Source organism: Ascaphus truei, unplaced genomic scaffold (genome assembly GCF_040206685.1).
Source record: "Ascaphus truei isolate aAscTru1 unplaced genomic scaffold, aAscTru1.hap1 HAP1_SCAFFOLD_1103, whole genome shotgun sequence".
NCBI lineage: Eukaryota > Metazoa > Chordata > Amphibia > Anura > Ascaphidae > Ascaphus > Ascaphus truei.
In genome coordinates, this window is record NW_027453969.1 from 49,679 (window position 1) to 115,357 (window position 65,679).

Sequence of the window (65,679 nt, forward strand, 5' to 3'; positions counted from 1 at the left end):
AATGAGTCACATACCTAAATTTTCGTATTCCCCTTTAACCCTGGGCCAAACAAAAATAGAAAAATAATCCTAAGTGTCAACCCTAACTTTCAACCCTAACTTTCAACCCTAACTTTCAACCTTAACTTTCAACCCTAACTCTTCTCTGATTGGTTAGTACCCAAATGAGTCACATACCTAAATTTTCGTATTCCCCTATAACCCTGGGCCAAACAAAAATAGAAAAATAATCCTACACTGGCGACACACTTTATTCGAGCTTGGCTAGTCCCACGAATTCGGGTATACCCGGGTGTATTGAGGTTTGTGACTGTTTTCTGCCCGAGTACATTGAGTTATTTTCCAAGCAGGGATTGAAGCATTTTATTCCCGCTGGCTGCAATACTGCACAGTATATATATATAAACTGCATTACAATTTATGAATTTATGCCATCTGGTAGACACGCGAAGCATTGCAGCCTATTAAATCCTAATCATTATCATTTAACAGATCAGCCGCCCATCAACCAGGCATGAACCCAGGCTGGGAAGGCAAATGCAACGGGGCTTGTCAGAGGTTAGGAGTGGCGCATTCCAGGTATCTGCCAGGTACATACCGGGTATTTGCTCGAATAAAGTGTGTCGGTGCAGTAAGTGTCAACCCTAACTTTCAACCCTAACTTTCAACCCTAACTTTCAACCCTAACTCTTCTCTGATTGGTTAGTACCCAAATGAGTCACATACCTAAATTTTCGTATTCCCCTATAACCCTGGGCCAAACAAAAATAGAAAAATAACCCTAACTTTCAACCCTAACTTTCAACCCTAACTTTCAACCCTAACTTTCAACCTTAACTTTCAACCCTAACTCTTCTCTGATTGGTTAGTACCCAAATGAGTCACATACCTAAATTTTCGTATTCCCCTATAACCCTGGGCCAAACAAAAATAGAAAAATAATCCTAAGTGTCAACCCTAACTTTCAACCCTAACTTTCAACCCTAACTTTCAACCCTAACTTTCAACCCTAACTCTTCTCTGATTGGTTAGTACCCAAATGAGTCACATACCTAAATTTTCGTATTCCCCTATAACCCTGGGCCAAACAAAAATAGAAAAATAATCCTAAGTGTCAACCCTAACTTTCAACCCTAACTTTCAACCCTAACTTTCAACCCTAACTCTTCTCTGATTGGTTAGTACCCAAATGAGTCACATACCTAAATTTTCGTATTCCCCTATAACCCTGGGCCAAACAAAAATAGAAAAATAATCCTAAGTGTCAACCCTAACTTTCAACCCTAACTTTCAACCCTAACTCTTCTCTGATTGGTTAGTACCCAAATGAGTCTTACTGCACCGACACACTTTATTCGAGCAAATACCCAGTATGTACCTGGCAGATACCTGGAATGCGCCGCTCCTCACCTCTGACAAGCCCCGTTGCGTGTGCCTTCCCAGCCTGGGTTCATGCCTGGCTGACGGGCGGCTGATCTGTTAAATAATAATGATTAGGATTTAATAGGCTGCAATGCTTCGCGTGTCTACCAGATGGCATAAATTCATGAATTGTAATGCAGTATATATATATATACTGTGCAGTATTGCAGCCAGCGGGAATAAAATGCTTCAATCCCTGCTTGGAAAATACCTCAATGCACTCGGGCAGAAAACAGTCACAAACCTCAATACACCCGGGTATACCCGAATTCGTGGGACTAGCCGAGCTCGAATAAAGTGTGTCGCCAGTGTACCTAAATTTTCGTATTCCCCTATAACCCTGGGCCAAACAAAAATAGAAAAATAATCCTAAGTGTCAACCCTAACTTTCAACCCTAACTTTCAACCCTAACTTTCAACCCTAACTTTCAACCCTAACTTTCAACCCTAACTCTTCTCTGATTGGTTAGTACCCAAATGAGTCACATACCTAAATTTTCGTATTCCCCTATAACCCTGGGCCAAACAAAAATAGAAAAATAATCCTAAGTGTCAACCCTAACTTTCAACCCTAACTTTCAACCTTAACTTTCAACCCTAACTCTTCTCTGATTGGTTAGTACCCAAATGAGTCACATACCTAAATGTTCGTATTCCCCTATAACCCTGGGCCAAACAAAAATAGAAAAATAATCCTAAGTGTCAACCCTATCTTTCAACCCTATCTTTCAACCCTATCTTTCAACCCTAACTTTCAACCCTAACTTTCAACCCTAACTTTCAACCCTAACTCTTCTCTGATTGGTTAGTACCCAAATGAGTCACATACCTAAATTTTCGTATTCCCCTATAACCCTGGGCCAAACAAAAATAGAAAAATAATCCTAAGTGTCAACCCTAACTTTCAACCCTAACTTTCAACCCTAACTTTCAACCCTAACTCTTCTCTGATTGGTTAGTACCCAAATGAGTCACATACCTAAATTTTCGTATTCCCCTATAACCCTGGGCCAAACAAAAATAGAAAAATAATCCTAAGTGTCAACCCTAACTTTCAACCCTAACTTTCAACCCTAACTTTCAACCCTAACTTTCAACCCTAACTTTCAACCCTAACTTTCAACCCTAACTCTTCTCTGATTGGTTAGTACCCAAATGAGTCACATACCTAAATTTTCGTATTCCCCTATAACCCTAACCCTAACCCTAACCCTAACCCTAACCCTAACTTTCAACCCTAACTTTCAACCCTAACTCTTCTCTGATTGGTTAGTACCCAAATGAGTCACATACCTAAATTTTCGTATTCCCCTATAACCCTGGGCCAAACAAAAATAGAAAAATAATCCTAAGTGTCAACCCTAACTTTCAACCCTAACTTTCAACCCTAACTTTCAACCCTAACTCTTCTCTGATTGGTTAGTACCCAAATGAGTCACATACCTAAATTTTCGTATTCCCCTATAACCCTGGGCCAAACAAAAATAGAAAAATAATCCTAAGTGTCAACCCTAACTTTCAACCCTAACTTTCAACCCTAACTTTCAACCCTAACTTTCAACCCTAACTCTTCTCTGATTGGTTAGTACCCAAATGAGTCACATACCTAAATTTTCGTATTCCCCTTTAACCCTGGGCCAAACAAAAATAGAAAAATAATCCTAAGTGTCAACCCTAACTTTCAACCCTAACTTTCAACCCTAACTTTCAACCTTAACTTTCAACCCTAACTCTTCTCTGATTGGTTAGTACCCAAATGAGTCACATACCTAAATTTTCGTATTCCCCTATAACCCTGGGCCAAACAAAAATAGAAAAATAATCCTAAGTGTCAACCCTAACTTTCAACCCTAACTTTCAACCCTAACTTTCAACCCTAACTCTTCTCTGATTGGTTAGTACCCAAATGAGTCACATACCTAAATTTTCGTATTCCCCTATAACCCTGGGCCAAACAAAAATAGAAAAATAACCCTAACTTTCAACCCTAACTTTCAACCCTAACTTTCAACCCTAACTTTCAACCTTAACTTTCAACCCTAACTCTTCTCTGATTGGTTAGTACCCAAATGAGTCACATACCTAAATTTTCGTATTCCCCTATAACCCTGGGCCAAACAAAAATAGAAAAATAATCCTAAGTGTCAACCCTAACTTTCAACCCTAACTTTCAACCCTAACTTTCAACCCTAACTTTCAACCCTAACTCTTCTCTGATTGGTTAGTACCCAAATGAGTCACATACCTAAATTTTCGTATTCCCCTATAACCCTGGGCCAAACAAAAATAGAAAAATAATCCTAAGTGTCAACCCTAACTTTCAACCCTAACTTTCAACCCTAACTTTCAACCCTAACTCTTCTCTGATTGGTTAGTACCCAAATGAGTCACATACCTAAATTTTCGTATTCCCCTATAACCCTGGGCCAAACAAAAATAGAAAAATAATCCTAAGTGTCAACCCTAACTTTCAACCCTAACTTTCAACCCTAACTTTCAACCCTAACTCTTCTCTGATTGGTTAGTACCCAAATGAGTCTTACTGCACCGACACACTTTATTCGAGCAAATACCCAGTATGTACCTGGCAGATACCTGGAATGCGCCGCTCCTCACCTCTGACAAGCCCCGTTGCGTGTGCCTTCCCAGCCTGGGTTCATGCCTGGCTGACGGGCGGCTGATCTGTTAAATAATAATGATTAGGATTTAATAGGCTGCAATGCTTCGCGTGTCTACCAGATGGCATAAATTCATGAATTGTAATGCAGTATATATATATATACTGTGCAGTATTGCAGCCAGCGGGAATAAAATGCTTCAATCCCTGCTTGGAAAATACCTCAATGCACTCGGGCAGAAAACAGTCACAAACCTCAATACACCCGGGTATACCCGAATTCGTGGGACTAGCCGAGCTCGAATAAAGTGTGTCGCCAGTGTACCTAAATTTTCGTATTCCCCTATAACCCTGGGCCAAACAAAAATAGAAAAATAATCCTAAGTGTCAACCCTAACTTTCAACCCTAACTTTCAACCCTAACTTTCAACCCTAACTTTCAACCCTAACTTTCAACCCTAACTCTTCTCTGATTGGTTAGTACCCAAATGAGTCACATACCTAAATTTTCGTATTCCCCTATAACCCTGGGCCAAACAAAAATAGAAAAATAATCCTAAGTGTCAACCCTAACTTTCAACCCTAACTTTCAACCTTAACTTTCAACCCTAACTCTTCTCTGATTGGTTAGTACCCAAATGAGTCACATACCTAAATGTTCGTATTCCCCTATAACCCTGGGCCAAACAAAAATAGAAAAATAATCCTAAGTGTCAACCCTATCTTTCAACCCTATCTTTCAACCCTAACTTTCAACCCTAACTTTCAACCCTAACTCTTCTCTGATTGGTTAGTACCCAAATGAGTCTTACCTAAATTTTCGTATTCCCCTATAACCCTGGGCCAAACAAAAATAGAAAAATAATCCTAAGTGTCAACCCTAACTTTCAACCCTAACTTTCAACCCTAACTTTCAACCCTAACTTTCAACCCTAACTCTTCTCTGATTGGTTAGTACCCAAATGAGTCACATACCTAAATTTTCGTATTCCCCTATAACCCTGGGCCAAACAAAAATAGAAAAATAATCCTAAGTGTCAACCCTAACTTTCAACCTTAACTTTCAACCCTAACTCTTCTCTGATTGGTTAGTACCCAAATGAGTCACATACCTAAATTTTCGTATTCCCCTATAACCCTGGGCCAAACAAAAATAGAAAAATAATCCTAAGTGTCAACCCTATCTTTCAACCCTATCTTTCAACCCTAACTTTCAACCCTAACTTTCAACCCTAACTTTCAACCCTAACTTTCAACCCTAACTTTCAACCCTAACTTTCAACCCTAACTCTTCTCTGATTGGTTAGTACCCAAATGAGTCACATACCTAAATTTTCGTATTCCCCTATAACCCTGGGCCAAACAAAAATAGAAAAATAATCCTAACTTTCAACCCTAACTTTCAACCCTAACTTTCAACCCTAACTTTCAACCCTAACTCTTCTCTGATTGGTTAGTACCCAAATGAGTCACATACCTAAATTTTCGTATTCCCCTATAACCCTGGGCCAAACAAAAATAGAAAAATAATCCTAAGTGTCAACCCTAACTTTCAACCCTAACTTTCAACCCTAACTTTCAACCCTAACTTTCAACCCTAACTCTTCTCTGATTGGTTAGTACCCAAATGAGTCACATACCTAAATTTTCGTATTCCCCTATAACCCTGGGCCAAACAAAAATAGAAAAATAATCCTAAGTGTCAACCCTAACTTTCAACCCTAACTTTCAACCCTAACTTTCAACCCTAACTTTCAACCCTAACTTTCAACCCTAACTCTTCTCTGATTGGTTAGTGCCCAAATGAGTCACATACCTAAATTTTCGTATTCCCCTATAACCCTAACCCTAACCCTAACGTTTATCTCTATGGCAATGAACAGACCCGCTTATTGCCCCCCGGTCCGACCCCCCAGAGATGGACTCCAACTGGACAAGCACAGTCTCACCAAGTATGTGGAGGGCACTGATCGGATTGACATGTTTCTAAGGAACTTTGAAATGCAGTGCCGGCGGTACGGGGTGCTTCCCCAGCATAGGGTTGCACGCCTGGACCCGCTACTCTCCAGCTTGGCTAAACAGACTTTGATGGCGCTTACAGAGGAGTTTGCTGATGACTATGACCACCTGAAAGAACTTTTGCTGTTTCAGCATGGTTTTACCCCTGAAGCTTACCGGGGTAAGTTCCGGCTGGAGGAGAGGCACCCTCAGGAGACCTATGTCACTTATGTGACCCGCATGGCTTTGTATGGGTTACACTGGGTGGAGGGCTCTGAGGCCAAGACTTACCAACGCCTGCTGGACCTCATCTTTCAGGAGCAGCTCATGCAGCAGTGCCCGCCGGCGGTGAGGGCTTTTGTGTATGATAAAAAGCCCAAGACCTACACCGAGGCGGCGAGGATGGCAGATGACTATGTGGTCAGCCGGTCCCAGATGACCGCCAAGGTACCAGCCAAAGCGGTAACCCCACCGGCGCCGGCCAAGAAAGCTGTGAGTACCCCCCAGTGGACCCAAAAGCCGCCTGCGGGCAGCGGGTCACAGAAGGCGGGAGAGCTCCGGCATGAGCGCCGGTGCTACAATTGCAACAGCACTGGTCACATCAGACCAGATTGCCCGGAACCCCTGCGTTCCAACGGACCCTATCGAGGGCAACGCACCCCAGCTGCAAAGCCGGTAGCCCGCGTGCGGGTGGCTTCCACCAAAGAACCAGGACCGGTCATGGAAACAACTCCCAGCGAGACGTCCCATGTCACCCCTACCCCGGTTTCTTCATCCCAGAGTGCCTACAGCCAGGAGCGGAGGACATCACAGCGCAGACCTGCAGCAGACGGACGGCAGGAGCAAGCATCTCACCCCGGTCACAGTCGGTGACCGGCAAGCAGTTGGCTTACTTGATTCAGGAGCTGCAGTGACCCTGGTCCGACCTGATATGGTCCGGCCAGAGGAATTGATCCCAGGCCCTGGGATACAGATCACTGTGGCTGACGGAGAGCCACGTTTCCTGCAGGTGGCCCGCATTTTTTTGGATTGGGGGGTGGGCAAGGGTGTGCGGGAGGTGGGGGTTTTACCAGGTTTGGATGCTGAAATTCTTTTGGGCAATGACCTGGGACCGATGACCTGCACCTACGACCGTGTGCCCCAGCCCGCTGCAGTGGCGGCGGTTACCCGGAGCCAGACCGCGGCAATGTCGGCGGTGGCCACCCCAGTCCCCCAGCCTTTGGGACCAACGTTAGCGGAGGGCACAGAGGAGCCCAGGGAGGTAAGCCAGGATCAGTTGCAACCACAGGCTGACTTACTGTTCCCCCTTACCGTGTCCCCTTCCCCTGACAATGACATGACTGGGGGGGGGCAGATTTAGGAGCCCAGTTTAGGGAGGCAGTGAAGGCAGACCCTACCCTGGCCGGCGTGAGACTTCGGGCGTCCGAATCTCAGGCAGGGGAGGGCACTGAGCGCTGCCTATGGCATAAGGGACTCCTATACAGAGAAGAAGGGAACCCGAGAATAGAGAAGGGATTGACCGGTAAGCGACAGCTAGTAGTACCCCAGGGGTACCGACAGCAATTGTTATGGGTAGCTCACTCTATTCCGTTAGCGGGACATCAGGGGGTCACCAGAACGCGAGCCCGGTTATTGCAGCGTTATTTCTGGCCGGGGGCATCCAGGGATGCGGCTGATTTCTGCCGCTCCTGTGATGCCTGCCAGCGAGTAGGTAAGGCGGGCGACCGTGTGAAGGCACCCCTGAGACCCCTACCGATAATAGGGGAACCCTTCCAGAAGGTAGCGATGGACCTGATAGGACCCCTCATGATTCCTAGCAGGTCAGGGAAGTGCTACATCCTCACGGTGGTGGATTTTGCCACCCGGTACCCTGAGGCGGTAGCGCTGGGCACCATAAGTGCCAAGACAGTGGCAGCAGCTTTGCTGAACATTTTTGCTAGGGTAGGTTTCCCTAGTGAGATCCTAACTGATCAGGGGTCGCAGTTCATGAGTGAACTGTTACATTGTCTCTGGGATGCCTGCGGTGTACAGCACCAGCGCACTACCCCTTACCATCCCCAAACAAACGGATTATGTGAGAGGTTTAATGGTACCCTGAAGCAGATGCTTCGGACCTTTATAGAGGCGGAGGGGAAAGACTGGGAGATTCACCTGCAGCACTTGCTGTTTGCATACCGAGAGGTACCGCAAGAATCTACAGGCTTCTCCCCCTTCGAGCTACTATATGGCCGCAGGGTACGTGGACCTCTGGACCTCTTCCGTGAGGGATGGGAGGGGAAGACTACTGCTACTGATGCTTCAGTGATCCAGTATGTAGTAGATCTCAGAGACCGGTTAGAGATGCTTATGGGGGTGGCCCAGGACCACCTCAGGGCTGCTCAGACCAAGCAGAAGCAATGGTATGACCAGCAGGCCGTAGCAGAGAATTCATCCCAGGACAGCAGGTGCTTGTTCTCAAACCCACTCGGGAGAACAAGCTGATGGCTGCCTGGTCGGGACCGTACCCGGTTATCCGAAAGGTGAATGAGTGCAACTATGTTGTACAGGTAGCGCCTGAGAGGCACAAGACATATCACATTAATATGTTAAAGGAATACAGAGCACCGAGTATGGGAGCAGTAATGGCCATTTGTAGCCCACTGCTGGAGGATCCGGCGAGCAATGCTCTGCCTGATCTCCTAGGGAAGGCAAAGCAAGGAAACACTGTTGAGCAGGTAGAGATCGGGGCACAGTTGAGTGCTAGGCAGAAGGGAGAAGCCAGGGACATGCTAGCTCAGTATAGCGCCCTCTTCACTGACATGCCAGGGACCACACATCTCACCAAACACCCAGTACACACAGGGGACCTGCAGCCTCTGCATAAGCACGCTTATAGAGTGTCAGCAGAGGTCAAGACAAGTATGGAGAGAGAGATTGAGGAGATGCTGACCCTAGGGGTAATTACTCTGTCCCAGAGCCCTTGGGCAAGTCCAGTAGTCCTAGTGCCTAAGAAGGACAAAACCACCCGGTTTTGTGTGGACTACCGGTTGCTCAACGCTGGGACGGTGTCAGATGCTTACCCCATGCCCCGCATGGATGAGTTACTAGATGAACTCGCGGGGGCAAAGTATCTGACCACCATGGATCTGAGCAAAGGCTACTGGCAGATTCCCCTGACCCTGGAGGCTAGGGAGAAGTCAGCATTCTTCACTCCAAGTGGCCTCTATGAGTTTTTGGTGATGCCATTTGGGATGAAGAATGCCCCGGCTACCTTCCAACGCCTGGTCAATAGGTTACTGGAAGGGATGCAGAGCTATGCCAGGGCTTACTTAGATGACATTGCTGTCTTTAGTAATTCCTGGGAATCCCACATAGGACATGTAGCTGCGGTGCTGGATAGAATCAGGGAGGCTGGGCTTACCTTAAAACCCACTAAGTGTATGGTAGGTATGGCAGAAGTCCTGTACTTAGGGCACAGGGTGGGTGGAGGGCATTTCAAGCCAGAGCCAGCCAAGGTAGAAGCCATAGTTCAGTGGCCTGTTCCAAAAACCAAGAAACAGGTCATGGCCTTTTTGGGCACCGCAGGGTACTACAGGAAATTTGTCCCACAGTACAGCGCCGTGGCCAAACCCCTGACTGATCTGACTAAGAAGCAACTGCCTGTGCTTATTACCTGGTCTCCTGCTGTGAAACTGCTTTCCAGGCACTGAAAGCTGCGCTTGCTGAGGCCCCCATCCTGGCTGCCCCAGATTATACCAAGCATTTTCTTATTCAGACTGATGCCTCAGACTTTGGTGTGGGGGCTGTGTTGAGCCAGGTGGGGGACGACGGCAAAGAGCACCCTGTGGTGTATCTCAGTCGCAAACTGCTCCCCAGGGAGGTGGCATATGCCACCATTGAAAAGGAGTGCTTGGCCATTGTGTGGGCACTCAAAAAGCTCCAGCCCTATGTCTATGGGAGGGCTTTCACGGTCATTACCGACCACAATCCCCTGAGCTGGCTACAGAGGGTATCAGGGGAAAATGCCAAACTGCTGAGATGGAGCTTGGCTTTGCAAGAATTTGAATTCACCATTCAGCACAAAAAGGGTAGTGAAAACAGCAATGCTGATGGACTTTCACGCCAGGACTATCCCTCTGAGACTGAATTCATTAATGGTGCCAGCAGTGCCCCACTCCCCGTCAGGGCCAGTGGGCCACAGGACACGCATTAAGAAGGGGAGGTGTAGAGGGAGAGAGGGCGTGGCCCGGTATTAAAGGGGTTGCACCCCATTTGGCCACCCCTGACCGCACCAGGGAGACAAGGGGTTAACTGGGCTGAGGTCCAGAAATGTGATGTAACCCTTGTTATGACATGTAAATGTATTTTCCCCTGTTCCATTGTAATGTCTGGTTACTCAGTGTTTGCATCACACACACACTAGAATCCATCCGGGAGCACAAGGGTTAATAATTCTTTAATGATTATAGCTCTTTGTGTAAGTTTCCCGCCTTTTCGGGCACCATTTTGCAGGTCCCCATTGGCCGCCATTAGGGCTCAATGCATTTCAATAGGAATTTGTGCTGTTTTCGTCCTGTTTCCTGTAGTGACCAGCAGGTGGCGTCCGAGAGGGAGAGCGGCGGTTTCCCATTGAAAGTCAATGGGCTCATTGACTTCAATGGAGATGCCTCGAGGTAACCTAGTTGGCTGCCGTCCAGACCGCAAACCGCAAAGCGGATACAATGTCCTTCAAAAGAGCTAAAATCACTGGGTCAAGTTCAACGTCAATTAGCGGGGAAATAAACTGTTTTAGGGCACCTAGGGATAAAATTCTTTTTGCCCCTAGTTCCTAAGCGTCCCCCCACTCGACCACCACCGGGTCCCCGAATCCTGGACCCCCGATAAGGGTCGAACCAGATAGAGCGGGTCGCGCCATAGGCTTTGCCGGCGGCGGCAGAAACGGCTCAGAAAAATGACTAAGTGAGAAATGCTGAATTTTAGGAATCCATATCTCCGGTTCCGGAGGGTTCAGCGGATCAGGGTTTGGGGTATCTGTAGCCACTGCTCCGGCATCGCTGCAGAACCATCCTTGACCCGCTTGGACCAACCCGACGGAGTATGGACCCCCTTGAAGTTCGGGACTTTTCCCATAAACTTCAATGGCAGAAAACCCCCATTGACTTCAATGGCGGCGATTTACCATTGAAAGTCTATGGCGGAGCTGCCCGTTGTTTTCAATGGGGATTTAGTGAAAAGCTGAGATTTCTTTTTCAATGGAGATTTTTGTATTAAAATGATTTAATGTGCATTGGTGTAACTCCGGTTTCTTAGGTCGTAGCAAGTCGCTTTTTGGACCATATGGTGTCCCAGTTCTGGCAATGCGAACTGGGAAGTTTGGACCTGCTAAACCTAACGGAACCGGATATTTTAATACGTTTATGTTTTATGCTTAATAGTGTATCTTAAGGTATGGACAAAGACCCAGAAGAGATTCTTTTGGGCCATAAGGTAGCAGATGGCCCTGGGGACGCCGCTATGTCTAGGATTTAAGTGCTGTTCAAAGAGTTTTATCACCCTCACTGTTTATCCGAAGCCCAAACCAGGGCAGGTCTTAAGTGTTCCAGTTAACACCTTTCAACAAAGGTTTTCCTGCCAGAACTCCAAATGGTAGACTGTCTGGCATTCCTGACGTAAATGTGGGGCTTCAGAAATGAGACCCCCAGAGTTCTACTGCGCATGTGCCAACTAGCAGGGGGGCATGGGTCAGAATGCTTTCCCACGTTAGTGAGTGGCTGGAGGTAATTGTAAACCAATCCCCTGTGCTTAAGGTTAAGAATAGAAGGAGAATGGTTTATAAACTGCTGTCCACCCATATATCCTTTGTCTTCGTTTGCTGATATCAGGTAACCATATCACCTGAATGATTTCCTCACTGCTGAAAGAAATGCTACATCATACTTCTCATTCCCCAACCCTTAAGTAAGTGTACTTCTTGTTCGTTACTGTATTATCTGTTGTGTTCACCTATATTCTAAGGAATAAATACAATTTATTATATCTTAAGCCTCGTTAAGTTCAAACCCAATTATTTTTGTGTAATATTAATAAGCCTGTGGAAGCTATCGTCACAAGGAGGTATTATAGTGTGTATTGTGGGGAGAATTAGTGTGTGTGTTGTTTGGGAGTGATATTCGGGAGGATTGTGTATGCAGAAGGAAGAATGAGTGAGGGGGGAGTAAGGGAGCAGGATTGAATGAGAGGGGGTCATTGAGTGATAGCGGGGAGGGGAGGGAAGAGTGAGGAGAGTGGGTGTAGGAGGGAGCAGTGCAAGAGACCGTCGGGGGCAGAATACATGGTGAGAAGGGAGGCTGCCTAGAAGCATAAAAATCTACTTCACCACTGTTCTGTACTCTCTTCAATACTCTGTGTTACAGATCTCTCTGGCAAGAAATGGGGTCCAATGGCAAAGACTGCTCTAAATAAGATAGTATAAATGAACACAGAGAGAAATTCCAAAGAGTAACCCAAGAAAATACAAGTGAAATCTAATCGTAAGGTAATTAGTCCCATTAAGTGAAATACATAAAGGAATAGTCCATAAAAAAGCACAAAGGAAAAAAATAGGAGTACTTTATTGTGATGTTACATTTCAGAGAATATAAAATTATAGGAAAACAATTCCACTTTGTTCAGAAAACCAGAAAGTCTTGGTCCCAGGTGGACTGAATTTTTATTGCAAATAAGTTCCTTAATACACAAGTAAAGAATATAGTTACTTATTCTATTCTCTACTGTAAGACGTGCCACATTGCCCAATATTTGGGTACAGTGCCCAGATTGTGACCATGCACTACAGAGGTGAGATTCCTCCAACTCCAATTTGCTACACACTCCAAGAGAGATTATTGTGATCAGAGATGGAATGAGAGGGGTGAGAAGGGTCGCTGCCCAGGGAGTAGCCTGACAGGGGGTACAGAAATCTCTTTTGGTGCATATATTGCGGAGCTGCATTGATTGACTTGTCAATCAGCTCTGCTGCCTATCCCATTGACATCATGATCCGGCACTGTGATCAGCTGCAGCGCTGACCCAGGTGTGTTAGTGCAGCACTTTACAGGGAGGGAACAGAGGTTGTGGATGACAGATGCTGGGGATAGGCCATGAGTACGGGCCAGAGTAAGGTGGAGACTTTCTGTACTCTGCATACAGGACACTGCATGCATGACAGTGTCTGTGTGTGTGTGTGTGTGTCTATTCCAAGTGTCAGTGTGCATAAGTAAGTGTGCTCTGTAAGTATGCCTGTGTGGCAGGTATAGGGGGGTGGTTCAGCTGGAGGAACTTATCCAGGCACAAAAGCACATAGATGCCCCAGATTATACCACCCCAAATGCTGATAATATCCTGCTGCACTTTACAGAAGATGATGCAGATGTCAGTGGGTGGTGGGTTCATTAAATCCATCCATCATATCATAGCCACACTGTGCATATGATGTACTGAATCAATCACAGGAAGACATCTCCATGGTAGGGGTAGAAGTTAACAGAATATGTCCAGCACTGTGGTGTGTAGCCCATAAATAATAATTGTGCACATTACAGAACATACTTGCAACTGCAAGATCATTTTGCTGCTTGTAGTGTTTGCTCTTGTCCTGTGCAGTGTTGTCGTAGATCCGTCTCTTCAGTGTTCACTGCAATAAAAGTAAGACATTGCATTAATATTACAGAAGTTTGGGAGCTGAAATCCCACTATGCTGCAGACATTTTCCCTTTGCATAAGATTCTTGTGATTATATCTCAATGATGATCAATAACAACTACATCATAACACAGCCGCTCAATACAAAATATGTATTTGCTATCAATGGTCATGGAGGCCAAACGTCACACAATGTACAGATATACTGCTGCGGCCGAGTTTATTCGAGCATTTGCCCGTTCTTGGCCGCAGCAGTAACCTGGCGCGCGCCGGAGGGTGCCGGGCGCACGCCGAAGCAGCGGAGCGCCCTCCGATCGGGGCTTTCTCCCTTCCGCTGCCGGGTCCATCGGGTCCATCGGGTCCCCCGGAACCCCCTGCCGCTGTCCCCCACATCGCGGGACACCAGTGCTCCCTCGGGGAGCCCTGGACGCGCGTGCAGGGGGCGCAGGCACCCGATGACGCGTGACCGTGCATAGGTGATGCGCGGCACGCTGAGGGAGTGCGGCTAGCACGCCGGGGCATCCCCCGGCTTGCGGTGCTAGCCGTGCTTCAATAAAACGTGTCGGTAGTGTAGCAAGGATTATTTCTTCCTCTGGTGCATTATGATGGGATGTGTTGTAAGATTCTGCATTATTAGCATCACTGAATCTTTTGGAAACTGAGTAATATTCTATGTTTTAATGCAATATTATGGATGATCAGCCGGTAAAATAAAGCTTACTGTATCTGTAGCCATGCTCTACCCATGATGTGCTGAATCAATGACTGCAGAGTGATTCAGAGTGGTAAACATGACTGGAACTCATCTCTGAATAGAGGACAGAACAGCAGTGCAGAGTAGGAGGTGAATGTATCTCAAATGGAAGACTTAGTAGCTGTGTGGGGAGTAGACAGTACAGACTGATCAAATAAATAGTTAAAGGAGTATCTTCAACATTACTTGGCTTTGTTATCAACATTGAAGTTTCTCTTGTTTTTTCTGTTCTTTAAATCACTACTACTGATGCCATGTGTAACCTGTACTGAGAGATATACTCTACTGGCCTAGATGAAACCATATGATGCAAACAGGATTCATCCCACTCCAGATTCATATGATTGCACCACTTCAACCTTTAATAAAACACATAGCACTACAGCAGTGCGCTACTGCACATGTTCTTGTTATGAATGGTAGTAGATGTGGTCCTTGGGTCAATACTTCATACAGCAGCCACACTCTACTCATGATGTATTGAATCAACAAAAACCTGCATGGTACAGATCACAGGAAGGGTAGAGTAGAGGGGAATATGTCCAATGCGAAACCCTTAGCAGCTGGATTGTGTGGAGTCAACAAAACGACAAATACTAAATGAGAAATATACACATTGCTTATCTGTCTCTGTGTAGTCATTTTCCTCCTCTTCAACTGTCTTTCAAAATTTCTCTTCTGACAGAAAAGAAACACATGGCTTCAATATTCACTGTTCTTCCCTCCTGAAATAAAAGTTAAGCATTGCATGGTTATGATCATACATACAATGAACCTTGCGCCAAACCATGTGATCCAAAGTAAATCCACCTCCCTCCCATAGCTGTGTTCCTTCTAGAGCTTCTACCACACAAGTCATTAATGTTCGTGACACTGTACTGCAGTCACAGTCTGCACACAAAGTACTGAATCAATTACATCACACTGAAAAGGCAGTCTACATGATGCAATAGTTAACCATAATAACTCTGTCATGCAAATGACAGGAAAACCTATATGTATATCATTAGGGGAGAGGGGAAAAATAATTAAAAAATAAGTGCGACAAATAAAAACAGATTATAGGAAAGTAAATCCTTGCCCTGGGAACTTTACAATCTAATAGAAATGTTAGAAGACTTAAAGAGATGCAGCAGTTGGGGGAAGAAGTGCAGTAGATGACAATGCTTGTCCTTAATGGTGGGTACAATTAGTAGAAAGCACATCTTGGGAACAATAGTTGTTAGCAGTGACTGTGGGTGTGGGACAGTAGCCACGAGTCAAAGTTTTTTAAATGCTTGATTTAAGTCGTGAATTTTAAGATTGGTCTTACATGTGGGTGGAAGAGGTTATGTTGGCATATACTGAGTGTGAGGACGTTTCACATGTACGGTGCAGTGATGGAAAATGGTTTCAGGCAAGTGAGAGAACAGTAGAGGTGAAAGAAGTTTACAGGAGACAGTTATGGTTATAGTGCAAGAGACAAGCAAGGGCATAACGAGAGATCAAAGATGATATGCAAGAAGGAGCAGATTAATGGAGAGCCTTAACAAAAAGGTAAGGAGGAGAACTTTGTAGGTGATACAAAAACTTGATGGGATGCCAGGACAGGGATTTAAGGAGATGAGCAGAGACTGTTGTGGGAGAAAGTGAGATAATTCAAGCAGCAGAGTTTTGCATAGGAGAAAGTTGTGAAGCATGGAGGCCTGTTAGTAGTATGTTAAAATAACCTATAGGATAACAGTATACATTGGAGTTTTAGCAGTAGGTTGAGAGGGGAAAGGGAAGATCTTGGCAATATTACAGAGAAAGAGGCAACACATTTTACCCATAGCCGTGCATGTGAATGGAGATGGAATTGAAGAGCCAAATGTTACTCCTATGCAACATGTTTGATGACAAGATAGATGGTAGTACTGTTTACTGTGATGGAGAAAGGGGATAATATGAGCCCAGTGTTAGACATTAAGTTTAAGGCAGTGGAGTGCCATCCATGAGCATATAGCCAGGAGACAACCCAAGAGTAGGGACTGGATTGCAGGAGTGAGAACAGGGGTGGATAGATTTGTGTGTGTATCATCCGCATAGAGATTATATCTAAGGCCAAAAGCATTGATGAAGTCACCAAATGATAGTATGTAGAGAGAAAGAGAGATCTCAGAACAGAGCCCTGATGTATACCCACAGACAGATCAATAGAAGACGAAGACATGTTAGCAACAGAGATGGAGAATGTGTGACAGGAAAGTTATGATGAAAACCAGGATAGAACTTTGTTACTGATACCAAGAGAGAGTTTAGAATATGAAGGAGGAGAGTGATTGAGAGCATCAAACGCAGCCGATAGATCAAGTAGGATTAGTAGGGAAAAACCTTGGGAATTAGCTTTAAGCACAGTCTGTAGAACGTGCTGTACGAAAGGCAGGTTGTAAAGGATCCAGGAGGGCATGTGATTTAAGAATGTTGACACTAGCAATTAGAAGGCAAACAGCATGAGGGATACAGAGCGGTAGTTAGTAAGGCACATAGGGTGTAGTTTGTTTCTGACAAAAGGGTGACCGCTACAGGCTTAAAGTAAGAGGGCAAAAATCCAGAGAATAGGGAGAAATTGAAGATGTGGGTGAGAGTGGGGACTAAGAGATGCAGTAAGGTGTGAGGGGATACGATCTAGAGGGCATGTGGTAGAGGGAGAATAGAAGATGATTAGCTTCCAGCTCTGTAAGAGAAGAAAAGGAGTCAAGTGCAGAAGGAGATTTGGGTAGAAGGAGAGAAGGGGGAAGGGACAGAAGGAATCTCCTTTTGGGTGGCATCCACCTTGCCTCTGAAGTAGTCAAATGCTTGAGGAGAAGTGAAGGAAGGATGGCAAGTGGGAGGAGAAGGTCAGTGGAGGGAGTCAAATACAGAGAAAAAAAACAGCGTAAATTAAATTTGAGTGTTGATGAGTGTGGAAAAAAGTAGTGTATTTAGCCCTAGAGAGCAGCTTTAAACAGGACAGGAGACATTTTTACTGTAGAAAAATCAAACAAAGTGTGAGATTTCCTCCGTAGGTATTAAGAACAGCGAGTGGAAGTGTGATGAGTGTGTTTGGGAATTTAGCCAAAGGTGTGGGTTAGAGGGATGAGTGTGTCAGAGCCTATAGGAGGCATATAGATAGGAGGATAGCATTGTAAGAGTTAATAAGATTGTTAGTTTAAGCAGAAAGAAAGAGAGAGAAGAGAGAAGAGAGGTTAGAGTAGATGTCAGAGGAGAGTTTAATTAAGCAGAGGCAAATCAGTGGGACAGGTAAGATGCGGTGAGGGGAATGACTGATTGTGACTGATGAGAGCAGAAGAGGTTATGTACAACTAGAGCCTTGTTAGTAAGAGTGGACATTCCAGAGGGCACAGGAGAAGGGAAGAGAAAAGTAAGGAAAGGAATGTGGATTACATTAGATAGGTTAACACTCTTAGTAGGGAGGCCTGATGTGTATATGAGCCGGTCCAAGATTATAAGAGATATCCCCCAACATCAGCGAGCATAGAAGGAGACACAGAGATAGGTGTAGAGAGAGACAGAGATAGGGATATGTAGAGAGAGAAGGGCGTCAAGAGAATGAGACAGATAGGCGTAGAGAGAGGAGACATAGAGAGAGGGGGCTTTGAGAGGGGGGCGTAGAGAATGAGGGAAGGTGGAAGAGAATAGGATGTGCAGGAGTGCATTTCATTGAGCAGTGCAGAAATAGCTGCAATAGAGGTCTGTACAAATGGTGCTTTGTGTAGACACATGCAAAGGTAGGGGAAGGAAAGTGTATAGAACATGTGGATAAAAGCAGGAGTGTGGAAGTTAGAGAAATTAGAAAAGTTTTACAGAGGAGTGAGGAAACAGTAAACAGAAAGAACAAGAGAGAGGTTACATTGGGATGACGTGCTGTGGTAGAGAGAAATGCTAGGAGAGAGCCTCCAGATATTAGAGGACATGAATTGAGAGAGCAAATGTATAAATCAAAACCGGAGGGGGAGGTATAGCACGAAAGCTTGCACAGCAGTTGATGAAGATTATAGTCTTAAAGTTGCATGTACCTGTCAGGGCACTCAAGAAGGTCAATGCTCACAAGTGCAGAGTTCATGAAGAAATGCTGAATCCAGTTCCCCTCCAATTTAATTTTAATATAACTTTTTCATTCTTCATTACTGCAAAAAGCAAACAAAACAAAACCACATTGCATTACTATTTTCAAAATGGATTGAATGACATATTCAACAGTAACTGTGTGATGCCAATATTGCCTTCTCACTCGTAGGCCAGTACGGTCAGGTACCCAGTACTGATAAAACAATAAGTGCCCGTACTAAGTACCAATATTAATTATAAGGAAATGTAAAATCTCCAGGTCTCTCTCCATCTCTGCAACAGATATATGGATAAGCCCATATTAAGGCATCACGTGACCGGAGCCGTCACTGACTGGGTATACGCAAAGATGCAGGGAGATGCAAAGAAAGGGAGGGAGAGAGACAGGGAGAAGATGGGAAACGGAGGGAGGCACGGATGGCAGGCCTCTCTCTTTCACTGGTGCATGCAAGGAGCTGGTCCCAACATCCACAAAGTGTGTGTGTATTATTGGTTGTGTTTTATGGCGGTAGGAGGATAGTGTGTATATTGTGTGTGTGTGGGAGTATTATATTGTGTGTAGGGTATTATAGTGTGTATATTATGTTGAGGTGCAGAGGAGAGTGTTAGATTGGGTATCTTGTGTTAGGGGGTATTGTGTATATTGTGTTTAAGACTATAATATTATTGGGGAGATTATTATTGAGGAGGTATTAAAGTGTGTATTGTGGGGAGTATTAGTGTATGTATTATTTGTGGGTGACAGATGCTGTGGGTAGGCCAAGAGTACGGGCCAGACTAAGGTGGAGACTTTCTGTACTCTGCATACAGGACTCTACATGTACTGCAGAGGTGAAATTCCCCCAACTCCAATTTGCTACACTCTCCAAGAGAGAATATTGTGATCAGAGGTGGAAGATGAGCAGGGTCACTGCCCAGGGAGTAGCCTGTCAGGGGGCATGGAAATCTTTTTTGGTGCGTATGTTGCCACGTGGCATTGATTGACCGGTCAATTAGCACTGCTTCCTATCACAGTGACATGATCCGGTGCTGTGATCGGTTGCAGCGCTGACCAAGGTGTGTTAGTGCAGCAATTTACAGGGAGGGAACAGAGGTTGTGGGTGACAGATGCTGGGGGTAGGCCAAGAGTACGGGCCAGAGCAAGGTGGAGATATTCTGTACTCTGCATGCCCATCCTGCATGCCCAGGACTCTGCATGCATGCCAGTGGCTGTGGGGTGTGTGTGTGTAGGTATGCCAAGTGTCAGTGTGCATAAGTAAGTGTGCTGTGTGTGTAAGTAAGTTTGCCTGTGTGGCAGGAGGTGTAGGGGGGTGGGGGGCGGGGGGCGGTTCAGCTGGAGGACTTTACCCAGCACAAAAGCACATAGATGCCTCTGATTATATCACCCCAAATGCTGATAATATCCTGCTGTAGATGCACTTTACAGAAGATGATACAGATGTCATCAGTGTTTGGTGGGTTCATTAAATCAATCCATCATATAATAGCCACACTGTGCATATGATGTACTGAATCAGTAACACCAATCACAGGAAGACATCTCCATGGTAGGGGTAGTGTTGAAGTTAACAAAATATGTCCAGCACTGTGGTGTGGAGCCCATACATAATAATTGTGCACATTACCAGAACAACATATTGTCAACTGCATGATCATTTTGCTGCTTGTAGTGTATACTCTTGTCCTGTGCAGTGTTGTAGTAGATCCGTCTCTTCGGTGTTCACTGCAATAAAAGTAAGACATTGCATTAATATTACAGAAGTTTGGGGGCTGAAATCCCACTATGCTAATGACAGTTTCCCTTTGCATAAGATTCTTGTGATTATATCTCAATGATGATCAATAACAACTACATCATAACACAGCTGCTCTATACAGAATATGTATTTGCCATCAATGGTCATGGAGGCAATATGTCTCACAATGTACATATATAGCAAGGATTATTTCTTCCTCTGGTGTATTATGATGGGAGGGTGAGATTCTGCATTATCAGCATCAGTAAATCTGTAGGAAACTGAGTGATATTCTATTTTTTAATGCAATATTAGGGTAAAATAAAGCTTGCTGTATCTATAGCCATGCTCTACCCATGATGTGCTGAATCAATGACTGCAGAGCGATTTAGAGTGGTAAACATGACTTGAACTCATCTCTGAATAGAGGGTAGCACAGTAGTGCAGAGTAGAAGGTGAATGTATCTCAAATGGAAACCCTTAGCAGCTGTGTGGGGAGTAGACAGTACAGACTGACCAAGTAAATAGTAAAAAGTAGTAACTTCAACATTACTTGGTTTTGTTCTCCACTCCTGTTTTTCTGGTCTTTAAATCACTAATACTGATGCCATATGTAACCTGTACTGAGAGTTATATACTCTACTGGCCTAGATCAAATTAAATGATGCAAACAGGATCCCTCCCACTCAAGATTCATATGATTGCACCACCTCAACCTTTCATAGCAATAACATAGAACTGCAGCAGTGCGCTACTGCACATGTTCTTGTTATGAATGGTAGTAGATGTGGTCCTTGGGTCAGTACTTCATACTGTAGCCACACTCTATTCATGATGTATTGAATCAACAAAAATCTGCATGGTACAGATCACAGGAAGGGGTGGAGTAGAGGTGAATATGTCCAATGCGAAACCCTTAGCAGCCGGATTTTTTGGAGTCAATAAAACGACAAATACTAAATGAGAAATATACACATTGCTTATCTGTCTCTGTGTAGTCATTTTCCTCCTCTTCAACTGTCCTTCAATTTTCTATTTTGCAAGAAAATGAACACATGGCTTCAATATTCACTTCTGTTCTGCAGTCTTTCCTCTTGAAATAAAAAAGTTAAGCATTGCATTATTATTATTATAATTATTATTGACGATACATACAATGAACCTTGCTCCAAACCATGTGATACAAAGCAAATCCACCTCCCTCCCACAGCTGTGCTCCTTCTAGAGCTTCTACCACACAAGTTATTCATGTCAGTGAAACTGTACTGCAGTCCCGGTCTGCACACAATCTACTGAATCAATGACATCACACTGTGTCACACAATGTCATGCTAACGACAGGAAACAATCTTTGTATATATCTTTGTATATATAATAATAATAATAATAATAATAATAATAAAAAAAATAAGACAGGACAGACACTCCTACATTGCAATCAATAGAAAATAACTGGGACAGGCACTTCAAGGATGCATACGGTCCCGGATAAACTGTAGCTACCTATACACGTGTGCCTTGTCTCTAGACTCTGCAAATATCTCTATTTATATACCACCCATTGTGTACTCAGCGCTTTACAAGAGAGACCAAAAAGTACAGGAAATTATTATACAATAAGTTCAACAAACAAAAACAGACAATAGGAAAGTAAATCCCTGTCCTGGGTAGTTTACAATCTAAGAGAAATGTAAGGAGACTTACAGAGAGACAACAGGTGGGGGAACAAGTGCAGTAGATGACAATGCTTGTCCTTAATGGTGGGTACTTGTAGTATAAAGCACTTCTTGGGAACAATAGTTAGTGACTGAATGAGTGACAGTAGCAACGAGTAAAAGCTATTGAAATGCTTCATTTAAGTTGTGAATTTTAAGGTTGATCTTAAATGTGGGTGGAAGAGGGTATGTTGGCATATACTGAGTGTGTGTGAGTTTCACAGGTAAATTGATGGGAAAGGGTTTCAGGCAAGAGAGCGAGTGCGCAGTAGAGGTGTAAGAAGTATAATGGAGACAGTTATTAGTAGAGCTTAGGAGACGAGGAAGGGCATAACGAGACCAAAGATGATATGTAGGAAGGAGCAGATGAATAGAGAATAGTGTTGGACTGGGTCCTCAACTATAAAAAAATGGGTAACGGGTACCCGGCCAAAATGAAAGGTTCTACCCGGTCGGGTACACGGTTTGGCACTTACCTTCCGGGTGGCGGTGACATCTAGGATCAGCAGCAGTCCTGTGACGGTGGCAGCATCTGTGGTGTCTTCAGCCGGCGGGGGAGCTGCAGGCTCACAGACACAGCTTACCTGCTTCGGTGCTGTGGAAGTGATTCCTGCAGCTCCCCCCGCCAGGTGAAGACACCTCTGATGCTGCCAACATCAGAGGACTGCTGCTGCTGATCCTAGATGTCTTAGGAAAGGTAAGTATAAAAGATTATTTCCAGCTGCCCTGACATTACCCGACGCCGGGTATTACCCGGCCAAGTCCACTTCTCAGTGGCCGGTTTCGAGTAATGTCCGGGTAGCTGGAAATGTGTTGGGTAACGCCGGGTACTCGGTACACCACTAATAGAGAACCTTAACAAAAAGGTAAGGAGGAGAACTTTGTAGGTGATCTGAAACTTGATGGGAAGCAAGGAGAGGGATTTAAGGAGGAGGAGGAGATGAGCAGATACTGTTGTGGGAGAAAGGGAAATTATTCAAGCAGCAGAGTTTTGGATAGATTGCAAATGAGAAAGTTGTGAAGCAGGGAGCCCTGTTAGCAGTATGTTAACCCATACGATAAGGGCATGCATTGGCGTTTTAGCAGTAGATTGACAGAGAAAAGGGCAAATCTTGGAAATATTACAGAGAAAGAATCGACAAACTTTAGCCAGTGTCGTGAATGAAGATGGAAAGGGAAGAGTCAAATGTTACTCCTAGGCAATGTGCTTTCATGACAGGATGATGGTAGTACTGTTTACTGCGATGGAGAAAGGTGATATTAGGCCAGATTTAGGGGGAAATATGAGGAGCTCAGTTTTAGACATTAGGTTTAAGGCAGAAGAGTGTCATCCATGGAGGATATAGCCAGGAGGCGACCCGAAACTAGGAACTAAATTGCAGGAGTGACGGTAGGGTGGATAGGTGTGTGTATCATCTGCATAGAGATGATATCAAGGGCCAAAATAGTTGATAAGGTCAACTAGTGATAGTATGTAGTGAGAGAGGTCCCAGAACAGAGTCCTGAGGTATACCAACAGACAAAACAACAGGAGACAAAGACACGTTAGCAACAGAGATGGAGAATGTGTGATGGAGAAGTATGATGAAAACCAGGATATAAGTTTGCTGCGGATACGAAGAAAGAGTTTAGAATATGAATGAGAAGAGTGATTGACAGTATCAAAAGCAGAAGAGAGATCAAGCAGGATTAGTAAGTAAAATGGACCTTGGGAATTTTCTTTATGTACATAATTGGTTACATTGGGAAAGGCAGATTGTGAAGGGCCCAGAGGAGCATGTGATTTAAGAATGTTGATCAAACGGGAGATCACAAGACGTTCTAGCAATTAGGAGGCAAATGGTACTGCACCGACACACTTTATTCGAGCAAATACCCAGTATGTACCTGGCAGATACCTGGAATGCGCCGCTCCTCACCTCTGACAAGCCCCGTTGTGTTTGCCTTCCCAGCCTGGGTTCATGCCTGGCTGACGGGCGGCTGATCTGTTAAATAATAATGATTCGGATTTAATAGGCTGCAATGCTTCGCGTGTCTACCAGATGGCATAAATTCATGAATTGTAATGCAGTTTATATATATATACTGTGCAGTATTGCAGCCAGCGGGAATAAAATGCTTCAATCCCTGCCTGGAAAATAACCCAATGCACTCGGGCAGAAAACAGTCACAAACCTCAATACACCCGGGTATACCCGAATTCGTGGGACTAGCCGAGCTCGAATAAAGTGTGTCGCCAGTGTAGGACGGATACAGGGCGATAGTTAGAAATTCACACAAGGTCAAGGTTATTTTTGAGAATAGGGGTGACCACTGCATGCTTAAAAGGAAGAGTTGAAAGAGCCAAAGGATATGGAGGAATTGAAGATGTGGGTGAGAGTGAGAATATAGGATTGAGAGGGCATGTGGTAGAGGGAGAAGAGAAGATCAGGTTCCAGCTTTGTGACAGGAGAAAAGGAGTCAAGAGTGCAATGAGATCTAGATAGAAAAAGAGAGAGGGGGAAGGGAGAGAACGAATCTACTTGTGGATGGCATCCACCTTGCCTCAAGTGAGCAAAGGCTTGAGGAGAAATAAAGGATGGATGTTAAGTGGGAGGAGAAAGTCAGTGGTGGGACTCAAATACATAGAAGACAGTGTGAATGAAATTGGAGTGTTGATGAGTGAGGAAAAAGTAGTGTTTGACCTTAAAAAAAGGAGCAGAGTTTTACAGAACAGGACAAAGGTTTAGTGTAGAAAATCAGACTGTGAGATTTCCTCCATAGGTGTTAAGAGCAGCAGTGTGATGTGATGAAGTGTGATGAGAGCGTGCTTGTGAATTAAACCAATGCATGGGTTAGGCTGCGTCTATAGTAAGCACGCAACAGAAGGCAAAGTTAGCGCATGCCTGTCGCTCCAGCAATCCCTGCACTGAGGTCCGAGGCGACGGGGAGGCCCTGCATCGCTCGCACGCACTGTGGACGACCAAGCGTGTGCCCATGATAATCACGGCCTTAGAGGGATGAGTGTGTCAGAGCCTAGAAGGGGCATATAGATGATGGAGGAGGAGGGAGGAGGAGATGATAGCATTGTAAGAGTTAACAAGATAGTTAGTTTAAGCAGAAAGTGAGGAGAGGTTAGAGATAAGGGTAGATGTCAGAGGAGAGAGTTCAATTAAGCTGAGGTATCGAGTAGGACAGGGGTGAGGGGAATGAGAAGTGGTGGACATTCCAGAGGGCACGTGAGAAGGGAAGAGTAAAGTGAGACAAGGAATGTGGATTACATAAGATGGGTTAATACGCTTAGCAGGGAGGTGGAGAGAGAGGCAAGAGGCAGAGGGTGGTGTAGGGGTAGAGGAAGAGATGTTGCATGTACCTTGTCAGAACATTAAAGAACGTCAATTCACACTGGTGCAGAGTTGATGATGAAATGCTGAATCCAGTTCACGTCCAATTCAATTTTAACAGAACTTTTTCATTCTTCATTACTGCAAAAAAAAAAGTAAAAAACAATGCATTACTATTTTCAAAATGGATTGAATTCCCCCACCAATGACTATGTGTTACCAATATATCCCTCTCAGTCCCACTGCAGCACATACTGTACCAGTGTGAAAGTAAGAAGGTACACAGTACCGGTAAAACAATACGTGCCGGTACTATGCACCATATGAATTATAAGGGGATGTAAATCTCCCAGTCTCTCTCCATATCCGCAACAGAGCGGGCTCCGGTCAGTGGCATGGATGCCCATATATGGGTATGCTCATATTTGGGCATCCCATGTCACTGACCGGAGCCGGCTCTGAGTATAGGGATATATGCGGAGACGCAGAGGTGCAAGGAAATGGGAGGAGGCACGGTGAGAAACAGGGAGAGACCACAGGAAGATAGAGGGCAACAACTTCCACAAGGTACTTGTATGGGTATAATTGTTTGTATTTTGTGCAGAGGGGGTAATTTCAGATAAAATACAATTCTCCACCCTCTACGAAACAATTCCACTTTGTTCAGTAAGCCAGAAAGTCTTGGTCCCATGTGGACTGAATTTAATGCAAATAAGGTCCTTAATACACAAGTAAAGAATAAAGTTACTTATTCTCTACTGTAAGAAGTGCCACATTGCCCACTATTTGGGTCCTGTGCCCAGATTGTGACCATGCATGGCAGAGGTGAGATTCCCCCAACTCCAATTTGCTACACTCTCCAAGAGAGATAATTGTGATCAGAGGTGGAACTAGGGGAGGGTGTGAGCAGGGTCACTGCCCAGGGAGTAACCTGACTGGGGGCACGGAAATCTCATTTAGTGCATATGTTGCGGCACTGCATTGATTGACCGGTCAATCTGCACTGCTGCCTGTCACAGTGACATCCTGATCGGGCACTGTGATCAGCTATAGCACTGACCCAGGTGAGATAGTTCAGCACTTTACAAGGAGGGAACAGATGTTGTGGGTGACAGATGCTGGAGGTAGGCCAAGACTGTTGGCCAGAGTAACGTGGAGACTTACTGCACTCTGCATGCCCATCCTCTCCCTGACATCAGGGGAAGGAAGTGGCCCTGGGGTGTGTGTAGGTATGCCAGATGTCAGTGTATGCATAAGTAAGTATGCCTGTGTAGTGGGAGGTGTAGGGGCGTTAAGCTGGAGGACTTAAAACAGGCACAAAAGCACATAGATACCTCTGATTATACCGCACCAAATGCTGATAATATCATGCTGTAGCTGCACTTTACAGAAGATGATGCAGATGTCATCATTGGTTGGTGGGTTCATTAAATCAATCCATCATATCATAACCACACTGTGCATATGATGTACTGAATCAGTAACACCAGGAAGACATCTCCATGTTAGGAGTAGAGTTGAAGTTAACAGAATATGTCCAGCACTGTGGTGTGTAGCCCATAAATAATAATTGTGCACATTACCAGAACAACATACTGTCAACGGCAAGATCATTTTGCTGCTTGTAGCGTATGCTCATCCTGTACAGTGTTGTAGTAGATCCGTCTCTTCAGTGTTCACTGCAACAAAAGTAAGACATTGCATTAATATTACAGACGTTTGGGGGCTGAAATCTCACTTCGCTGCGGACAATTTCCCTTTGCATAAGATTCTTGTGATTATGTCAATGATGATCAATAACTGCATCATAACACAGCCGCTCTATACAGAAGATGTACTTGCTCTCATTGGTCATGGAGGTAATACGTCACACAATGTACAGATATAGCAAGGATTATTTCTCCCACTTGTGCATTATGGCATTATGATGGGAAATGTTGTGAGATTCTGCATTATCAGCATCACTGAATCTTTTGGAAATTAAGTGATATTCTATGTTTTAATGCAATATTATGGATGATCAGCCGGTAAAATAATAATAGCTTGCTGCATCTGTAGCCATGCTCTACCCATGATGTGCTGAACCAATGACTGCAGAGAGATTCAGAGTGGTAAACATGACTGGAACGCATCTCTGAATAATGGGCAGCAAAGCAGTGCAGAATAGGAGGTGAAAGTATTTAAAATGGAAGATCCTTAGCAGCTGTGTGGAGAGTAGACAGTACAGACTGACCAAGTAAATGGTAAAAGGAGTAACTTCAACATTACTTGGCTTTGTTCTCCACATTGAAGCTTTCCTCCTCTTTAAATCACTAATACTGATGCCATGTGTAACCTGTACTGAGAGTTATATAATCTACTGGCCTAGATGAAACCATATGATGCAAACAGGATCCATCCCACTCCAGATTCATAGAATTGAACCACCTCAACCTTTCATAACAATCACATAGAACTGCAGCTGTGCGCTACTGCACATGTTCTTGTTATGAATGGTAGTAGATGTGGTCCTTGGGTCTTTACTTCATACTGTAGCCACCCTCTACTCATGATGTATTGAATCAACGAAAACTTGCATGGTTCAGATCACAGGAAGGGGTAGAGTAGAGATGAAAATATTCAATGTGAAACCCGTAGCAGCCGGATTGTGTGGAGTCAATAAAACGACAAATACTAAATGGTAAATGAGAAATATACACATTGCTTATCTGTCTCTGTGTAGTAATTTTCCTTCTCTTCAACTGTCCTTCAAATTTTCTCTTTTGCAAGAAAAGGAACACATGGCTTCAATATTCACTTCTGTTCTGCAGTCATCCCTCCTGAAATAAAAGTTAAGCATTGCATTGTTATTATGATAATACATACAATAAACCTTGCTCCAAACCATTTGATGCAAAGCAAATCCACCTCCCACCCACAGCTGTGCTCCTTCTAGAGCATGCATGTCAAACTCCAGTCCTCGAGGGTCCCAAACAGGCCAGGTTTTCAGTAGGGATATCCTGAAAACCTGGCCTGTTTGCTGCCCTCAAGGACTGGAGTTTGACATCCTTGTTCTTGAGCTTCTACCACGCAAGTCATCCATGTGAGTGACACTGTACTGCAGTCCTGGTCTGCACACAATCTACTGAATCAATGACATCACACTGTAAAGGCAATCTACAAGATGTATTAGTTGTCCACACTTCCGAAATGTTACTTTTATGTCCAAATCACTTATTCCCATGACCTGATATTTGTATTTGTTATTTATAGGATTGTCACAAAGAGTTGATGAGGTCACCAAATGATAGTATGTAGAGAGAAAGAGAGATCTCAGAACAGAGCCCTGATGTATACCCACAGACAGATCAATAGAAGACGAAGACATGTTAGCAACAGAGATGGAGAATGTGTGACAGGAAAGTTATGATGAAAACCAGGATAGAACTGTGTTACGGATACCAAGAGAGAGTTTAGAATATGAAGGAGGAGAGTGATTGAGAGCATCAAACGCAGCAGATAGATCAAGTAGGATTAGTAGGGAAAAGTGACCTTGGGAATTTGCTTTAAGCACAGTCTGTAGAACGAGCTGTACGAAAGGCAGGTTGTAAAGGATCCAGGAGGGAATGTGATTTAAGAATGTTGACATTCTAGCAATTAGGAGACAAACAGCAGGAGGGATACAGGGCGGTAGTTAGTAAGGCACATAGGGTGTAGGTTGTTTCTGAGAAAAGGGTGACCACTACAGGCTTAAAGTAAGAGGGTAAAGAGCCAGAGAATAGGGAGGAATTGAAGATGTGGGTGAGAGTGGGGACTAAGAGATGCAGTAAGGTGTGAGGGGATACGATCTAGAGGGCATGTGGTAGAGGGAGAAGAGAAGATGATTAGCTTCCAGCTCTGTAAGAGAAGAAAAGGAGTCAAATGCAGAAGGAGAATTAGGTAGAAGGAGAGAAGGGGGAAGGGACAGAAGGAATCTCCTTGTGGGTGGCATCCACCTTGCCTCTGAAGTAGTCAAATGCTTGAGGAGAAGTGAAGGAAGGATGGCAAGTGTGAGGAGAAGGTTAGTGGAGGGAGTCAAATACAGGGAAAAAAAGACAGCGTAAATTAAATTTGAGTGTTGATGAATGTGAAAAAAAAGTAGTGTGGTTTGGCCCCAGAGAGCAGCTTTATACAGGACTGGAGACATTTTTACTGTAGAAAAATCAAATATCAATTGTGTGATTTCCTTCATAGGCATTAAGAACAGCGAGTGGAAGTGTGATGAACATGTTTGGGAATTTAGCCAAGGGTGTGGGCTAGAGGGACAAGTGTGTCAGAGCCTAGAGGGGGCATATAGATAGGAGGATAGCATTGTAAGAGTTAATAAGATTGTTAGTTTAAGCGGAAAGAGAGAGAGAGCAGAGAGGTTAGAGTAGATGTCAGAGGAGAGTTTAATTAAGCAGAGGCAAATCAGTGGGACAGGTAAGATGGGGTGAGGGGAATGACTGATTGTGAATGATGAGAGCAGAAGAGGTCATGTACAACTAGAGCCTTGTTAGTCAGAGAACGGACATTCCAGATGGCATAGGAGAAGGGAAGAGAAAAGTAAGGAAAGGAATGTGGATTACATTAGATAGGTTAACACTCTTAGCAGGGAGGCAGAGGCAGGGAGGCCCGATGTGTATATGAGCAGGTTCAAGATTATAAGAGATATCCCACACATCAGCAAACATAGAAGGAGACACAGAGATAGGTGTAGAGAGAGACAGAGATAGCTCTATGTAGAGAGAGAGGGACGTAGAGAGAATGAGACAGATAGGCGCAGAGAGAGGGGGCGCAGAGAGAGGAGGCGCCAAAAGAGGGGGCGCAGAGAGAGGGGGCACAGAGAATAGGATATTAAAGAGTGCTTTTCATTGAGCAGTGCAGAAATAGCTGCAATAGAGGTCTGTACAAATGGTGCAGTGTGTAGACACATGCAAAGGTAGGGGAAGGAAAGAGGAGAACATGTGGATAAAAGCAGGAGTGTGGAAGTTAGAGAAATTAGAAAAGTTTAACAGAGGAGTGAGGAAACAGCAAGCAGAAAGAACAAGAGAGAGGTTACATTGGGATGACGTTCTGTGGTAAAGAGAAAATGCTAGGAGAGAGCTTTCAAATATTAGAGGACATGAATTGAGGGAGCAAATGTATAAATCAAAACCTGAGGGGGAGGTATAGCACGAAAGCTTGCACAGCAGATTATAGTCTTAATGTTGCGTGTACCTGTCAGGGTATTCAAGAAGTTAAATTCTCACAAGTGCAGAGTTCATGATGAAATGCTGAATCTAGTCCCCCTCCAATTTAATTTTAATATAACTTTTCCATTCTTCATTACTGCAAAAAGCAAACAAAACAAAACCACATTGCATTACTATTTTCAAAATGCATTGAATGGCATATTCAACAGTGACTGTGTGATGCCAATATTCCCCACTCACTCGTAGTGAAGCACATATTGTACTAGTGTTGAAAGTAGGCCGGTAGAGTCAGGTACGCAGTACTGATAAAACAATAAGTGCCCGTCGTAAGTACCAGCTCCGCAACAGTGCGGGCATCACATTAGTGACGTGGATGAACATATATGGATAAGCCCATATTAAGGCATCACGTGACCAGAGCCGTCACTGACTGGGTATACGTAAAGACGCAGGGAGATGCAAGGAAAGGGAGGGAGAGAGACAGGGAGAAGATGTGAAACGGAGGAAGGCACGGATGGAGGGAGTTCTTCCGAGCTTCTGCGGGCCTCTCTCTTTCACTGGTGCATGCCGGGAGCTGGTCCCAACATCCACAAAGTATGTGTGTATTATTGGTTGTATTTTATGGGGGTAGGAGGGTAGTGTGTATATTGTGTGTGTGGGAGTATTATATTGTGTGTAGAGGTGCAGAGGAGAGTACTAGATTGTGTATCTTGTGTAAGGGTGTTGTGTATATTGTGTTTGGAGCTATAATATTATTGGGGAGATTAGTATTGAGGAGGTATTATAGTGTGTATTGTGGGGAGTATTAGTGTGTGTATTGTTTGTGGGTGACAGATGCTGGGGGTATGCAGCAATCCCTGCACTGAGGTCCGAGGCGGCTCTGCATCGCTCGCACACACTGTGGATGACCAAGCATGTGCCCATGATAATCATGGCCTTAGAGGGATGAGTGGGTCAGAGCCTAGAAGGGGCATATATATGATGGCGGAGGGAGGAGGAGGAGGGAGGAGGAGGAGATGATAGCATTGTAAAAGTTAACAAGATAGTTAGTTTAAGCAGAAAGTGAGGAGAGGTTAGAGATAAGGGTAGATGTCAGAGGAGAGAGTTCAATTAAGCTGAGGTATCGAGTAGGACAGGGGTGAGGGGAATGAGAGGTGGTGGATGATGAGAGCAGAAGAGGTCATGTACAAATAGACCTTGTTAGTCAGAGAGCAGTCATTCCAGAGGGCACGTGAGAAGTGAAGAGTAAAGTGAGACATGGAATGTGGATTACATTAGATGGGTTAATACACTTAGCAGGGAGGTGGAGAGAGAGAGGCAAGAGGCAGAGAGTGGTGCAGGGGTTGAGGAAGAGATGTTGCATGTACCTTATCAGAACATTAAAGAACATCAATTCACACTGGTGCAGAGTTGATGATGAATCCAGTTCACCTCCAATTCAATTTTAACAGAAATGTTTCATTCTTCATTACTGAAAAAAAAGAAAAGTAAAAAACATTTCATTACTATTTTCAAAATGGATTGAATTCCCCCAACAATGACTATGTGTTACCAATATATCCCTCTCAGTCCCACTGCAGCATATACTGTACCAGTGTGAAAGTAGGAAGGTACACAGTACCGGTAAAACAATACGTGCCGGTACTATGCACCATATGAATTATAAGGGGATGTAAATCTCCCAGTCTCTCTCCATATCCGCAACAGAGCGGGCTCCGGTCAGTGGCATGGATGCCCATATATGGGTATGCTCATATTTGGGCATCCCATGTCACTGACCGGAGCCGGCTCTGAGTATAGGAATATATGCGGAGACGCAGAGGTGCAAGGAAATGGGAGGAGGCACGGTGAGAAACAGGGAGAGACCACAGGAAGATAGAGGGCAACAACTTCCACAAGGTACTTGTATGGGTATAATTGTTTGTATTTTGTACAGAGGGGGTAATTTCAGATAAAATACAATTCTCCACCCTCTACGAAACAATTCCACTTTGTTCAGTAAGCCAGAAAGTCTTGGTCCCATGTGGACTGAATTTAATGCAAATAAGGTCCTTAATACACAAGTAAAGAATAAAGTTACTTATTCTCTACTGTAAGAAGTGCCACATTGCCCACTATTTGGGTCCTGTGCCCAGATTGTGACCATGCATGGCAGAGGTGAGATTCCCCCAACTCCAATTTGCTACACTCTCCAAGAGAGATAATTGTGATCAGAGGTGGAACTAGGGGAGGGTGTGAGCAGGGTCACTGCCCAGGGAGTAACCTGACTGGGGGCACGGAAATCTCATTTAGTGCATATGTTGCGGCACTGCATTGATTGACCGGTCAATCTGCACTGCTGCCTGTCACAGTGACATCCTGATCGGGCACTGTGATCAGCTATAGCACTGACCCAGGTGAGATAGTTCAGCACTTTACAAGGAGGGAACAGATGTTGTGGGTGACAGATGCTGGAGGTAGGCCAAGACTGTTGGCCAGAGTAACGTGGAGACTTACTGCACTCTGCATGCCCATCCTCTCCCTGACATCAGGGGAAGGAAGTGGCCCTGGGGTGTGTGTAGGTATGCCAGATGTCAGTGTATGCATAAGTAAGTATGCCTGTGTAGTGGGAGGTGTAGGGGCGTTAAGCTGGAGGACTTAAAACAGGCACAAAAGCACATAGATACCTCTGATTATACCGCACCAAATGCTGATAATATCATGCTGTAGCTGCACTTTACAGAAGATGATGCAGATGTCATCATTGGTTGGTGGGTTCATTAAATCAATCCATCATATCATAACCACACTGTGCATATGATGTACTGAATCAGTAACACCGGGAAGACATCTCCATGTTAGGAGTAGAGTTGAAGTTAACAGAATATGTCCAGCACTGTGGTGTGTAGCCCATAAATAATAATTGTGCACATTACCAGAACAACATACTGTCAACGGCAAGATCATTTTGCTGCTTGTAGCGTATGCTCATCCTGTACAGTGTTGTAGTAGATCCGTCTCTTCAGTGTTCACTGCAACAAAAGTAAGACATTGCATTAATATTACAGACGTTTGGGGGCTGAAATCTCACTTCGCTGCGGACAATTTCCCTTTGCATAAGATTCTTGTGATTATGTCAATGATGATCAATAACTGCATCATAACACAGCCGCTCTATACAGAAGATGTACTTGCTCTCATTGGTCATGGAGGTAATACGTCACACAATGTACAGATATAGCAAGGATTATTTCTCCCACTTGTGCATTATGGCATTATGATGGGAAATGTTGTGAGATTCTGCATTATCAGCATCACTGAATCTTTTGGAAATTAAGTGATATTCTATGTTTTAATGCAATATTATGGATGATCAGCCGGTAAAATAATAATAGCTTGCTGCATCTGTAGCCATGCTCTACCCATGATGTGCTGAACCAATGACTGCAGAGAGATTCAGAGTGCTAAACATGACTGGAACGCATCTCTGAATAATGGGCAGCAAAGCAGTGCAGAATAGGAGGTGAAAGTATTTAAAATGGAAGATCCTTAGCAGCTGTGTGGAGAGTAGACAGTACAGACTGACCAAGTAAATGGTAAAAGGAGTAACTTCAACATTACTTGGCTTTGTTCTCCACATTGAAGCTTTCCTCCTCTTTAAATCACTAATACTGATGCCATGTGTAACCTGTACTGAGAGTTATATAATCTACTGGCCTAGATGAAACCATATGATGCAAACAGGATCCATCCCACTCCAGATTCATAGAATTGAACCACCTCAACCTTTCATAACAATCACATAGAACTGCAGCTGTGCGCTACTGCACATGTTCTTGTTATGAATGGTAGTAGATGTGGTCCTTGGGTCTTTACTTCATACTGTAGCCACCCTCTACTCATGATGTATTGAATCAACGAAAACTTGCATGGTTCAGATCACAGGAAGGGGTAGAGTAGAGATGAAAATATTCAATGTGAAACCCGTAGCAGCCGGATTGTGTGGAGTCAATAAAACGACAAATACTAAATGGTAAATGAGAAATATACACATTGCTTATCTGTCTCTGTGTAGTAATTTTCCTTCTCTTCAACTGTCCTTCAAATTTTCTCTTTTGCAAGAAAAGGAACACATGGCTTCAATATTCACTTCTGTTCTGCAGTCATCCCTCCTGAAATAAAAGTTAAGCATTGCATTGTTATTATGATAATACATACAATAAACCTTGCTCCAAACCATTTGATGCAAAGCAAATCCACCTCCCACCCACAGCTGTGCTCCTTCTAGAGCATGCATGTCAAACTCCAGTCCTCGAGGGTCCCAAACAGGCCAGGTTTTCAGTAGGGATATCCTGAAAACCTGGCCTGTTTGCTGCCCTCAAGGACTGGAGTTTGACATCCTTGTTCTTGAGCTTCTACCACGCAAGTCATCCATGTGAGTGACACTGTACTGCAGTCCTGGTCTGCACACAATCTACTGAATCAATGACATCACACTGTAAAGGCAATCTACAAGATGTATTAGTTGTCCACACTTCCGAAATGTTACTTTTATGTCCAAATCACTTATTCCCATGACCTGATATTTGTATTTGTTATTTATAGGATTGTCACAAAGAGTTGATGAGGTCACCAAATGATAGTATGTAGAGAGAAAGAGAGATCTCAGAACAGAGCCCTGATGTATACCCACAGACAGATCAATAGAAGACGAAGACATGTTAGCAACAGAGATGGAGAATGTGTGACAGGAAAGTTATGATGAAAACCAGGATAGAACTGTGTTACGGATACCAAGAGAGAGTTTAGAATATGAAGGAGGAGAGTGATTGAGAGCATCAAACGCAGCAGATAGATCAAGTAGGATTAGTAGGGAAAAGTGACCTTGGGAATTTGCTTTAAGCACAGTCTGTAGAACGAGCTGTACGAAAGGCAGGTTGTAAAGGATCCAGGAGGGAATGTGATTTAAGAATGTTGACATTCTAGCAATTAGGAGACAAACAGCAGGAGGGATACAGGGCGGTAGTTAGTAAGGCACATAGGGTGTAGGTTGTTTCTGAGAAAAGGGTGACCACTACAGGCTTAAAGTAAGAGGGTAAAGAGCCAGAGAATAGGGAGGAATTGAAGATGTGGGTGAGAGTGGGGACTAAGAGATGCAGTAAGGTGTGAGGGGATACGATCTAGAGGGCATGTGGTAGAGGGAGAAGAGAAGATGATTAGCTTCCAGCTCTGTAAGAGAAGAAAAGGAGTCAAATGCAGAAGGAGAATTAGGTAGAAGGAGAGAAGGGGGAAGGGACAGAAGGAATCTCCTTGTGGGTGGCATCCACCTTGCCTCTGAAGTAGTCAAATGCTTGAGGAGAAGTGAAGGAAGGATGGCAAGTGTGAGGAGAAGGTTAGTGGAGGGAGTCAAATACAGGGAAAAAAAGACAGCGTAAATTAAATTTGAGTGTTGATGAATGTGAAAAAAAAGTAGTGTGGTTTGGCCCCAGAGAGCAGCTTTATACAGGACTGGAGACATTTTTACTGTAGAAAAATCAAATATCAATTGTGTGATTTCCTTCATAGGCATTAAGAACAGCGAGTGGAAGTGTGATGAACATGTTTGGGAATTTAGCCAAGGGTGTGGGCTAGAGGGACAAGTGTGTCAGAGCCTAGAGGGGGCATATAGATAGGAGGATAGCATTGTAAGAGTTAATAAGATTGTTAGTTTAAGCGGAAAGAGAGAGAGAGCAGAGAGGTTAGAGTAGATGTCAGAGGAGAGTTTAATTAAGCAGAGGCAAATCAGTGGGACAGGTAAGATGGGGTGAGGGGAATGACTGATTGTGAATGATGAGAGCAGAAGAGGTCATGTACAACTAGAGCCTTGTTAGTCAGAGAACGGACATTCCAGATGGCATAGGAGAAGGGAAGAGAAAAGTAAGGAAAGGAATGTGGATTACATTAGATAGGTTAACACTCTTAGCAGGGAGGCAGAGGCAGGGAGGCCCGATGTGTATATGAGCAGGTTCAAGATTATAAGAGATATCCCACACATCAGCAAACATAGAAGGAGACACAGAGATAGGTGTAGAGAGAGACAGAGATAGCTCTATGTAGAGAGAGAGGGACGTAGAGAGAATGAGACAGATAGGCGCAGAGAGAGGGGGCGCAGAGAGAGGAGGCGCCAAAAGAGGGGGCGCAGAGAGAGGGGGCACAGAGAATAGGATATTAAAGAGTGCTTTTCATTGAGCAGTGCAGAAATAGCTGCAATAGAGGTCTGTACAAATGGTGCAGTGTGTAGACACATGCAAAGGTAGGGGAAGGAAAGAGGAGAACATGTGGATAAAAGCAGGAGTGTGGAAGTTAGAGAAATTAGAAAAGTTTAACAGAGGAGTGAGGAAACAGCAAGCAGAAAGAACAAGAGAGAGGTTACATTGGGATGACGTTCTGTGGTAAAGAGAAAATGCTAGGAGAGAGCTTTCAAATATTAGAGGACATGAATTGAGGGAGCAAATGTATAAATCAAAACCTGAGGGGGAGGTATAGCACGAAAGCTTGCACAGCAGATTATAGTCTTAATGTTGCGTGTACCTGTCAGGGTATTCAAGAAGTTAAATTCTCACAAGTGCAGAGTTCATGATGAAATGCTGAATCTAGTCCCCCTCCAATTTAATTTTAATATAACTTTTCCATTCTTCATTACTGCAAAAAGCAAACAAAACAAAACCACATTGCATTACTATTTTCAAAATGGATTGAATGGCATATTCAACAGTGACTGTGTGATGCCAATATTCCCCACTCACTCGTAGTGAAGCACATATTGTACTAGTGTTGAAAGTAGGCCGGTAGAGTCAGGTACGCAGTACTGATAAAACAATAAGTGCCCGTCGTAAGTACCAGCTCCGCAACAGTGCGGGCATCACATTAGTGACGTGGATGAACATATATGGATAAGCCCATATTAAGGCATCACGTGACCAGAGCCGTCACTGACTGGGTATACGTAAAGACGCAGGGAGATGCAAGGAAAGGGAGGGAGAGAGACAGGGAGAAGATGTGAAACGGAGGAAGGCACGGATGGAGGGAGTTCTTCCGAGCTTCTGCGGGCCTCTCTCTTTCACTGGTGCATGCCGGGAGCTGGTCCCAACATCCACAAAGTATGTGTGTATTATTGGTTGTATTTTATGGGGGTAGGAGGGTAGTGTGTATATTGTGTGTGTGGGAGTATTATATTGTGTGTAGAGGTGCAGAGGAGAGTACTAGATTGTGTATCTTGTGTAAGGGTGTTGTGTATATTGTGTTTGGAGCTATAATATTATTGGGGAGATTAGTATTGAGGAGGTATTATAGTGTGTATTGTGGGGAGTATTAGTGTGTGTATTGTTTGTGGGTGACAGATGCTGGGGGTATGCAGCAATCCCTGCACTGAGGTCCGAGGCGGCTCTGCATCGCTCGCACACACTGTGGATGACCAAGCATGTGCCCATGATAATCATGGCCTTAGAGGGATGAGTGGGTCAGAGCCTAGAAGGGGCATATATATGATGGCGGAGGGAGGAGGAGGAGGGAGGAGGAGGAGATGATAGCATTGTAAAAGTTAACAAGATAGTTAGTTTAAGCAGAAAGTGAGGAGAGGTTAGAGATAAGGGTAGATGTCAGAGGAGAGAGTTCAATTAAGCTGAGGTATCGAGTAGGACAGGGGTGAGGGGAATGAGAGGTGGTGGATGATGAGAGCAGAAGAGGTCATGTACAAATAGACCTTGTTAGTCAGAGAGCAGTCATTCCAGAGGGCACGTGAGAAGTGAAGAGTAAAGTGAGACATGGAATGTGGATTACATTAGATGGGTTAATACACTTAGCAGGGAGGTGGAGAGAGAGAGGCAAGAGGCAGAGAGTGGTGCAGGGGTTGAGGAAGAGATGTTGCATGTACCTTATCAGAACATTAAAGAACATCAATTCACACTGGTGCAGAGTTGATGATGAATCCAGTTCACCTCCAATTCAATTTTAACAGAAATGTTTCATTCTTCATTACTGAAAAAAAAGAAAAGTAAAAAACATTTCATTACTATTTTCAAAATGGATTGAATTCCCCCAACAATGACTATGTGTTACCAATATATCCCTCTCAGTCCCACTGCAGCATATACTGTACCAGTGTGAAAGTAGGAAGGTACACAGTACCGGTAAAACAATACGTGCCGGTACTATGCACCATATGAATTATAAGGGGATGTAAATCTCCCAGTCTCTCTCCATATCCGCAACAGAGCGGGCTCCGGTCAGTGGCATGGATGCCCATATATGGGTATGCTCATATTTGGGCATCCCATGTCACTGACCGGAGCCGGCTCTGAGTATAGGAATATATGCGGAGACGCAGAGGTGCAAGGAAATGGGAGGAGGCACGGTGAGAAACAGGGAGAGACCACAGGAAGATAGAGGGCAACAACTTCCACAAGGTACTTGTATGGGTATAATTGTTTGTATTTTGTACAGAGGGGGTAATTTCAGATAAAATACAATTCTCCACCCTCTACGAAACAATTCCACTTTGTTCAGTAAGCCAGAAAGTCTTGGTCCCATGTGGACTGAATTTAATGCAAATAAGGTCCTTAATACACAAGTAAAGAATAAAGTTACTTATTCTCTACTGTAAGAAGTGCCACATTGCCCACTATTTGGGTCCTGTGCCCAGATTGTGACCATGCATGGCAGAGGTGAGATTCCCCCAACTCCAATTTGCTACACTCTCCAAGAGAGATAATTGTGATCAGAGGTGGAACTAGGGGAGGGTGTGAGCAGGGTCACTGCCCAGGGAGTAACCTGACTGGGGGCACGGAAATCTCATTTAGTGCATATGTTGCGGCACTGCATTGATTGACCGGTCAATCTGCACTGCTGCCTGTCACAGTGACATCCTGATCGGGCACTGTGATCAGCTATAGCACTGACCCAGGTGAGATAGTTCAGCACTTTACAAGGAGGGAACAGATGTTGTGGGTGACAGATGCTGGAGGTAGGCCAAGACTGTTGGCCAGAGTAACGTGGAGACTTACTGCACTCTGCATGCCCATCCTCTCCCTGACATCAGGGGAAGGAAGTGGCCCTGGGGTGTGTGTAGGTATGCCAGATGTCAGTGTATGCATAAGTAAGTATGCCTGTGTAGTGGGAGGTGTAGGGGCGTTAAGCTGGAGGACTTAAAACAGGCACAAAAGCACATAGATACCTCTGATTATACCGCACCAAATGCTGATAATATCATGCTGTAGCTGCACTTTACAGAAGATGATGCAGATGTCATCATTGGTTGGTGGGTTCATTAAATCAATCCATCATATCATAACCACACTGTGCATATGATGTACTGAATCAGTAACACCAGGAAGACATCTCCATGTTAGGAGTAGAGTTGAAGTTAACAGAATATGTCCAGCACTGTGGTGTGTAGCCCATAAATAATAATTGTGCACATTACCAGAACAACATACTGTCAACGGCAAGATCATTTTGCTGCTTGTAGCGTATGCTCATCCTGTACAGTGTTGTAGTAGATCCGTCTCTTCAGTGTTCACTGCAACAAAAGTAAGACATTGCATTAATATTACAGACGTTTGGGGGCTGAAATCTCACTTCGCTGCGGACAATTTCCCTTTGCATAAGATTCTTGTGATTATGTCAATGATGATCAATAACTGCATCATAACACAGCCGCTCTATACAGAAGATGTACTTGCTCTCATTGGTCATGGAGGTAATACGTCACACAATGTACAGATATAGCAAGGATTATTTCTCCCACTTGTGCATTATGGCATTATGATGGGAAATGTTGTGAGATTCTGCATTATCAGCATCACTGAATCTTTTGGAAATTAAGTGATATTCTATGTTTTAATGCAATATTATGGATGATCAGCCGGTAAAATAATAATAGCTTGCTGCATCTGTAGCCATGCTCTACCCATGATGTGCTGAACCAATGACTGCAGAGAGATTCAGAGTGCTAAACATGACTGGAACGCATCTCTGAATAATGGGCAGCAAAGCAGTGCAGAATAGGAGGTGAAAGTATTTAAAATGGAAGATCCTTAGCAGCTGTGTGGAGAGTAGACAGTACAGACTGACCAAGTAAATGGTAAAAGGAGTAACTTCAACATTACTTGGCTTTGTTCTCCACATTGAAGCTTTCCTCCTCTTTAAATCACTAATACTGATGCCATGTGTAACCTGTACTGAGAGTTATATAATCTACTGGCCTAGATGAAACCATATGATGCAAACAGGATCCATCCCACTCCAGATTCATAGAATTGAACCACCTCAACCTTTCATAACAATCACATAGAACTGCAGCTGTGCGCTACTGCACATGTTCTTGTTATGAATGGTAGTAGATGTGGTCCTTGGGTCTTTACTTCATACTGTAGCCACCCTCTACTCATGATGTATTGAATCAACGAAAACTTGCATGGTTCAGATCACAGGAAGGGGTAGAGTAGAGATGAAAATATTCAATGTGAAACCCGTAGCAGCCGGATTGTGTGGAGTCAATAAAACGACAAATACTAAATGGTAAATGAGAAATATACACATTGCTTATCTGTCTCTGTGTAGTAATTTTCCTTCTCTTCAACTGTCCTTCAAATTTTCTCTTTTGCAAGAAAAGGAACACATGGCTTCAATATTCACTTCTGTTCTGCAGTCATCCCTCCTGAAATAAAAGTTAAGCATTGCATTGTTATTATGATAATACATACAATAAACCTTGCTCCAAACCATTTGATGCAAAGCAAATCCACCTCCCACCCACAGCTGTGCTCCTTCTAGAGCATGCATGTCAAACTCCAGTCCTCGAGGGTCCCAAACAGGCCAGGTTTTCAGTAGGGATATCCTGAAAACCTGGCCTGTTTGCTGCCCTCAAGGACTGGAGTTTGACATCCTTGTTCTTGAGCTTCTACCACGCAAGTCATCCATGTGAGTGACACTGTACTGCAGTCCTGGTCTGCACACAATCTACTGAATCAATGACATCACACTGTAAAGGCAATCTACAAGATGTATTAGTTGTCCACACTTCCGAAATGTTACTTTTATGTCCAAATCACTTATTCCCATGACCTGATATTTGTATTTGTTATTTATAGGATTGTCACAAAGAGTTGATGAGGTCACCAAATGATAGTATGTAGAGAGAAAGAGAGATCTCAGAACAGAGCCCTGATGTATACCCACAGACAGATCAATAGAAGACGAAGACATGTTAGCAACAGAGATGGAGAATGTGTGACAGGAAAGTTATGATGAAAACCAGGATAGAACTGTGTTACGGATACCAAGAGAGAGTTTAGAATATGAAGGAGGAGAGTGATTGAGAGCATCAAACGCAGCAGATAGATCAAGTAGGATTAGTAGGGAAAAGTGACCTTGGGAATTTGCTTTAAGCACAGTCTGTAGAACGAGCTGTACGAAAGGCAGGTTGTAAAGGATCCAGGAGGGAATGTGATTTAAGAATGTTGACATTCTAGCAATTAGGAGACAAACAGCAGGAGGGATACAGGGCGGTAGTTAGTAAGGCACATAGGGTGTAGGTTGTTTCTGAGAAAAGGGTGACCACTACAGGCTTAAAGTAAGAGGGTAAAGAGCCAGAGAATAGGGAGGAATTGAAGATGTGGGTGAGAGTGGGGACTAAGAGATGCAGTAAGGTGTGAGGGGATACGATCTAGAGGGCATGTGGTAGAGGGAGAAGAGAAGATGATTAGCTTCCAGCTCTGTAAGAGAAGAAAAGGAGTCAAATGCAGAAGGAGAATTAGGTAGAAGGAGAGAAGGGGGAAGGGACAGAAGGAATCTCCTTGTGGGTGGCATCCACCTTGCCTCTGAAGTAGTCAAATGCTTGAGGAGAAGTGAAGGAAGGATGGCAAGTGTGAGGAGAAGGTTAGTGGAGGGAGTCAAATACAGGGAAAAAAAGACAGCGTAAATTAAATTTGAGTGTTGATGAATGTGAAAAAAAAGTAGTGTGGTTTGGCCCCAGAGAGCAGCTTTATACAGGACTGGAGACATTTTTACTGTAGAAAAATCAAATATCAATTGTGTGATTTCCTTCATAGGCATTAAGAACAGCGAGTGGAAGTGTGATGAACATGTTTGGGAATTTAGCCAAGGGTGTGGGCTAGAGGGACAAGTGTGTCAGAGCCTAGAGGGGGCATATAGATAGGAGGATAGCATTGTAAGAGTTAATAAGATTGTTAGTTTAAGCGGAAAGAGAGAGAGAGCAGAGAGGTTAGAGTAGATGTCAGAGGAGAGTTTAATTAAGCAGAGGCAAATCAGTGGGACAGGTAAGATGGGGTGAGGGGAATGACTGATTGTGAATGATGAGAGCAGAAGAGGTCATGTACAACTAGAGCCTTGTTAGTCAGAGAACGGACATTCCAGATGGCATAGGAGAAGGGAAGAGAAAAGTAAGGAAAGGAATGTGGATTACATTAGATAGGTTAACACTCTTAGCAGGGAGGCAGAGGCAGGGAGGCCCGATGTGTATATGAGCAGGTTCAAGATTATAAGAGATATCCCACACATCAGCAAACATAGAAGGAGACACAGAGATAGGTGTAGAGAGAGACAGAGATAGCTCTATGTAGAGAGAGAGGGACGTAGAGAGAATGAGACAGATAGGCGCAGAGAGAGGGGGCGCAGAGAGAGGAGGCGCCAAAAGAGGGGGCGCAGAGAGAGGGGGCACAGAGAATAGGATATTAAAGAGTGCTTTTCATTGAGCAGTGCAGAAATAGCTGCAATAGAGGTCTGTACAAATGGTGCAGTGTGTAGACACATGCAAAGGTAGGGGAAGGAAAGAGGAGAACATGTGGATAAAAGCAGGAGTGTGGAAGTTAGAGAAATTAGAAAAGTTTAACAGAGGAGTGAGGAAACAGCAAGCAGAAAGAACAAGAGAGAGGTTACATTGGGATGACGTTCTGTGGTAAAGAGAAAATGCTAGGAGAGAGCTTTCAAATATTAGAGGACATGAATTGAGGGAGCAAATGTATAAATCAAAACCTGAGGGGGAGGTATAGCACGAAAGCTTGCACAGCAGATTATAGTCTTAATGTTGCGTGTACCTGTCAGGGTATTCAAGAAGTTAAATTCTCACAAGTGCAGAGTTCATGATGAAATGCTGAATCTAGTCCCCCTCCAATTTAATTTTAATATAACTTTTCCATTCTTCATTACTGCAAAAAGCAAACAAAACAAAACCACATTGCATTACTATTTTCAAAATGGATTGAATGGCATATTCAACAGTGACTGTGTGATGCCAATATTCCCCACTCACTCGTAGTGAAGCACATATTGTACTAGTGTTGAAAGTAGGCCGGTAGAGTCAGGTACGCAGTACTGATAAAACAATAAGTGCCCGTCGTAAGTACCAGCTCCGCAACAGTGCGGGCATCACATTAGTGACGTGGATGAACATATATGGATAAGCCCATATTAAGGCATCACGTGACCAGAGCCGTCACTGACTGGGTATACGTAAAGACGCAGGGAGATGCAAGGAAAGGGAGGGAGAGAGACAGGGAGAAGATGTGAAACGGAGGAAGGCACGGATGGAGGGAGTTCTTCCGAGCTTCTGCGGGCCTCTCTCTTTCACTGGTGCATGCCGGGAGCTGGTCCCAACATCCACAAAGTATGTGTGTATTATTGGTTGTATTTTATGGGGGTAGGAGGGTAGTGTGTATATTGTGTGTGTGGGAGTATTATATTGTGTGTAGAGGTGCAGAGGAGAGTACTAGATTGTGTATCTTGTGTAAGGGTGTTGTGTATATTGTGTTTGGAGCTATAATATTATTGGGGAGATTAGTATTGAGGAGGTATTATAGTGTGTATTGTGGGGAGTATTAGTGTGTGTATTGTTTGTGGGTGACAGATGCTGGGGGTATGCAGCAATCCCTGCACTGAGGTCCGAGGCGGCTCTGCATCGCTCGCACACACTGTGGATGACCAAGCATGTGCCCATGATAATCATGGCCTTAGAGGGATGAGTGGGTCAGAGCCTAGAAGGGGCATATATATGATGGCGGAGGGAGGAGGAGGAGGGAGGAGGAGGAGATGATAGCATTGTAAAAGTTAACAAGATAGTTAGTTTAAGCAGAAAGTGAGGAGAGGTTAGAGATAAGGGTAGATGTCAGAGGAGAGAGTTCAATTAAGCTGAGGTATCGAGTAGGACAGGGGTGAGGGGAATGAGAGGTGGTGGATGATGAGAGCAGAAGAGGTCATGTACAAATAGACCTTGTTAGTCAGAGAGCAGTCATTCCAGAGGGCACGTGAGAAGTGAAGAGTAAAGTGAGACATGGAATGTGGATTACATTAGATGGGTTAATACACTTAGCAGGGAGGTGGAGAGAGAGAGGCAAGAGGCAGAGAGTGGTGCAGGGGTTGAGGAAGAGATGTTGCATGTACCTTATCAGAACATTAAAGAACATCAATTCACACTGGTGCAGAGTTGATGATGAATCCAGTTCACCTCCAATTCAATTTTAACAGAAATGTTTCATTCTTCATTACTGAAAAAAAAGAAAAGTAAAAAACATTTCATTACTATTTTCAAAATGGATTGAATTCCCCCAACAATGACTATGTGTTACCAATATATCCCTCTCAGTCCCACTGCAGCATATACTGTACCAGTGTGAAAGTAGGAAGGTACACAGTACCGGTAAAACAATACGTGCCGGTACTATGCACCATATGAATTATAAGGGGATGTAAATCTCCCAGTCTCTCTCCATATCCGCAACAGAGCGGGCTCCGGTCAGTGGCATGGATGCCCATATATGGGTATGCTCATATTTGGGCATCCCATGTCACTGACCGGAGCCGGCTCTGAGTATAGGAATATATGCGGAGACGCAGAGGTGCAAGGAAATGGGAGGAGGCACGGTGAGAAACAGGGAGAGACCACAGGAAGATAGAGGGCAACAACTTCCACAAGGTACTTGTATGGGTATAATTGTTTGTATTTTGTACAGAGGGGGTAATTTCAGATAAAATACAATTCTCCACCCTCTACGAAACAATTCCACTTTGTTCAGTAAGCCAGAAAGTCTTGGTCCCATGTGGACTGAATTTAATGCAAATAAGGTCCTTAATACACAAGTAAAGAATAAAGTTACTTATTCTCTACTGTAAGAAGTGCCACATTGCCCACTATTTGGGTCCTGTGCCCAGATTGTGACCATGCATGGCAGAGGTGAGATTCCCCCAACTCCAATTTGCTACACTCTCCAAGAGAGATAATTGTGATCAGAGGTGGAACTAGGGGAGGGTGTGAGCAGGGTCACTGCCCAGGGAGTAACCTGACTGGGGGCACGGAAATCTCATTTAGTGCATATGTTGCGGCACTGCATTGATTGACCGGTCAATCTGCACTGCTGCCTGTCACAGTGACATCCTGATCGGGCACTGTGATCAGCTATAGCACTGACCCAGGTGAGATAGTTCAGCACTTTACAAGGAGGGAACAGATGTTGTGGGTGACAGATGCTGGAGGTAGGCCAAGACTGTTGGCCAGAGTAACGTGGAGACTTACTGCACTCTGCATGCCCATCCTCTCCCTGACATCAGGGGAAGGAAGTGGCCCTGGGGTGTGTGTAGGTATGCCAGATGTCAGTGTATGCATAAGTAAGTATGCCTGTGTAGTGGGAGGTGTAGGGGCGTTAAGCTGGAGGACTTAAAACAGGCACAAAAGCACATAGATACCTCTGATTATACCGCACCAAATGCTGATAATATCATGCTGTAGCTGCACTTTACAGAAGATGATGCAGATGTCATCATTGGTTGGTGGGTTCATTAAATCAATCCATCATATCATAACCACACTGTGCATATGATGTACTGAATCAGTAACACCAGGAAGACATCTCCATGTTAGGAGTAGAGTTGAAGTTAACAGAATATGTCCAGCACTGTGGTGTGTAGCCCATAAATAATAATTGTGCACATTACCAGAACAACATACTGTCAACGGCAAGATCATTTTGCTGCTTGTAGCGTATGCTCATCCTGTACAGTGTTGTAGTAGATCCGTCTCTTCAGTGTTCACTGCAACAAAAGTAAGACATTGCATTAATATTACAGACGTTTGGGGGCTGAAATCTCACTTCGCTGCGGACAATTTCCCTTTGCATAAGATTCTTGTGATTATGTCAATGATGATCAATAACTGCATCATAACACAGCCGCTCTATACAGAAGATGTACTTGCTCTCATTGGTCATGGAGGTAATACGTCACACAATGTACAGATATAGCAAGGATTATTTCTCCCACTTGTGCATTATGGCATTATGATGGGAAATGTTGTGAGATTCTGCATTATCAGCATCACTGAATCTTTTGGAAATTAAGTGATATTCTATGTTTTAATGCAATATTATGGATGATCAGCCGGTAAAATAATAATAGCTTGCTGCATCTGTAGCCATGCTCTACCCATGATGTGCTGAACCAATGACTGCAGAGAGATTCAGAGTGCTAAACATGACTGGAACGCATCTCTGAATAATGGGCAGCAAAGCAGTGCAGAATAGGAGGTGAAAGTATTTAAAATGGAAGATCCTTAGCAGCTGTGTGGAGAGTAGACAGTACAGACTGACCAAGTAAATGGTAAAAGGAGTAACTTCAACATTACTTGGCTTTGTTCTCCACATTGAAGCTTTCCTCCTCTTTAAATCACTAATACTGATGCCATGTGTAACCTGTACTGAGAGTTATATAATCTACTGGCCTAGATGAAACCATATGATGCAAACAGGATCCATCCCACTCCAGATTCATAGAATTGAACCACCTCAACCTTTCATAACAATCACATAGAACTGCAGCTGTGCGCTACTGCACATGTTCTTGTTATGAATGGTAGTAGATGTGGTCCTTGGGTCTTTACTTCATACTGTAGCCACCCTCTACTCATGATGTATTGAATCAACGAAAACTTGCATGGTTCAGATCACAGGAAGGGGTAGAGTAGAGATGAAAATATTCAATGTGAAACCCGTAGCAGCCGGATTGTGTGGAGTCAATAAAACGACAAATACTAAATGGTAAATGAGAAATATACACATTGCTTATCTGTCTCTGTGTAGTAATTTTCCTTCTCTTCAACTGTCCTTCAAATTTTCTCTTTTGCAAGAAAAGGAACACATGGCTTCAATATTCACTTCTGTTCTGCAGTCATCCCTCCTGAAATAAAAGTTAAGCATTGCATTGTTATTATGATAATACATACAATAAACCTTGCTCCAAACCATTTGATGCAAAGCAAATCCACCTCCCACCCACAGCTGTGCTCCTTCTAGAGCATGCATGTCAAACTCCAGTCCTCGAGGGTCCCAAACAGGCCAGGTTTTCAGTAGGGATATCCTGAAAACCTGGCCTGTTTGCTGCCCTCAAGGACTGGAGTTTGACATCCTTGTTCTTGAGCTTCTACCACGCAAGTCATCCATGTGAGTGACACTGTACTGCAGTCCTGGTCTGCACACAATCTACTGAATCAATGACATCACACTGTAAAGGCAATCTACAAGATGTATTAGTTGTCCACACTTCCGAAATGTTACTTTTATGTCCAAATCACTTATTCCCATGACCTGATATTTGTATTTGTTATTTATAGGATTGTCACAAAGAGTTGATGAGGTCACCAAATGATAGTATGTAGAGAGAAAGAGAGATCTCAGAACAGAGCCCTGATGTATACCCACAGACAGATCAATAGAAGACGAAGACATGTTAGCAACAGAGATGGAGAATGTGTGACAGGAAAGTTATGATGAAAACCAGGATAGAACTGTGTTACGGATACCAAGAGAGAGTTTAGAATATGAAGGAGGAGAGTGATTGAGAGCATCAAACGCAGCAGATAGATCAAGTAGGATTAGTAGGGAAAAGTGACCTTGGGAATTTGCTTTAAGCACAGTCTGTAGAACGAGCTGTACGAAAGGCAGGTTGTAAAGGATCCAGGAGGGAATGTGATTTAAGAATGTTGACATTCTAGCAATTAGGAGACAAACAGCAGGAGGGATACAGGGCGGTAGTTAGTAAGGCACATAGGGTGTAGGTTGTTTCTGAGAAAAGGGTGACCACTACAGGCTTAAAGTAAGAGGGTAAAGAGCCAGAGAATAGGGAGGAATTGAAGATGTGGGTGAGAGTGGGGACTAAGAGATGCAGTAAGGTGTGAGGGGATACGATCTAGAGGGCATGTGGTAGAGGGAGAAGAGAAGATGATTAGCTTCCAGCTCTGTAAGAGAAGAAAAGGAGTCAAATGCAGAAGGAGAATTAGGTAGAAGGAGAGAAGGGGGAAGGGACAGAAGGAATCTCCTTGTGGGTGGCATCCACCTTGCCTCTGAAGTAGTCAAATGCTTGAGGAGAAGTGAAGGAAGGATGGCAAGTGTGAGGAGAAGGTTAGTGGAGGGAGTCAAATACAGGGAAAAAAAGACAGCGTAAATTAAATTTGAGTGTTGATGAATGTGAAAAAAAAGTAGTGTGGTTTGGCCCCAGAGAGCAGCTTTATACAGGACTGGAGACATTTTTACTGTAGAAAAATCAAATATCAATTGTGTGATTTCCTTCATAGGCATTAAGAACAGCGAGTGGAAGTGTGATGAACATGTTTGGGAATTTAGCCAAGGGTGTGGGCTAGAGGGACAAGTGTGTCAGAGCCTAGAGGGGGCATATAGATAGGAGGATAGCATTGTAAGAGTTAATAAGATTGTTAGTTTAAGCGGAAAGAGAGAGAGAGCAGAGAGGTTAGAGTAGATGTCAGAGGAGAGTTTAATTAAGCAGAGGCAAATCAGTGGGACAGGTAAGATGGGGTGAGGGGAATGACTGATTGTGAATGATGAGAGCAGAAGAGGTCATGTACAACTAGAGCCTTGTTAGTCAGAGAACGGACATTCCAGATGGCATAGGAGAAGGGAAGAGAAAAGTAAGGAAAGGAATGTGGATTACATTAGATAGGTTAACACTCTTAGCAGGGAGGCAGAGGCAGGGAGGCCCGATGTGTATATGAGCAGGTTCAAGATTATAAGAGATATCCCACACATCAGCAAACATAGAAGGAGACACAGAGATAGGTGTAGAGAGAGACAGAGATAGCTCTATGTAGAGAGAGAGGGACGTAGAGAGAATGAGACAGATAGGCGCAGAGAGAGGGGGCGCAGAGAGAGGAGGCGCCAAAAGAGGGGGCGCAGAGAGAGGGGGCACAGAGAATAGGATATTAAAGAGTGCTTTTCATTGAGCAGTGCAGAAATAGCTGCAATAGAGGTCTGTACAAATGGTGCAGTGTGTAGACACATGCAAAGGTAGGGGAAGGAAAGAGGAGAACATGTGGATAAAAGCAGGAGTGTGGAAGTTAGAGAAATTAGAAAAGTTTAACAGAGGAGTGAGGAAACAGCAAGCAGAAAGAACAAGAGAGAGGTTACATTGGGATGACGTTCTGTGGTAAAGAGAAAATGCTAGGAGAGAGCTTTCAAATATTAGAGGACATGAATTGAGGGAGCAAATGTATAAATCAAAACCTGAGGGGGAGGTATAGCACGAAAGCTTGCACAGCAGATTATAGTCTTAATGTTGCGTGTACCTGTCAGGGTATTCAAGAAGTTAAATTCTCACAAGTGCAGAGTTCATGATGAAATGCTGAATCTAGTCCCCCTCCAATTTAATTTTAATATAACTTTTCCATTCTTCATTACTGCAAAAAGCAAACAAAACAAAACCACATTGCATTACTATTTTCAAAATGGATTGAATGGCATATTCAACAGTGACTGTGTGATGCCAATATTCCCCACTCACTCGTAGTGAAGCACATATTGTACTAGTGTTGAAAGTAGGCCGGTAGAGTCAGGTACGCAGTACTGATAAAACAATAAGTGCCCGTCGTAAGTACCAGCTCCGCAACAGTGCGGGCATCACATTAGTGACGTGGATGAACATATATGGATAAGCCCATATTAAGGCATCACGTGACCAGAGCCGTCACTGACTGGGTATACGTAAAGACGCAGGGAGATGCAAGGAAAGGGAGGGAGAGAGACAGGGAGAAGATGTGAAACGGAGGAAGGCACGGATGGAGGGAGTTCTTCCGAGCTTCTGCGGGCCTCTCTCTTTCACTGGTGCATGCCGGGAGCTGGTCCCAACATCCACAAAGTATGTGTGTATTATTGGTTGTATTTTATGGGGGTAGGAGGGTAGTGTGTATATTGTGTGTGTGGGAGTATTATATTGTGTGTAGAGGTGCAGAGGAGAGTACTAGATTGTGTATCTTGTGTAAGGGTGTTGTGTATATTGTGTTTGGAGCTATAATATTATTGGGGAGATTAGTATTGAGGAGGTATTATAGTGTGTATTGTGGGGAGTATTAGTGTGTGTATTGTTTGTGGGTGACAGATGCTGGGGGTATGCAGCAATCCCTGCACTGAGGTCCGAGGCGGCTCTGCATCGCTCGCACACACTGTGGATGACCAAGCATGTGCCCATGATAATCATGGCCTTAGAGGGATGAGTGGGTCAGAGCCTAGAAGGGGCATATATATGATGGCGGAGGGAGGAGGAGGAGGGAGGAGGAGGAGATGATAGCATTGTAAAAGTTAACAAGATAGTTAGTTTAAGCAGAAAGTGAGGAGAGGTTAGAGATAAGGGTAGATGTCAGAGGAGAGAGTTCAATTAAGCTGAGGTATCGAGTAGGACAGGGGTGAGGGGAATGAGAGGTGGTGGATGATGAGAGCAGAAGAGGTCATGTACAAATAGACCTTGTTAGTCAGAGAGCAGTCATTCCAGAGGGCACGTGAGAAGTGAAGAGTAAAGTGAGACATGGAATGTGGATTACATTAGATGGGTTAATACACTTAGCAGGGAGGTGGAGAGAGAGAGGCAAGAGGCAGAGAGTGGTGCAGGGGTTGAGGAAGAGATGTTGCATGTACCTTATCAGAACATTAAAGAACATCAATTCACACTGGTGCAGAGTTGATGATGAATCCAGTTCACCTCCAATTCAATTTTAACAGAAATGTTTCATTCTTCATTACTGAAAAAAAAGAAAAGTAAAAAACATTTCATTACTATTTTCAAAATGGATTGAATTCCCCCAACAATGACTATGTGTTACCAATATATCCCTCTCAGTCCCACTGCAGCATATACTGTACCAGTGTGAAAGTAGGAAGGTACACAGTACCGGTAAAACAATACGTGCCGGTACTATGCACCATATGAATTATAAGGGGATGTAAATCTCCCAGTCTCTCTCCATATCCGCAACAGAGCGGGCTCCGGTCAGTGGCATGGATGCCCATATATGGGTATGCTCATATTTGGGCATCCCATGTCACTGACCGGAGCCGGCTCTGAGTATAGGAATATATGCGGAGACGCAGAGGTGCAAGGAAATGGGAGGAGGCACGGTGAGAAACAGGGAGAGACCACAGGAAGATAGAGGGCAACAACTTCCACAAGGTACTTGTATGGGTATAATTGTTTGTATTTTGTACAGAGGGGGTAATTTCAGATAAAATACAATTCTCCACCCTCTACGAAACAATTCCACTTTGTTCAGTAAGCCAGAAAGTCTTGGTCCCATGTGGACTGAATTTAATGCAAATAAGGTCCTTAATACACAAGTAAAGAATAAAGTTACTTATTCTCTACTGTAAGAAGTGCCACATTGCCCACTATTTGGGTCCTGTGCCCAGATTGTGACCATGCATGGCAGAGGTGAGATTCCCCCAACTCCAATTTGCTACACTCTCCAAGAGAGATAATTGTGATCAGAGGTGGAACTAGGGGAGGGTGTGAGCAGGGTCACTGCCCAGGGAGTAACCTGACTGGGGGCACGGAAATCTCATTTAGTGCATATGTTGCGGCACTGCATTGATTGACCGGTCAATCTGCACTGCTGCCTGTCACAGTGACATCCTGATCGGGCACTGTGATCAGCTATAGCACTGACCCAGGTGAGATAGTTCAGCACTTTACAAGGAGGGAACAGATGTTGTGGGTGACAGATGCTGGAGGTAGGCCAAGACTGTTGGCCAGAGTAACGTGGAGACTTACTGCACTCTGCATGCCCATCCTCTCCCTGACATCAGGGGAAGGAAGTGGCCCTGGGGTGTGTGTAGGTATGCCAGATGTCAGTGTATGCATAAGTAAGTATGCCTGTGTAGTGGGAGGTGTAGGGGCGTTAAGCTGGAGGACTTAAAACAGGCACAAAAGCACATAGATACCTCTGATTATACCGCACCAAATGCTGATAATATCATGCTGTAGCTGCACTTTACAGAAGATGATGCAGATGTCATCATTGGTTGGTGGGTTCATTAAATCAATCCATCATATCATAACCACACTGTGCATATGATGTACTGAATCAGTAACACCAGGAAGACATCTCCATGTTAGGAGTAGAGTTGAAGTTAACAGAATATGTCCAGCACTGTGGTGTGTAGCCCATAAATAATAATTGTGCACATTACCAGAACAACATACTGTCAACGGCAAGATCATTTTGCTGCTTGTAGCGTATGCTCATCCTGTACAGTGTTGTAGTAGATCCGTCTCTTCAGTGTTCACTGCAACAAAAGTAAGACATTGCATTAATATTACAGACGTTTGGGGGCTGAAATCTCACTTCGCTGCGGACAATTTCCCTTTGCATAAGATTCTTGTGATTATGTCAATGATGATCAATAACTGCATCATAACACAGCCGCTCTATACAGAAGATGTACTTGCTCTCATTGGTCATGGAGGTAATACGTCACACAATGTACAGATATAGCAAGGATTATTTCTCCCACTTGTGCATTATGGCATTATGATGGGAAATGTTGTGAGATTCTGCATTATCAGCATCACTGAATCTTTTGGAAATTAAGTGATATTCTATGTTTTAATGCAATATTATGGATGATCAGCCGGTAAAATAATAATAGCTTGCTGCATCTGTAGCCATGCTCTACCCATGATGTGCTGAACCAATGACTGCAGAGAGATTCAGAGTGGTAAACATGACTGGAACGCATCTCTGAATAATGGGCAGCAAAGCAGTGCAGAATAGGAGGTGAAAGTATTTAAAATGGAAGATCCTTAGCAGCTGTGTGGAGAGTAGACAGTACAGACTGACCAAGTAAATGGTAAAAGGAGTAACTTCAACATTACTTGGCTTTGTTCTCCACATTGAAGCTTTCCTCCTCTTTAAATCACTAATACTGATGCCATGTGTAACCTGTACTGAGAGTTATATAATCTACTGGCCTAGATGAAACCATATGATGCAAACAGGATCCATCCCACTCCAGATTCATAGAATTGAACCACCTCAACCTTTCATAACAATCACATAGAACTGCAGCTGTGCGCTACTGCACATGTTCTTGTTATGAATGGTAGTAGATGTGGTCCTTGGGTCTTTACTTCATACTGTAGCCACCCTCTACTCATGATGTATTGAATCAACGAAAACTTGCATGGTTCAGATCACAGGAAGGGGTAGAGTAGAGATGAAAATATTCAATGTGAAACCCGTAGCAGCCGGATTGTGTGGAGTCAATAAAACGACAAATACTAAATGGTAAATGAGAAATATACACATTGCTTATCTGTCTCTGTGTAGTAATTTTCCTTCTCTTCAACTGTCCTTCAAATTTTCTCTTTTGCAAGAAAAGGAACACATGGCTTCAATATTCACTTCTGTTCTGCAGTCATCCCTCCTGAAATAAAAGTTAAGCATTGCATTGTTATTATGATAATACATACAATAAACCTTGCTCCAAACCATTTGATGCAAAGCAAATCCACCTCCCACCCACAGCTGTGCTCCTTCTAGAGCATGCATGTCAAACTCCAGTCCTCGAGGGTCCCAAACAGGCCAGGTTTTCAGTAGGGATATCCTGAAAACCTGGCCTGTTTGCTGCCCTCAAGGACTGGAGTTTGACATCCTTGTTCTTGAGCTTCTACCACGCAAGTCATCCATGTGAGTGACACTGTACTGCAGTCCTGGTCTGCACACAATCTACTGAATCAATGACATCACACTGTAAAGGCAATCTACAAGATGTATTAGTTGTCCACACTTCCGAAATGTTACTTTTATGTCCAAATCACTTATTCCCATGACCTGATATTTGTATTTGTTATTTATAGGATTGTCACAAAGAGTTGATGAGGTCACCAAATGATAGTATGTAGAGAGAAAGAGAGATCTCAGAACAGAGCCCTGATGTATACCCACAGACAGATCAATAGAAGACGAAGACATGTTAGCAACAGAGATGGAGAATGTGTGACAGGAAAGTTATGATGAAAACCAGGATAGAACTGTGTTACGGATACCAAGAGAGAGTTTAGAATATGAAGGAGGAGAGTGATTGAGAGCATCAAACGCAGCAGATAGATCAAGTAGGATTAGTAGGGAAAAGTGACCTTGGGAATTTGCTTTAAGCACAGTCTGTAGAACGAGCTGTACGAAAGGCAGGTTGTAAAGGATCCAGGAGGGAATGTGATTTAAGAATGTTGACATTCTAGCAATTAGGAGACAAACAGCAGGAGGGATACAGGGCGGTAGTTAGTAAGGCACATAGGGTGTAGGTTGTTTCTGAGAAAAGGGTGACCACTACAGGCTTAAAGTAAGAGGGTAAAGAGCCAGAGAATAGGGAGGAATTGAAGATGTGGGTGAGAGTGGGGACTAAGAGATGCAGTAAGGTGTGAGGGGATACGATCTAGAGGGCATGTGGTAGAGGGAGAAGAGAAGATGATTAGCTTCCAGCTCTGTAAGAGAAGAAAAGGAGTCAAATGCAGAAGGAGAATTAGGTAGAAGGAGAGAAGGGGGAAGGGACAGAAGGAATCTCCTTGTGGGTGGCATCCACCTTGCCTCTGAAGTAGTCAAATGCTTGAGGAGAAGTGAAGGAAGGATGGCAAGTGTGAGGAGAAGGTTAGTGGAGGGAGTCAAATACAGGGAAAAAAAGACAGCGTAAATTAAATTTGAGTGTTGATGAATGTGAAAAAAAAGTAGTGTGGTTTGGCCCCAGAGAGCAGCTTTATACAGGACTGGAGACATTTTTACTGTAGAAAAATCAAATATCAATTGTGTGATTTCCTTCATAGGCATTAAGAACAGCGAGTGGAAGTGTGATGAACATGTTTGGGAATTTAGCCAAGGGTGTGGGCTAGAGGGACAAGTGTGTCAGAGCCTAGAGGGGGCATATAGATAGGAGGATAGCATTGTAAGAGTTAATAAGATTGTTAGTTTAAGCGGAAAGAGAGAGAGAGCAGAGAGGTTAGAGTAGATGTCAGAGGAGAGTTTAATTAAGCAGAGGCAAATCAGTGGGACAGGTAAGATGGGGTGAGGGGAATGACTGATTGTGAATGATGAGAGCAGAAGAGGTCATGTACAACTAGAGCCTTGTTAGTCAGAGAACGGACATTCCAGATGGCATAGGAGAAGGGAAGAGAAAAGTAAGGAAAGGAATGTGGATTACATTAGATAGGTTAACACTCTTAGCAGGGAGGCAGAGGCAGGGAGGCCCGATGTGTATATGAGCAGGTTCAAGATTATAAGAGATATCCCACACATCAGCAAACATAGAAGGAGACACAGAGATAGGTGTAGAGAGAGACAGAGATAGCTCTATGTAGAGAGAGAGGGACGTAGAGAGAATGAGACAGATAGGCGCAGAGAGAGGGGGCGCAGAGAGAGGAGGCGCCAAAAGAGGGGGCGCAGAGAGAGGGGGCACAGAGAATAGGATATTAAAGAGTGCTTTTCATTGAGCAGTGCAGAAATAGCTGCAATAGAGGTCTGTACAAATGGTGCAGTGTGTAGACACATGCAAAGGTAGGGGAAGGAAAGAGGAGAACATGTGGATAAAAGCAGGAGTGTGGAAGTTAGAGAAATTAGAAAAGTTTAACAGAGGAGTGAGGAAACAGCAAGCAGAAAGAACAAGAGAGAGGTTACATTGGGATGACGTTCTGTGGTAAAGAGAAAATGCTAGGAGAGAGCTTTCAAATATTAGAGGACATGAATTGAGGGAGCAAATGTATAAATCAAAACCTGAGGGGGAGGTATAGCACGAAAGCTTGCACAGCAGATTATAGTCTTAATGTTGCGTGTACCTGTCAGGGTATTCAAGAAGTTAAATTCTCACAAGTGCAGAGTTCATGATGAAATGCTGAATCTAGTCCCCCTCCAATTTAATTTTAATATAACTTTTCCATTCTTCATTACTGCAAAAAGCAAACAAAACAAAACCACATTGCATTACTATTTTCAAAATGGATTGAATGGCATATTCAACAGTGACTGTGTGATGCCAATATTCCCCACTCACTCGTAGTGAAGCACATATTGTACTAGTGTTGAAAGTAGGCCGGTAGAGTCAGGTACGCAGTACTGATAAAACAATAAGTGCCCGTCGTAAGTACCAGCTCCGCAACAGTGCGGGCATCACATTAGTGACGTGGATGAACATATATGGATAAGCCCATATTAAGGCATCACGTGACCAGAGCCGTCACTGACTGGGTATACGTAAAGACGCAGGGAGATGCAAGGAAAGGGAGGGAGAGAGACAGGGAGAAGATGTGAAACGGAGGAAGGCACGGATGGAGGGAGTTCTTCCGAGCTTCTGCGGGCCTCTCTCTTTCACTGGTGCATGCCGGGAGCTGGTCCCAACATCCACAAAGTATGTGTGTATTATTGGTTGTATTTTATGGGGGTAGGAGGGTAGTGTGTATATTGTGTGTGTGGGAGTATTATATTGTGTGTAGAGGTGCAGAGGAGAGTACTAGATTGTGTATCTTGTGTAAGGGTGTTGTGTATATTGTGTTTGGAGCTATAATATTATTGGGGAGATTAGTATTGAGGAGGTATTATAGTGTGTATTGTGGGGAGTATTAGTGTGTGTATTGTTTGTGGGTGACAGATGCTGGGGGTATGCAGCAATCCCTGCACTGAGGTCCGAGGCGGCTCTGCATCGCTCGCACACACTGTGGATGACCAAGCATGTGCCCATGATAATCATGGCCTTAGAGGGATGAGTGGGTCAGAGCCTAGAAGGGGCATATATATGATGGCGGAGGGAGGAGGAGGAGGGAGGAGGAGGAGATGATAGCATTGTAAAAGTTAACAAGATAGTTAGTTTAAGCAGAAAGTGAGGAGAGGTTAGAGATAAGGGTAGATGTCAGAGGAGAGAGTTCAATTAAGCTGAGGTATCGAGTAGGACAGGGGTGAGGGGAATGAGAGGTGGTGGATGATGAGAGCAGAAGAGGTCATGTACAAATAGACCTTGTTAGTCAGAGAGCAGTCATTCCAGAGGGCACGTGAGAAGTGAAGAGTAAAGTGAGACATGGAATGTGGATTACATTAGATGGGTTAATACACTTAGCAGGGAGGTGGAGAGAGAGAGGCAAGAGGCAGAGAGTGGTGCAGGGGTTGAGGAAGAGATGTTGCATGTACCTTATCAGAACATTAAAGAACATCAATTCACACTGGTGCAGAGTTGATGATGAATCCAGTTCACCTCCAATTCAATTTTAACAGAAATGTTTCATTCTTCATTACTGAAAAAAAAGAAAAGTAAAAAACATTTCATTACTATTTTCAAAATGGATTGAATTCCCCCAACAATGACTATGTGTTACCAATATATCCCTCTCAGTCCCACTGCAGCATATACTGTACCAGTGTGAAAGTAGGAAGGTACACAGTACCGGTAAAACAATACGTGCCGGTACTATGCACCATATGAATTATAAGGGGATGTAAATCTCCCAGTCTCTCTCCATATCCGCAACAGAGCGGGCTCCGGTCAGTGGCATGGATGCCCATATATGGGTATGCTCATATTTGGGCATCCCATGTCACTGACCGGAGCCGGCTCTGAGTATAGGAATATATGCGGAGACGCAGAGGTGCAAGGAAATGGGAGGAGGCACGGTGAGAAACAGGGAGAGACCACAGGAAGATAGAGGGCAACAACTTCCACAAGGTACTTGTATGGGTATAATTGTTTGTATTTTGTACAGAGGGGGTAATTTCAGATAAAATACAATTCTCCACCCTCTACGAAACAATTCCACTTTGTTCAGTAAGCCAGAAAGTCTTGGTCCCATGTGGACTGAATTTAATGCAAATAAGGTCCTTAATACACAAGTAAAGAATAAAGTTACTTATTCTCTACTGTAAGAAGTGCCACATTGCCCACTATTTGGGTCCTGTGCCCAGATTGTGACCATGCATGGCAGAGGTGAGATTCCCCCAACTCCAATTTGCTACACTCTCCAAGAGAGATAATTGTGATCAGAGGTGGAACTAGGGGAGGGTGTGAGCAGGGTCACTGCCCAGGGAGTAACCTGACTGGGGGCACGGAAATCTCATTTAGTGCATATGTTGCGGCACTGCATTGATTGACCGGTCAATCTGCACTGCTGCCTGTCACAGTGACATCCTGATCGGGCACTGTGATCAGCTATAGCACTGACCCAGGTGAGATAGTTCAGCACTTTACAAGGAGGGAACAGATGTTGTGGGTGACAGATGCTGGAGGTAGGCCAAGACTGTTGGCCAGAGTAACGTGGAGACTTACTGCACTCTGCATGCCCATCCTCTCCCTGACATCAGGGGAAGGAAGTGGCCCTGGGGTGTGTGTAGGTATGCCAGATGTCAGTGTATGCATAAGTAAGTATGCCTGTGTAGTGGGAGGTGTAGGGGCGTTAAGCTGGAGGACTTAAAACAGGCACAAAAGCACATAGATACCTCTGATTATACCGCACCAAATGCTGATAATATCATGCTGTAGCTGCACTTTACAGAAGATGATGCAGATGTCATCATTGGTTGGTGGGTTCATTAAATCAATCCATCATATCATAACCACACTGTGCATATGATGTACTGAATCAGTAACACCAGGAAGACATCTCCATGTTAGGAGTAGAGTTGAAGTTAACAGAATATGTCCAGCACTGTGGTGTGTAGCCCATAAATAATAATTGTGCACATTACCAGAACAACATACTGTCAACGGCAAGATCATTTTGCTGCTTGTAGCGTATGCTCATCCTGTACAGTGTTGTAGTAGATCCGTCTCTTCAGTGTTCACTGCAACAAAAGTAAGACATTGCATTAATATTACAGACGTTTGGGGGCTGAAATCTCACTTCGCTGCGGACAATTTCCCTTTGCATAAGATTCTTGTGATTATGTCAATGATGATCAATAACTGCATCATAACACAGCCGCTCTATACAGAAGATGTACTTGCTCTCATTGGTCATGGAGGTAATACGTCACACAATGTACAGATATAGCAAGGATTATTTCTCCCACTTGTGCATTATGGCATTATGATGGGAAATGTTGTGAGATTCTGCATTATCAGCATCACTGAATCTTTTGGAAATTAAGTGATATTCTATGTTTTAATGCAATATTATGGATGATCAGCCGGTAAAATAATAATAGCTTGCTGCATCTGTAGCCATGCTCTACCCATGATGTGCTGAACCAATGACTGCAGAGAGATTCAGAGTGGTAAACATGACTGGAACGCATCTCTGAATAATGGGCAGCAAAGCAGTGCAGAATAGGAGGTGAAAGTATTTAAAATGGAAGATCCTTAGCAGCTGTGTGGAGAGTAGACAGTACAGACTGACCAAGTAAATGGTAAAAGGAGTAACTTCAACATTACTTGGCTTTGTTCTCCACATTGAAGCTTTCCTCCTCTTTAAATCACTAATACTGATGCCATGTGTAACCTGTACTGAGAGTTATATAATCTACTGGCCTAGATGAAACCATATGATGCAAACAGGATCCATCCCACTCCAGATTCATAGAATTGAACCACCTCAACCTTTCATAACAATCACATAGAACTGCAGCTGTGCGCTACTGCACATGTTCTTGTTATGAATGGTAGTAGATGTGGTCCTTGGGTCTTTACTTCATACTGTAGCCACCCTCTACTCATGATGTATTGAATCAACGAAAACTTGCATGGTTCAGATCACAGGAAGGGGTAGAGTAGAGATGAAAATATTCAATGTGAAACCCGTAGCAGCCGGATTGTGTGGAGTCAATAAAACGACAAATACTAAATGGTAAATGAGAAATATACACATTGCTTATCTGTCTCTGTGTAGTAATTTTCCTTCTCTTCAACTGTCCTTCAAATTTTCTCTTTTGCAAGAAAAGGAACACATGGCTTCAATATTCACTTCTGTTCTGCAGTCATCCCTCCTGAAATAAAAGTTAAGCATTGCATTGTTATTATGATAATACATACAATAAACCTTGCTCCAAACCATTTGATGCAAAGCAAATCCACCTCCCACCCACAGCTGTGCTCCTTCTAGAGCATGCATGTCAAACTCCAGTCCTCGAGGGTCCCAAACAGGCCAGGTTTTCAGTAGGGATATCCTGAAAACCTGGCCTGTTTGCTGCCCTCAAGGACTGGAGTTTGACATCCTTGTTCTTGAGCTTCTACCACGCAAGTCATCCATGTGAGTGACACTGTACTGCAGTCCTGGTCTGCACACAATCTACTGAATCAATGACATCACACTGTAAAGGCAATCTACAAGATGTATTAGTTGTCCACACTTCCGAAATGTTACTTTTATGTCCAAATCACTTATTCCCATGACCTGATATTTGTATTTGTTATTTATAGGATTGTCACAAAGAGTTGATGAGGTCACCAAATGATAGTATGTAGAGAGAAAGAGAGATCTCAGAACAGAGCCCTGATGTATACCCACAGACAGATCAATAGAAGACGAAGACATGTTAGCAACAGAGATGGAGAATGTGTGACAGGAAAGTTATGATGAAAACCAGGATAGAACTGTGTTACGGATACCAAGAGAGAGTTTAGAATATGAAGGAGGAGAGTGATTGAGAGCATCAAACGCAGCAGATAGATCAAGTAGGATTAGTAGGGAAAAGTGACCTTGGGAATTTGCTTTAAGCACAGTCTGTAGAACGAGCTGTACGAAAGGCAGGTTGTAAAGGATCCAGGAGGGAATGTGATTTAAGAATGTTGACATTCTAGCAATTAGGAGACAAACAGCAGGAGGGATACAGGGCGGTAGTTAGTAAGGCACATAGGGTGTAGGTTGTTTCTGAGAAAAGGGTGACCACTACAGGCTTAAAGTAAGAGGGTAAAGAGCCAGAGAATAGGGAGGAATTGAAGATGTGGGTGAGAGTGGGGACTAAGAGATGCAGTAAGGTGTGAGGGGATACGATCTAGAGGGCATGTGGTAGAGGGAGAAGAGAAGATGATTAGCTTCCAGCTCTGTAAGAGAAGAAAAGGAGTCAAATGCAGAAGGAGAATTAGGTAGAAGGAGAGAAGGGGGAAGGGACAGAAGGAATCTCCTTGTGGGTGGCATCCACCTTGCCTCTGAAGTAGTCAAATGCTTGAGGAGAAGTGAAGGAAGGATGGCAAGTGTGAGGAGAAGGTTAGTGGAGGGAGTCAAATACAGGGAAAAAAAGACAGCGTAAATTAAATTTGAGTGTTGATGAATGTGAAAAAAAAGTAGTGTGGTTTGGCCCCAGAGAGCAGCTTTATACAGGACTGGAGACATTTTTACTGTAGAAAAATCAAATATCAATTGTGTGATTTCCTTCATAGGCATTAAGAACAGCGAGTGGAAGTGTGATGAACATGTTTGGGAATTTAGCCAAGGGTGTGGGCTAGAGGGACAAGTGTGTCAGAGCCTAGAGGGGGCATATAGATAGGAGGATAGCATTGTAAGAGTTAATAAGATTGTTAGTTTAAGCGGAAAGAGAGAGAGAGCAGAGAGGTTAGAGTAGATGTCAGAGGAGAGTTTAATTAAGCAGAGGCAAATCAGTGGGACAGGTAAGATGGGGTGAGGGGAATGACTGATTGTGAATGATGAGAGCAGAAGAGGTCATGTACAACTAGAGCCTTGTTAGTCAGAGAACGGACATTCCAGATGGCATAGGAGAAGGGAAGAGAAAAGTAAGGAAAGGAATGTGGATTACATTAGATAGGTTAACACTCTTAGCAGGGAGGCAGAGGCAGGGAGGCCCGATGTGTATATGAGCAGGTTCAAGATTATAAGAGATATCCCACACATCAGCAAACATAGAAGGAGACACAGAGATAGGTGTAGAGAGAGACAGAGATAGCTCTATGTAGAGAGAGAGGGACGTAGAGAGAATGAGACAGATAGGCGCAGAGAGAGGGGGCGCAGAGAGAGGAGGCGCCAAAAGAGGGGGCGCAGAGAGAGGGGGCACAGAGAATAGGATATTAAAGAGTGCTTTTCATTGAGCAGTGCAGAAATAGCTGCAATAGAGGTCTGTACAAATGGTGCAGTGTGTAGACACATGCAAAGGTAGGGGAAGGAAAGAGGAGAACATGTGGATAAAAGCAGGAGTGTGGAAGTTAGAGAAATTAGAAAAGTTTAACAGAGGAGTGAGGAAACAGCAAGCAGAAAGAACAAGAGAGAGGTTACATTGGGATGACGTTCTGTGGTAAAGAGAAAATGCTAGGAGAGAGCTTTCAAATATTAGAGGACATGAATTGAGGGAGCAAATGTATAAATCAAAACCTGAGGGGGAGGTATAGCACGAAAGCTTGCACAGCAGATTATAGTCTTAATGTTGCGTGTACCTGTCAGGGTATTCAAGAAGTTAAATTCTCACAAGTGCAGAGTTCATGATGAAATGCTGAATCTAGTCCCCCTCCAATTTAATTTTAATATAACTTTTCCATTCTTCATTACTGCAAAAAGCAAACAAAACAAAACCACATTGCATTACTATTTTCAAAATGGATTGAATGGCATATTCAACAGTGACTGTGTGATGCCAATATTCCCCACTCACTCGTAGTGAAGCACATATTGTACTAGTGTTGAAAGTAGGCCGGTAGAGTCAGGTACGCAGTACTGATAAAACAATAAGTGCCCGTCGTAAGTACCAGCTCCGCAACAGTGCGGGCATCACATTAGTGACGTGGATGAACATATATGGATAAGCCCATATTAAGGCATCACGTGACCAGAGCCGTCACTGACTGGGTATACGTAAAGACGCAGGGAGATGCAAGGAAAGGGAGGGAGAGAGACAGGGAGAAGATGTGAAACGGAGGAAGGCACGGATGGAGGGAGTTCTTCCGAGCTTCTGCGGGCCTCTCTCTTTCACTGGTGCATGCCGGGAGCTGGTCCCAACATCCACAAAGTATGTGTGTATTATTGGTTGTATTTTATGGGGGTAGGAGGGTAGTGTGTATATTGTGTGTGTGGGAGTATTATATTGTGTGTAGAGGTGCAGAGGAGAGTACTAGATTGTGTATCTTGTGTAAGGGTGTTGTGTATATTGTGTTTGGAGCTATAATATTATTGGGGAGATTAGTATTGAGGAGGTATTATAGTGTGTATTGTGGGGAGTATTAGTGTGTGTATTGTTTGTGGGTGACAGATGCTGGGGGTATGCAGCAATCCCTGCACTGAGGTCCGAGGCGGCTCTGCATCGCTCGCACACACTGTGGATGACCAAGCATGTGCCCATGATAATCATGGCCTTAGAGGGATGAGTGGGTCAGAGCCTAGAAGGGGCATATATATGATGGCGGAGGGAGGAGGAGGAGGGAGGAGGAGGAGATGATAGCATTGTAAAAGTTAACAAGATAGTTAGTTTAAGCAGAAAGTGAGGAGAGGTTAGAGATAAGGGTAGATGTCAGAGGAGAGAGTTCAATTAAGCTGAGGTATCGAGTAGGACAGGGGTGAGGGGAATGAGAGGTGGTGGATGATGAGAGCAGAAGAGGTCATGTACAAATAGACCTTGTTAGTCAGAGAGCAGTCATTCCAGAGGGCACGTGAGAAGTGAAGAGTAAAGTGAGACATGGAATGTGGATTACATTAGATGGGTTAATACACTTAGCAGGGAGGTGGAGAGAGAGAGGCAAGAGGCAGAGAGTGGTGCAGGGGTTGAGGAAGAGATGTTGCATGTACCTTATCAGAACATTAAAGAACATCAATTCACACTGGTGCAGAGTTGATGATGAATCCAGTTCACCTCCAATTCAATTTTAACAGAAATGTTTCATTCTTCATTACTGAAAAAAAAGAAAAGTAAAAAACATTTCATTACTATTTTCAAAATGGATTGAATTCCCCCAACAATGACTATGTGTTACCAATATATCCCTCTCAGTCCCACTGCAGCATATACTGTACCAGTGTGAAAGTAGGAAGGTACACAGTACCGGTAAAACAATACGTGCCGGTACTATGCACCATATGAATTATAAGGGGATGTAAATCTCCCAGTCTCTCTCCATATCCGCAACAGAGCGGGCTCCGGTCAGTGGCATGGATGCCCATATATGGGTATGCTCATATTTGGGCATCCCATGTCACTGACCGGAGCCGGCTCTGAGTATAGGAATATATGCGGAGACGCAGAGGTGCAAGGAAATGGGAGGAGGCACGGTGAGAAACAGGGAGAGACCACAGGAAGATAGAGGGCAACAACTTCCACAAGGTACTTGTATGGGTATAATTGTTTGTATTTTGTACAGAGGGGGTAATTTCAGATAAAATACAATTCTCCACCCTCTACGAAACAATTCCACTTTGTTCAGTAAGCCAGAAAGTCTTGGTCCCATGTGGACTGAATTTAATGCAAATAAGGTCCTTAATACACAAGTAAAGAATAAAGTTACTTATTCTCTACTGTAAGAAGTGCCACATTGCCCACTATTTGGGTCCTGTGCCCAGATTGTGACCATGCATGGCAGAGGTGAGATTCCCCCAACTCCAATTTGCTACACTCTCCAAGAGAGATAATTGTGATCAGAGGTGGAACTAGGGGAGGGTGTGAGCAGGGTCACTGCCCAGGGAGTAACCTGACTGGGGGCACGGAAATCTCATTTAGTGCATATGTTGCGGCACTGCATTGATTGACCGGTCAATCTGCACTGCTGCCTGTCACAGTGACATCCTGATCGGGCACTGTGATCAGCTATAGCACTGACCCAGGTGAGATAGTTCAGCACTTTACAAGGAGGGAACAGATGTTGTGGGTGACAGATGCTGGAGGTAGGCCAAGACTGTTGGCCAGAGTAACGTGGAGACTTACTGCACTCTGCATGCCCATCCTCTCCCTGACATCAGGGGAAGGAAGTGGCCCTGGGGTG

General features: G+C 44.0%; 1 long non-coding RNA gene across 1 annotated transcript; it reads right to left on the bottom strand.

Moving 5' to 3' along the window:
* Positions 1-20,178: 20,178 nt before the first annotated feature.
* On the bottom strand, positions 20,179-60,748 carry LOC142475202 (uncharacterized). The gene is made up of 25 exons (XR_012790785.1): positions 60,633-60,748; positions 59,517-59,612; positions 57,969-58,072; positions 56,627-56,737; positions 54,109-54,228; positions 52,993-53,088; positions 51,445-51,548; positions 50,103-50,213; positions 47,585-47,704; positions 46,469-46,564; positions 44,921-45,024; positions 43,579-43,689; positions 41,061-41,180; positions 39,945-40,040; positions 38,397-38,500; positions 37,055-37,165; positions 34,537-34,656; positions 33,421-33,516; positions 31,873-31,976; positions 30,531-30,641; positions 28,013-28,132; positions 26,897-26,992; positions 25,343-25,454; positions 21,251-21,368; positions 20,179-20,262 (listed from the first exon to the last, which is right to left on the bottom strand). It is a non-coding gene; the product is annotated as an uncharacterized LOC142475202 (long non-coding RNA).
* Positions 60,749-65,679: the final 4,931 nt, after the last annotated feature.